The following is a 72089-nucleotide window of genomic DNA, read 5'->3' as shown; positions in this document are numbered from 1 at the left end:
TGTATTATTGTTATGTTTATTAACCTGAAACTTTATAAAAAGATTGAAAAGGAAAAAAGTGATTTAAGTTCTTCATGAATCTGATTAACTTACTAGAACACAAAAGCGCTCTGTGAGGATTTTCTCAGGTGTCTTCATTTCAAGTCTGTACATAGCACTCAGCAGCCTATAGAAGAAAGGTTTTCTCCGCAACCAAGTACTGAACATGACCGAGAAAGCCAATGAGTACTGGAAATGAATAAAAACAGCTAAGATCCAAATCTTACAAAAATGCATTTTCAATCCAAAAGAAGCTTTGCTTTAGTATTTTCCATTGGAACTAACATGGCAGATGTGACATTAAAATGAGTGATCAAAAGGGAGATGGGAAACTGGTGATGAGAGGATAAACTGCACCTGTCCATTCTGAACTGCCTCAATAGTTAGCCAGAGAGTCATCGAGGGATACTGTGTGGAAATAAGACAAGCTCTCCATTCCACCAACTTTTATCCATATGCTTACCATCTACATTCAATTCAAAGTCATCAATATACCCTGTACATTACAAATTACAAAGGTTCCTGAACTGGAGTTGCTTTCATTAGTGAGACAGGTTTGTCTAAGGTTACACCAAGATATAGATCAGATGGAAAGTTAGAGTAATGGCAGATTCTGTTTTTTTTAAAGTTGACAAAGAGGATTGAGGAGTGCTTTTCAATCAGAAAAGCATCCTTCTATCTTCTGCTTTCTAGCACCGTCAAATGTGGATCCAATTAGTCAGCTTACCTTAGATTCCATAAATTCTGGACTATGCTATGAAACAGGACCTTTTCTAAAATTCATGTAAACAACCTGTATAGCCCTCCTCTAATCAATTCTCTATCAACCCTTCAAAAACTTAATCAAATATGTGAGACACAATTTCCTAAACAGAATGCCACATTAACTGTCCCTAATCAATCCTTGCCAGTCCAAACGCTGGAAGGTCCTGTCCTTCAGAGTCCCCTCCAGTAAACTTCCCGCTGAAGGTGTTGGGGTCTCCTGTCTGTAGTTCCCTAGTTTTCTCAACCCTCTCCATGGTAAACACAGATGAGAAATATTCATGACTTCACTAATCCCCTGTGGCTCTACAGATAGATGGCTGCATGGATCCTTATAGGGTCCTACTCTTTCAGTTATATCTACTGGAAGAGTTTAGAAGGATATTGCCAAAATCCAGGTAAATGGGACTCGCCCAGAATGTCAACTTGATCAGCATTGTCAAGTTTGGTTAAAGGGACAATTACATGCTGCATGACTCTATGATTCTCTGATCCTTCCTGGATACTCTTTTGTTATTAATATACCCACATAATCTCTTAACATTCTCCTTAATTTTGTATCAGACTTCAATAGGGATTTTATCTGAAGGCTGAACCTGGCATTTGAAGTCAGGTAACTCAAGCAGTTGGATTTGAAAAGCTCAGATCAGCAGGCAGCTGATTAGGTAATAGAGATCAAGTGATCCAGGTAACTTGTGACACAGGGTGGTATTAATTCACTTCAACTCAGCAGTCTAAGGAGATGGTACGATTAACTGGAGTTCCACACAGTATATGTACCAGTGAGTAGGAAGTTTACAACTAATTTTTTTTTTCTACAACCTTTTCTGCCAGAGTTCTCTTGAATTCTTTTTGATCTCCTGATTTCTCTCAGCTCTGGATTTCTCTCAACCCTTACCTCAAGGAATTTGTTTTATCCCAGCTCCCCATATCTCCTTGACTTGACCAGAATTTCAATTCAATTTCCCTCATCAGCAAACCTTTCAACCTTGCTTTTCACTCTAACAAGAACATGCTGCCCCTTAACTCTCTCTATCTCAGTTTTAAAAGCCTCACGCATACAATTTGTTCCTTTACCAGCAAACAGCCTTTCACTGTAAACCTTTGCAAATTCCTGTCTAATGCCTTCAAATTAAGGATTAGAACAACCTGAGGAAAATGTATCAATTAATAAATGGTAGGAAACATCTTGAAATTCTTAATTAAAATGTTTTTAAAAAAGCATCCAGAAATTTGGGACAGGCTTGAGAGTTCAGGTGGCCTATTTCTGCTCCTATTTTCTTGAGCTCTTGAAAATAAGAGTCAGTTCCTCATTCTAAAAGATAGAGCCTTGAAATGCTAACCTCATTTTGAAGGGGTAACAAAAAAATGGATTTCATTGTAAGTGCTAAGAACAAATATTTAGAGTTGGGGAAAAAATCTGGGAACTCGTTTCTCACTGTTTTAACTATAAAACAGAATAGTTGTCAAAGATCATTACTTAAACTAGCAAATTATAGGATAAGATAATCCTTAGAAATCAGTGCTGGGATTTCTTTTGTTCCTTATGAAAAGAAAATTATTTGATTTCAGGAATTGTTGTTTCACAATTTGACAGGTTTAAGTCTGCAGGTATTAATATGAAGGAGAATTACAATAATGAATACATAAATGAATTTAATCCACATTTCTATCAGTAAGTGGTAAATAATACATTTTGGTTAGAAGAAAAATAAGGCTACATTTGGAAACTGGGTTGAGAAATGGAGGGATCTAGAAATAGATGCATAGATCCATGTTCTGTAAATAAATAGTCCAAAAAGAGTCAAAATAAAGCACAGGGATACTAAAAGCCTAAAAATTTACAATCAAGATGAGGAACTTTGCTAAAATCACACTTACAATACTGTATTTTATTTTGGTCTCCATTTTATTATAATTAAAATTAGATGGGGAGCAAAAAAAAGGCAGCAAACAATACCAGCGCTGAGAGATTGTAGCCTTTAATAAAACTAAAATAAGTAAGGATTTGTCCACAAAAAAAAAGATGGGTTTCATTCTTGGTATCTTCCAGAACATGCAAGTTTTAATTGGGTAGGAAAGCTTTTTCCACTTGTCAGAGACAGCCTTTAATTTAAGAATGAAGAATAAGAGTAAGCTCAATGAACAATTCAGAGAAGTCCAGCACCCTGGAAGGCCATCACATAGAGGAGCAGAAGTAGGCCCATTTGACTCATTGAGCTTGCACCACCATTCCATCATAAGCTGATCCATTCAACCGTCCAGCCCACTCCCCTGCCTTGTTCCCATAACCCATGATATCCTGGCTATTCAGATACCCATCAATCTCTGCCTTAAATATACCCAACAACCTGGCCTCCACAGTGGCCTGTGGCAGCAAATTCCAGAGGTTCGCCACTCTGTGGCTAAAGAAGTTCCTCCACAACTCTGTTTTAAATGGGAGCCCTTCAGTCCTGAAGTTGTGCCCTCTTTTCAATGACTTCCTACCATGGGAAATAGCTTTGCCACATCTATTCTGTCCTGGCCTTTCAACATTCAAAAGGCTTCTCCCTCATTCTTCTGAGTTCAAATAAGTACAGTCCAAGAGCTGTCAAACATTCCTCATATTCTGTTACCTCATTTCAAGAATCGTGAATTTTCTCAGAACCCTCTTCAATGCCACCACATCCTTTCTTAAATAAGGAGCTCAAAACTGAACTCCGTACTCAAAGCGAGGCCTTACCAATGCTTCCTCAACACCACATCCCTGCTCTTACATCCTATTCCTCTATGAATGCCAAAATTGCATTTGCCTTGTTCACCACTGACTCAACCTGGAGGCTAACCTTTAGAGTATCCTGCACGAGGAATCCCAAGCCCCTTAGCATTTCCAAATTTTGAATTTTCTCCCCATCCAAACAATAGTTCACTCTTTTATTCCTTTTACCAAAGTGCATGACTATACAATTTGCAACATTGTATTTCATTTGCCACTTTTTTGTGCATTCTAATCCATCTAAGACTCTGCAACCTTTGTTTCCTCCTCACTACCTGCCCCTCAACCTATCGTTGTATCATCTGCAAACTTAGCTATAAAGCTATTTATTTGGCAATCCAAATCACTAACATACATTGTGAAAAGAAGTGGCCTCAACATCGACCCCTGCAGAACACCACTGGTGTAACTGGTAGCCAACCTGAATAGGATTCCTTTATCCTCACTCTCTGTTTCCAGCTGATCTACCCATGCTAGTATCTTTCCTGTAATATCATGGGCTCTCATCTTGCTAAACAGCCTGCTTGTTAACGAGCCTTTTCACAGGCCTTATGAAAGTCCAAATATACTATAATCCTCTGCATATCATTTGTCTAGCCTGCTTGTGGTTTCCTCAAATATTTCAGTCAAGATTTTCCCTTAAGAAAACTATGCTGACTTTGGCCTATCGTGTCATGTGCATTCAGGTACTCTGTGACCTCATCCTTGACAATCAAATCTAACAACTTCCCAATCACTGATGTTAGGGTAACAGACCTATAATTTCCTTTCTGCTGCCTCCCTCCCTTTTTAAATGCAGAGTGACCTTTGCAATTTTCCATTCATTCAGAACATATCCTAGAATCTATGGATTCTTGGAAGATCATTCCTAATGTCTCCACAATCTCTATAGCTACTTCTTTCAGAACCCAAAGGAGGATTCCATCTGGTCCTGGAGACTTATCTACCTTTAAACCTTTCAGCTTCCCTTTGGTAATCATGGCTGCACTCATCTCTCTTTTCTGACACTGCCATTGTCTTCCACAGTGAAGACTGATGCAAAATACTTATTCAGTTCCTCTGCCATCTCCTTGTCTCCCATTACACTTCCCCCTGTATCATGCTCTATTGGTCCTCTGTCTACTTGGTTTCTCTTTTTAAAACTCTTAATATACTGTAAAAAGCTTTTGGTATCCTCTTTGATACTATTTGTTAGCCTCCTTTCAAAGTTCATTTTTTCCTTTCTGTTGAACTTCTTAGTTGCCTTCTGTACACTTTTAAAAGCTTTCCAGTCCCCTAATTTTTGCTTTCCTGTGAGCCCTTTCTTTTCCTTTCACTTTGACTTCCCTTGTCAGCCATATTTGGTTTATTTTTCCATTAAAATATTTTTTTTTTGGAATATACCTTTCCGGCGCTTTTCTTATTTCTCGCAGAAACTCTAACTATTGCTGCTCTCCTGGCCTCCCTGCCAGTGTTCCTTTCTGATTAACTTTTGCCAGTCCCTCTCTCATACCACTGTCATCCCCTTTATTCCACTGGTATACTAACAACTCGGATTTTAGTTTCCCCCCTCCCAAACTGCAGGGCAAATTCTATCATATTAGGATCACTGCCTCCAAAGGGTTCCCTTTCCTTCAGCTCCCTTATCAACTCTGGTTCATTTTACAAAACACAATCCAGATTTGCCATTTCCCTGGTTCGCCCAGCTGAAAGCTGTTCTAACAAGCCATCCTGGAGTCATTTGATAAATACTTTCTCTTGGGATCTGGTACCAATCTTGTTTTCCCAATCAACTTGCCTTTTGAAATCCCCCATGTCTATTGTAAAATTGTCCTTTTTGCATACATTCTCTACCTTCCTGTGTAGTTTGCACACCACATCATGGCTACTATTTCAAGGTCTGCTCACAACTCATATCAGGGTCTTTTTAACTTTTCAGTTTCTTAATTCTACCCAGAGGGATTCTATATCCTGATCCAATGTCTCCTCTCTCCAAAGATTGAATTCCATTTTTAACCAACAGAATCTCCCCATTCCTTCTGCCTACCTTCCTGACCTTCTAATAATATCCATGGATACTTAGCCCCCAGATGTGGTCATCTTTCAGCCACAATGCCTTCCCTGCCAATTTCCAGTTGCACCACTAGATCGTCAACCTTATTTCTTGTACTGTGGGCATTTAAATACAAGACCTTCAGTTCTGTATTTCTTACCCTTTTCAATTTTGTTTCCAAAGTACCCCATGTTAAAATGTTAATCTTGCTCTTTTTCCCTATTGACCTGCCTCTACTTCCTCACAGTCTCTCTACACAGTGTATCTTCTTGTTTATCTTTTGCCCTATTTCACTGCACTCTCATTGTAGTTCCCATCCACCTCCAAACCAGTTTAAACCTCCCCAACTGCTCTAGCCACCAGGATGTTAGTCCTGCATCCTAGGTGCAGCTCATCCTTTACGTACAGGCCATACCTTCCCCAGAAGAAATCCATGAATCTGAATCCCTGCACCAACTTTTCAGCCACTCATTCATCTGCCATAATTTCTTATTTCTGCACTCACTGGCATGAGGCACAGGCAGTAATCACTAGATTACCACCCTTGAGATCCTACTTTTTAGTTTCCTTCCTAGCTCCCCACATTCCCTCTTCAGGACCACTTCCCTTTTCCTATTTATATCATTAGTACCAACATGGACCATGACATTAGGTTTCTCATCCTCCTGCTTGAGAACACTGTGGACTTGATTTGAGATATCTCTGTCTGGCACCTCAGAGGCAACATGCCACCCAGGAGTCTCAATCTTGTTCACAAAACCCCCTATGTATTCCCCCAACTAGCAAATCTCCACTCACTATAGCTCTCCTCTTCTCCCCCTTCCTCTTGGAGTTGAATGGCCAGACTCTGTGCCAGAGACCTGATCTCAAAGACTTGTCCCTGCTAGATCATCCCCTCCTACAGTATCCAAAATATATACTGACTGCTGTATAGGGGCTACAGGGGCTCTGCACTGACTGCCTATTCCCCTTTCCTCTCCATTTACCTGTCTTTTGGCTCTTGGGTGTGACTGTCTCCTCAGAGCTTCTTTCTATCATCCCCTCTGCCTACCAAATGATCTGGAATTCAATAAGCTCCAACTCCAGATCCCTACATGGTCTGTTAGGAGCTGAAACTGGATGCATCTCTTGCAGGGGAAGTCATCAGCGACACTTGTGCTAAGTGCGAATGTGGCACTGGCTACCAAAAGGAGTAGTGAATCTGTGGAATTCTCTGCCCAGGGAAGCAGATGAGGCTACTTCATTAAAGCAGTTAGATAGATTTTTACATAAAATAGGAATTAAAAGATATGAGGAAAAGGCAGGTAGGTGGAGTTGAGTCAATGATCAGATCAGCCATGATCTTATTGAATAGTGGAGCAGGCTCGACATGCCGGATGGCCAACTCCTGCTTCTTTTTCTTATGTTCTAATAGAGAGTGGTATCAACAGTCCATTAAAGAATAAACATGATAAGCACACAAGCTAAACAGATTATGAAGAATTTGTACAAAACAGAAAATGTTGGAAGTATTTAGCAGGTTAACCATGCTGAATATAAGCTAACATTTCAGAACTGAAACTCTACTTCACTCTCCACAGAATGTGCATGGCTCACTGAGTATGTTCGACAGTTCATGTTTTATTTAAGATTTCTAAAATCTACAGTGATTTATTTTTAAATGTTACAAATGGTCAGACACATGAACTTTTTTCTCCAATTGGGACAGTGGGAACAAGCTGTGAACAAGGTATGGGGCAAGCAAGTTCCAATCAGATAAATGGGCAGCAGAATCGGCAAGTGTTCTTTTGACTCTCTCATTGCCCAGTTAGTTCTAGCCAATAAAAAGAGGGAAGCAAAAGCAGAGTGGCCCATGAGCCAGTGTGGGGGTGGCCCGTGAGCCAATGTGGGAGTGGCCCAGGGTAGGAGTGGGACTTTGAGGTTTTGGTTTGGGAGATTTCTGTGAGCAGAGCTAAAGGAGAAGGTGCTGGACTTCAGGCAAGGTAGGACAGGTTTTTCTAGCCTTTTTTTCCTATTTAATAGATAGTGGGAATGGTAGTTAGGGGAGGGGCATGCTCCTCTTGAGAGATGTGGATTGTTAGAGAAGCAAACAGTATCCTTGATGACCTCATCTGCAAGTGCATCCAACTATAGCTCCTGACAACCAAAGTTATGGAACTGAAATGGGAGTTTGATAAATTCCAGATCATTTGGGAGGCAGAGAGATGATAGACAGGAGTTACAGGGATGCTGTCACACCTAGGAAGCACCAGGAAGTCAGGAGAGGGAAAGGGAACCAACAGCCAGTGCAGGGCACCTGTGTGGCAGTTCCCCAAAATAACACATACCTCATTTTTGATACTGTTTGGGGGAGGGAAACAACCTAGCAGGCACAAGCCACAGCAGTCAGATCTCTGGCATTGAGTTTGGCCTTGTGGCTAAGAAGGGAAGGGAGGAGTACAGGGTAACAGTAATGTTAAGGGATACCATAGTTAAGGAGACAGATAAGAGATTCTGTAGAAGAGATTGAGAATCCCAGATGGTGTGTTGCCTCCCTGGTACTAGGATCCAAGATATCTCAGACTGAGTTCACACCATTCACAGGAGGGAGGGAGAGCAGTCAGATGTTGTGGTCCATTTAGAGACTAATGGCGTGGGTAGGAAGGGTGAGGAGATCAAGCAAGGAGAGTTCAGGGAGTTAGGCACTAGGTAGAAGGAAAGGACCTCCATGATTGTGATCTCAGGATTGCTACTCATGCTATGTGCTAGTGAGGTTAGAAATAGGAGGATAATGCAGCTTAACATGTGGTAAAAGACATGGTGCAGGAGGGAGGGCTTCAGGTTTCTGGATCATTGGGCTCTCTTCCAGGGAAAGTGGGACCTGTTCCGATGGGATAGTTTGCATCTGAACTGGAGGGAATTAATATCCTCATGGGAAGGTTTGCTACTGCTGCTCCGGGGGCATTTAAACAAGATTTGCAGGGGAATGGAAACCATAGTACCAGAGTAGATAGGGGAGTGGAAGGGGGGGGGGGAGGAAATGAAGTGAAGATTGCATATAATATCAGAAGTCAAAGGTTGTACATGGTGGAAATGCTTTCAGGTGCATCTATTCAATGCAAGTATTATAGGAAAGGCAGATGAGCTGAGAGCATAGATTGGTGTGTGGAATTATGACATTGTGGCCATCAGTGAAACCTGGTTGCAGGAGGGGAAGGACTGGCAGCTCACTGTTCCAGGCTTCTGTTGCTTCAGATGAGATAGAACATGGGAGATGAAAAGGTGTGAAGTGGCATTACTCATCAGGGAAACGATCGGAGCTATGCTCAAGCGGGATAGACCAGCAGGTTTGTCTACTGAAGCTAGATGGGTGGAGTTGAGGAATGGGAAAGGGATGACCACATTCATGGAGTTGAATTATAGACCATCCAATAGTCAACAAAAATTGGAGGAGCAAATCTGTAGAGAGAGATAGATAGCTGGAGGAAACATAAAGTTGTGATAGTAGGAGATTTTAACTTTCAGCATATTGACTGGGACTCACATACTGTAAAAGTTCTGGATGGCTTAAAGTTTGTTATATCAATTCTGGAAAGTTTTCTAAATCAATATATTAAAGTACCAATGAGAGAGAGTGCAATACTTGATCTCCTATTAGGGAACAAGACAGGACAGGTGACAGAAGTATGTGGAGGCGAATGTTTTGAGTCCAGTGATCATGATGCCAATAGTTTTGTTAATTATGAAGAATAGGCCTGTTCTTTGGGGTGAGATTTCTTTTTGAGGAAATGAGAAAGGATCTAGAATATGTGGATTAGGTGTAGTTGTTTTCTGAAAAGTATGTGCTAGTAAGTGGAAGGCTTCAAAGGTGTAATTTTGAGAGTACAGAGTTTGTATGTCCCTGCTAGGATCAAAGGCGAAGTAAGCAGACATAGGGAACCTTCTTTTTCGAGGGACTTTGGGGATCTGGCTCAGAAGAAGAAAGAGGTGTATAACATGTATAGGCAACATAGAGCAAATGAGGTAGTTGAGGAGTATGGAAAAAATGCAAGAAAAACCTAAGAAAGAAATCAGGAGGGCTAAAAGAAGATGCATTTACTTTGGCAGACAAAGTGAAGGAAAATCCTAAGGGTTTCTACAGATAAATTAAAACAAAAGGATAGTAAGGGACAAAATTGGTCCCGTTTAAGATCAGAGTGGTCAGCTATGTATGGTGCCAGAAGAAATGGGGGAGATCATAATTTTTTTTATTTTTTGCATCAGCATTTGCTCAGGAAACTGGCACAGATTCCAAGGAAGTCAAGAAAATAAGCAGTGATGTCATAGAACCTAGACAGAATAAAGAGGAGGAAGTGCTTGCTGTCTTAAGGAAATAAGGGTGGATAAATCCACAGGGCCTCACAAGATATTCCCTCAGATCTTGAGGGAGGCTAGTGTAGAAATTACAGAAATATTTAAAATATACTTATCCTCAAGTGTGGTGCCAGAGGATTGGAGGGCAGCTCATGTTGTTCTGTTGTTTAAAGAAGGCTCCAAAGTGACCCTGAAATTATAGACTGGTGAGCCTGTCTTCAGTAGTAGGGAAGTTATTTGAAGATGTTCTAAGGGATCGGGTATACAAGTATTTAGATCGCTAGAGACTGATTACAGATACTCAACATGGCTTTGTGCATGGTAGATCGTATTTAACAAATCTTAAGAGTTTTTTGTGGAGGTTACCAGGAATGTTGATAAAGGAAAGACTGTGGATGTTGTCTACATGAATTTCAGAGAGGCATTTGACAAAGTCCCACACTGGAGTTTAGTCAGAAATTTCTTTTGGACATACAGCATGGTTGCAGGCTATTTTGGCCCACGAGTCCGTACTGTCTAATTAACACCCCATTAACCTACACCCTTGGTACGTTTTGAACAGTGGGAGGAAACTGGAGTCCCCAGAGAAAACCCATGCAGACATGGCGAGAAAGTACAAACTCCTTACACAAGGCATAAGATTTGAACCCCAGTCCAGTCGCAATCTTTGGCACTGTAAAGGCATTGCGCTACCGCTTTGCCAACCTTTCTGCCTCTAAGTTCAGAAAGGTTCAGATGCTAGATATTCATGGGGTGGTAGTCAACTGGATTTACTATTGGCTACACAGGAGAAGCTAGAGAGTAGTAGTGGATGTTTGTTTCTCTGACTGGAGGTCTGTGCCTAGTGGTGTGCCTCAGGGATCAGTGCTTGGGACCATTGTTGTTTGTCATCTATACCAATGATCTAGGTGATAATGTGATAAATTGGATCAGCAAATTTGCAGATGACACAAAGGTTGGAGGTGTTATGGACAGCTGAGAAGGCTTTCAAAGCTTGCAGAGGGATCTGGACCAACTGGGAAAATGGGCTGAAAATGGCAGATGGAATGTAAAGCAGACAAGCGTGAGGTGTTGAATTTTAGAAGGACAAACCAAGAAAGGACATACATAGTGAATGGTAAAGCACTGAGGAGTGTGGTAGAACAGAGGGATGTGGGAATACAGATACATAATTCTGTGGAAGTGGCATCACTGTTAGACAGGGTTGTAAAGAGAGCTTTTGGCATATTGACCAAAATATTGAATATGGGAGTTGGGATGTTATGGTAAATTTATATAAGACATTGGTGAGGCTAAATTTTGTGTATTGTATGCACTTTTGGTCACCTAACTACAGGAAAGATTTCAATATGATTGAAAAAGTGCAGAGAAGATTTTCTACGACGTTGCCAGGATTTTAAGATCTGAGTTACGGGAAAGGCTAAACATGTTAGGACTTTATTCCCTAGATCGTAGAAGAATGAAGGAGGATTTGGTAGAGATATTTAAAATTATGAGGGGTCTAGACAGAGGAAACCTAGGTAGGCTTTTTCCACTGAGGGTAGATGAGATTTTTTTTAAAAAGGACATAGGTTAAGGGTGAAAGGGGAAATTTTCCTCACACAGGGATTGATGGGAGGGTGGAACAAGCTGCCAGCTGAAGTGGTGAAGAAGAGTTTGGACAGGTACATGGATTGGAGTGGTATGGAGGGCTATGGTCAGGGTGCAGGTCAGTGGGACTAGGAAGAATAATTGTTTAGCACAGACTAGAAGGGCTGTATTTTTCTATGGTTTTAGGTCAGATATGGATTACTTCTGCAAAGATAGGCTGGAGAGATTCAATGAGTTAGACAGCATCCATGGAGAGAAGTGGTCAGTTTATGTTTCAGATTGGTTCCCTTTATTTTTAGGTCCATTTCCTCTCCTGCCCCGGACAGAGAACTTAACTCAGTGAGGGCACTTGGCAAAAGCTTGGGTTCACAATGCACTTACCAGTTGAAGCAAATGGTTCAAACATTATTTATCCATCCTGCTTTCTGCCATTCTCCATCCTATCACCCAAAATCAAGGGCATCACCACACATTGCATCTTTTTATTTATAAATTAATCTTAATGTTTAGTATTGTACAAATGCTCCAACTCAGAGTAAACTACAAATGGATGTTAAAATTTCTTACCTGCTCATGAAGATAGCTGTTGAATGCAATAAGATAAAAGTACCTCTGAAGGTACTGAAAGGTTTTACTGGTTGATGTTTCTCCTGAATCCTTTTGCTGAGCAATGTAAGATATTTAAAACCAATATTAACTTTGTCAGTATTAGAGCACATGATAGTCTTTATTATTTTAGAGGAGAATACCTTTCTGATTTGAAAACATTTCCTTAATTCCAGCTTCCCATTCAACAATTCTAATATACTTGAAGCAATAAATTTTAAATTTAGACATATAGCACAGTAACAGGCCATTTCAGCCCATGAGTCCATGCTGTCCAATTTACACCCAATTAACCTACACCCTCGATACATTTTGAATGATAGGAGGAAACCGGAGCCCCCAGGGAAAACCCATGCAGACACAGGGGAACGTACAAATTCCATACAGACATTGTGGGATTCAAACTCCGGTCCTGATTGCTGGCGTTGTAAAGGTGTGCTAACCACAACTCAACCATGCTGCCCCTTTATTACAAATATTATCCAAACATTATTGTGCAAGGAATCAGTAAACATGTTTTGTGATATAAATGTTAATCATGTTTAATGTTTGTTTATGTGCTTTACACATGTAACTGGGAAGCTGCAGTACGACTTGAATTCCATCTGTACATTACACTAATGTATTTGATAATAAACTCTTCTTCATTTAGTTCATTCAAATACAGAATCTAATTGGCATTGAACTCCAGGAGACTTGCTCCAAATTTTTATTGGATACCAAGGATCATATTGATCGACAAAGGGAAAAGTATAATCAAAATACAACAGACGTTACTCTATCTGCCTCTCCCTGTATTTACTGCAGGATCACTGAACAATTTCAGGTTTCCTGATCAAACTTTTGCAGAGTGCAGATCCTTGATTAAGGCAATGTTAAGAGATTGACAACAGAAGATCATTCAACTCTTCACCCAATTTTGCTATTAAGCACAGAATAATCATTAACCACAGACTGGTGTCTCTTTAAGATACTAGGTCGGAATTACATCTGTATGCTTCTGACTCCACAGTGAGAATGCAAATACTTAGGCAAGGCTGACATCTTGTGATAGCTTGCAGCACAAGGTAGAAATTGAGCCAAAATGAAGGAAATTAGTCGTGAGCTACCTCAAATGGGCCTAGAGTTTGAGTTTGGAGAAGAGTAAAAGCCTTGTCTGATTTTAGATTCTCAGTTCTGCATACATTTCCTTTTTTTAATTTTCTCATGATCTCTCATCACCCAAGGTCATCTTATCTTCTCCTTCCTTCTTACAGGAACATGCCTCCCTGGACTCTAATTAGTTGAACCTTAAGCAACTCTCTCATGTCAGTTGTGGAGTTGCACCACAATAGTTGTTCCCAAATAAATCCCACCCCCCTCCATCAACCATCCTCCACCCTGCACTCTCTCCAACACAATCACTTCTTTTTCTGTGGTGTCATAAGCAGAACTGCACAAAATACTCCAGATGATGTTTGAAGAACTAACCAAAAAGCTTGATGAAGGAGGTATAAAAGCAAAATCATAAACAAAAACTAAAAAATAATTTAACATCAGCAGAGACAATAGACAAAATTATGATTCATATGTTAAACACCTCAGGGAAACCATAGCCAAATGTGATGCACTGGGAACATACATCAGATAGGTGCCATCCCTAAATTTGACTCAGTCATGACAAGGACCCCCTGCGCATTTATCTCATCCATTTCACCTTAGGAACTAAAATCACCCCTTTGATCTTTCATTATTTTTCCAATGCTTGAGGTCTCCAAGATATTTGTGATTACCAACCTGAAACATTTTTCACCTACGATTGGTTTCCAATCTCACTTTCAAAAAAAAACTGGTTGATTTGCTTGACGTGCGTCATTTCAAGTGCAAAAAAAATCTACCTGTCTCTGATGCTCTTCTGCAGGCTTTAAGACATCATCTTTGCAAGGAAAGATGGGTTCCTTCAGATTGTGCATTTGTGAACAAATATTCACTATGCTATCCACCTGCAAATTAAAAACAGATTCTGTTTGACAGTTAATTCTTTGAATTTGCACTAGAATTTATGTCGCCAGTAAGATTAAAGGAAAACTCTTAAATAGCAGCCTCTTAATCAAAAGATTGGTGACCCAAAATTTTTGCAATGTTTCACTGGAAAAGTTCAGTATGAACAAATAACAATGCCCATAAATGCTAACATCCAAATGCTCCTCCAATAGAAGACAAATCCAGGCACGAGTCCTAATTCCAGATTTTCAAACATGTAAAATTGACATCAAACCAATAGGTTTGAGCAAGATGAGAACATGGCTGCCTTCCACAGCACAACTTTACCCACCCAGCTCACTTCATTGCAGGTAAAGAACTTGTTTACCTGCTTATGGGAAGCATCCACCTGTCAGGGCAGCAAAATGGCCCAAAGTATCTCACCTGCTTTTACCCTTTACTTGGCTCACCATTCTCGCAGCACTATGCGATGCACTATTGGACTATTCTGATCTTGGCTTTAAATGCATAATGTGGGCATATGCTGAGTAAAAAGTGAACAGAGATAATTGTGGCAGGAGTTCCACATTTGCCAAGTTCTGATTTGTAAATAATCCATTTTAACTTTATTTAGAATAGCTTAATTTCAGACGATTTTGTTTTGGTGTTTCAAATTGTAGTGTATTTTTAAATCTAGTCAGGTACATAGGTAACTTGAAACCACACTTAAATTCAATGAAACACGAAAGTTTGCAGATGCTGTAATTGTAGTTAAAAGCACACCTACTTAAATTCAGAACATTGCACTTTGTTTCACTTTTCACCAATAATTAGGTAAGAGCAGGAATCGGAGTTAAGTTTGCTTCTGTGTCACTGATGCAAGATGTTTTTGGTTCAAGGCACAATCAAGTAACCAATATAATTTTCAGGGATCTCTGAAATGTAATACCTCAGAAAAAAGTACACAGGAAATTTAAAAAGAACACTCACCTCTTCAACAATTCTCCATCCATTGGGAAAGGAACAGGCAAATTTTTCAACAAGATTGAAATGTCTTTCTGGGCCAGAAAAACTTTCCTTCTTAGATCTATGTTTATAACAAAGCATCTGATTATCAATCGTTCATTAACGAGAAAGCACACGGTCAACACCTTGAGTTTCATAGAAGATTAAGAATGTTCAGCCTGCCCTCTTTTCTGCCAACAACCTCTACATGTGCACCATTGAAAGCAACCTTGCTGATCCATTACAGTATGATGTGGGAGCTGCTCTGCTCATGCTAGAGAAGGTAGTGAATGAAGCTCAGAACATAATGCAAACTTTCCTCCCCTCATTTGCCTTTGAAAGGCAGCCAAAACACTGAAGGACCTATTGCATCCCAGAAACACTTTCTCTTCCTCCTACCATCAAGTAGAAGGCTTCAGAATGCGAACGTGTGCACAGATGGGCTTAAAGACATTTCCTTCCATGCCATTATCAGGCTCCTGAATGAACCCCACACAGTGCTATCATGCTCCTCTTGGTTGGTATTAATTAATCTTCATTTTCATTTTAACCCTATACTCTGAGAAGTGTGCAGTATGAATGTTAGAGATAACCAATTAGTCTAGTGATTCCCAATGCGGCCATTGCCATTCACACACACCCCCCCCCCCACCCAACCATGAGTGGTGGAAAGATCCAAGGGGGCATGAGGGAAAAGGGGTCATTCCGAAATTTCAGTCTTGTTATTATTCAGTCTGCTACAAAGTTTAATGAAGAAGCCAGTCAGTAATTTTATGGACAGATTCAAGGTGGCAGTAGTGAGCAAAATAAACAGCAATGAGGCATTCTCACAAGCTGGTCTTGATGGCCGCCATATTTTATTGGCGTCACTACTGGCATCACAGCCCTACCACCAACCACCCTCTCAGCCCCGCCACCACCCCCCTTGGTGCCCCCACTAACACCCCCCCCCACCCCCGCCGTGCCATTGTATGGGAAGGCGCTTGGGTTGAGGCCTGGAGGCGGCACCCTGAAAATGTTTGGGGTCCACTGAATTAGTCTGATTACAGAAGGACCCTTTTCCTGTTATAGGTGTAAGGTGACAAATAAATGAAAACTAATATACATGATGAACGACAGCAGACCCAGCACCATTCCCAGTGGAACACTGCTAGTTTTAATCTTTGAAATAGCCCTCCACCACTACCCTCTGACTCCTTCCATGAAGGAGGGGGGTGTGCATCTAATAAGCTAACTCATCCTGGCTCCCATGTGATCTCTCCTTCCTGGCCAGAATAACACATGAGAAAAGACTAGGTGAACAACATTTACCACCCTGCCTTGTCAATCTCAATTAAATCCATGCTGACTATTGCTAATCAGTCCTTTGGTTTGTAAATACATATTCATGAGGTTGAATCATCACAGACAAGAGCAGAAATTACTAACTAAGCCCCTAAACTGTCTGAACTGACGAGAAAGTTTAAAGTCAACTGCATCTTAGCCACATCCAGGTAAGGATGTGATACATTGGCTGCCATTGATTTCACTGATATCAGTTGTTTTAAATTCTCGAATTATTCAATAATTATTATTAATATTAACCAGCTGTAATTGTGCCATTCAATGAGAACACTATCCCGTAATGTTGCCATAATTAGAGACAACAACCATCAAACTGTAGAGTTAATCCACCTAGAAAAGAGAGGATGGAAGTAGTCTCTATCTAATTAATTCCCTTCATCCAATGCTAAGTTGTCATGTAAAGAGAAAGTAGAGAATCTGGAGGGGTGGATACTGCAACAAATGATGCAAGAAGGCAGTGACAGGATAGAGTTGGGAAAGCTCAGAGATCTGGGATGATCAGATTGAATAGACATACTTCAGTTTCCTCACTGATTACTAGAAGTATTAAATTCCAGCAGTGAAAATTAAAAAATGAACATTATACAAGATAAAACAATTCACCACATTTCTCTACCTAGCCAGTCACATATCTAAATTGCACTGTCCTCTCAGAACAGTTGGGTTGCATGTTCAATAGTGACTGGATTTGTGGAACTATGCTGGTAATTCGAGAGATGCCCGACTTCCATTTCAAATCTCTTCTGTGGGCTGAGGGTATCTTTGGAAGGAAGAATCTCTCCTGCAATTCAAAATATGTGATCAAATCTGTGTACTTACTGCTATTGTCCTGCTATTTTCATGGGAGTCCAAGAGCTTTGTGCTCTTTGATTTGGATGAATTTCAAGGCTTGCTCATCATTTTGAAAAGCAATATTTATTTCAAATCTCTTACCTTTCTATCTTAGGAAATTCTGTTCGGTGAGCTATCGTCAGAGCACCTATGATCATTCCAAGAGTCGAACGTCCAATTCCTGATTGACAGTTGAACAGTAGGGCAGGAGGTGGCTTAGAATTTTCCCTGAAAATGATATTTGGACAATCCTGGAAAATCATAACAGGAAGTTATACTGAATAGCACCAAATCTTGCAAATAACACATTCACCTCCTGTTCCTTCCTATAAAGTGGTGGCCAGAACTGTAGTCAATAATCCAAAAGTAAAGCAGAAAAGTTTGCTGATACTGTGATTGAAGTAAAAACACAAAACTGGAAAAACTCAGCAGGTCAAACCGTGTACTTTATTTAGCAAAGATAAAGATACAGAACTAACATTTCGGGCCTGAGCCCGTCATCAAAATATGAGCGAAATGTAGACAGTGCTTCAATAATCCAAGAGCGACTTAACCTCTTTTGTGAACTTTTGCATTCAATGATTCTCTATACTTTGTTGAAAGTCCTGAAATCTTTCGTTTTCAATAATATATTCAAATCCCTTTTGAAATCTACTATTGAATCTGCTTTCACAAAGAGGGGAGTATTGGTATCAATGAAAATGAAAACCAAAAGATCTGTTCAAATGTCATCCAAAAAAAATATTCTGTTACACTGCATCAGCCCAAGTCAGAGACAATGAAAGTAATCAATCGTTTCAAACAGGCATTTAAGAGGGTGGTTTTAGCAGGAGAAAGCAAGGCTAGCAGTGGCAAAGTCACCATTTTCTAACTGCAGATTTTACTCAAATTTTAGGGCCTCTAAAAGGTATGGGAGAGATTTTCCAGCATGTGTGGTGATACAACCACCAGCCTACTGCAGAGGCGACCTTTGTACCTGTAGGCAGACCACCTGGGAGGCTGATTCCACTTGGCTGGCTGTCAATCAACCAACCGGGATCTAGACCTTGAGCCGGCCCCTCCTGGGCCAATCACACATGGAACCATTGAGACTGAAACTAGGTACAAGACTTTAAGTGGATTAAATCCTGTAGTACAGTGTTTCTGCGTTTTGTGTCTGCTTGCTGCACAACAGCACACCACAATTTAATCCACTTAAAAATTTAAAGACCATGGAGAAGTTCCTCACCATTGGAAGTCTGGAAATTGACCTCCAACACTCGGATGCCCCGGCATGCTTCGAGATCTGGAAGCATGTGATTGAGACAATAATTCAGACGCAGGCTGAGGTTATTAACATGAACCAGAAATGCCTCATGGTACTCCACACTAGATTGGGCTCCCGTGCTTTCCAAACCATCAGACTGCTCAGATCACAAACCTGCGATGGCCATACTAGAAAGGATGTACAGGCCCCCAACGAACATGGTCTACACCTGGTACCTGCTCAGCATCAGGGTGCAGCAGCCAGATGAGACGGCAGGCATCTCTCTGGGAGCTCTGCATGAGCTAGCTCACCCTGTGCCTGACCAAAGCTGGGGTGACTGAAGGGGAGGTGGAGCGACTCATCTGGGATGCCTGCATGCAAGGGCTACGATTGATGGGCACCTGACAGAGACTGCTGGAGGAAAATACAGCCTCCCTTACCAGAGTAATGGAGGTAGTCTGCTCTCTGGAGGCTGCAACCCACCCTGTGGAAATATTCGAAGCCCAACTCCCCCAACCTCCTGCCTGGCTGATACTGATGGCCACCATTGCTGAAGGGCCCGACGGGGAGGAAACGATCGCAGCCTGCCACTGTAAGTATTGCGGGTCCCAGTGTGGGTCAGACACGTGCTCCTGAAAGGGCTGTCCAGCAAGGAACTCACATTGATCCTGATGAGGTAAGAAAGGCCACTTTGCCTTTCCAGACACACCAGGAGCACTGCTGCCCTCCACGACCAGCCAGGAGCCCTCCTGGATGCCGCCATGTGCAAGGACCAGGCAACGTCATTACTCGGCCTGCCACTTCCACCTCCAATGCCAATGTCACCCGTCCGCACCACCACAGTGTGCTCTCCACGGGCACTGGCATCTTCCTCCGTTCGACTTCTGCCCGTACGGAAGACATCATGTCCACCAGCAATGATGATGTCACCTCCAGCTTCATTTCCAGTTGGCTCGCCTGACTGCACCAAGACCACGTGCATCTGCTGGGTGCTGCCATCATGGGCAAGCCAGCCCCCGAAACTTGCTCACCTCACCAGCAGGATGGCGTGATCAACATGTGCGCGCATACGATCACTCACCCAACACACCCCACACCCCAGAAGGAAGCTGCTGGCCACTGTTTCATCTTGTATTTGTATGTGTGAATTCTTAAGGCAACACAGGGATGAAGGAAAAAGTTCTTTACTTGAAAATTGATATGAACAGCACAATGAGGCAGGCCATAAAGCTGCAAGTCTCCATTACAGATACTACACACTGTGTTTCTCCTGCTCTGTGCAGCCCCTGTTGACAGTCAAGAATAATCAAGCGTTAAGGCATTGCTAGTTGCCTTGCAATCATGATCACCATCATGACATCTCCCTTTCTTAAAACAAAAGTAGTTTACTTTTAACTAACATGTTTTCTTTGTATAACTCTGCAATTTTAATTTTAACACCAAGAACTTACATTTTCATTATTATCAACATTCGTTAACATTTTTTAAACTTGTTTTGTGTGTTCACATTTACATTCACTAAAACTTGAAGAGCGAATAAGATACCACTACTTCATTCTATAACAGGAGTCTTTAAATTTGCTCAATGAATCTCTTAGGAAGATTCACATGTCTTGACAATCTTCTAATTGATTTTCCTTGAAGCTGAGTTGTTGCCTCAAGATGATATCATCTCAGTTGTGTATTCAGGTTGTTCAACAGTATCCATCTTTCCATCTACTGTGGCTGGTTCCATTTGAAGATCTCAACAATTTCTTCACAGAACGCCACCTTCATCTGTCTGAATGGTGTATGATCTTGGTTGGACTTCAAGGACAGTTCCCTTCTGAGTCATAAGTTTGTTTTGTCTTTTAACCTTACTTTGTCACCAGTGTAGAGTTCCGGTAGGTTTTTGTTCCCCTGTAAAAGTAATACTTTTGCTTTTCTTTCTGTTGTTCTTGAACTTCCTCACTGACTCCCCCTCTTTTGTTTTTAGTTGAATGGGTAGGTTTGATCTTAGCCAATATCTCATAAGGAGTTGTGACATACCACATTCGTGAGGCATTGTGTGGTATACTAGAATGCTCTAGTAGACATCTATTTCACGGTCTTTTAATTTGTTCATCAGTCTTTTCACTGTCTGTACTGATTTTTCCACTAGACTGTGGAAAATGAGAACTTGACATGGTATGTACAAGTCCCACTTTTGGAAAACTGTTGGAACTTTAAATTGCAAAACTGGGGTCCATTGTCTGTGAAGACCTCACTTGCTAAGCCATGTCTGGAGAATATGGCTTTCGTACTGGTATTGCACCACCTGTAGTGGTGGTATTCAGTTTACAAAACTTCTGGATACAGGGAGTAATAATCTGTGACTACCAGATAGTCCTTCCCTTGACATTTGAATAGGTCAGTGTCTACCTTCTGATAAGAAACGTATGGTGCTGGGTGTGGCTTTAGTGGTTCTGGAGGATAGCTTGCTTGATATTTCCAGTATATTGTACAGTTTGACACTTCATTTGTTATATTATTTTTGATTCTTGGCCAGTACATCACCCCTCATGCTCTTTTATTACACTTTTCGATACCGAGATGTCCTCCATGGATCCTTTTTAGCATCCCTTTTTTCAGACTCTTTGGGATAAGGATTTTACTTCCTTTGTAGATGATGACTTCAATCACTGATAGTTCCGCCCTGCAGTTCCAGTACTCTGAAACGTCAAGTGAGCAGTCCTGCTTCATGTTGGGCCATCTATCCAAGATGTCTTTTCTCATTGTCTCAGTGTTTCATTTTTGTTTGTCTCTGAGTTCCATTTTTGCATCTGATATAGGCAGTGCACTTGTGATCATTCACGTCTTCATCCATTTTGGTGTTTGTGGGCTCTCTTGTGTCAGACACCACACTGCCACCCGCCCCGGCCACGCCAGGCCCAGCCATCCCATAGGCAACCACCCCCCTGCCGACCTTTGACCAGGAGCCGACCCTGTGACGGTCTCAGAGGCACAGTCAGCCAGCAGACCACCTGAACTCGTAAGATACAACTCAGCATCGTTCTGCACCCTCTCCCTCAGGACTTATTTTAAGAAAGGGATTTAGGAGTCATGATACATAATTCCCTGAAAGTTGAATCACATATTGGCTTTCATAAATCAGAGTATAGAACACAGGAGTTGTGATGTTATGTTGAAATTGCAAAAGGCATTGGTGAGGCCAAATTTGGAATATTGTGTGCAGTTTTGGTTGCCAAATTACAGAAGGAATATAAACAGTATAGAGAGCATGCAGAGGAGGTTTATGAGAATATTGCTAAGGTTTCAGGGTTTGAGTTACAGGGAAAGGTTGAGAAAGCTGGGACTTTATTCCCTGGAGTGTAGAAGGTTGAGGGGTGATTTGATAGAGGTATTCAAGATTATAAGGGGACAGATAGAGTCAATGAGGATAAGCTTTTTCCACTGAGAGTGGGGGAGATTCAAACAAGAGAGCATGGATTGAGAGTAAAAGGGGAAGTTAAAAGGAAACTTAAAGGGGAATTTATTCATGCAGAGGGTGGTAGGGGTATGGAATGAACATCCAGGAGTGGTAGTAGAAGCAAGATCGATGTTAATATTCAAAGAAAGGTTGGATAGGTATATGAATGGGAGAGGTGTGGAGGGTTATGGGCCAAATGCAGATCAATGGGACTAGGTGGGAGAAGATATAAGGCCAAACTGGCCTGTTTCTGTGCTGTAAATGGTTGTATGGTTATTTAAAGGGTTGAATGTGGCGATACAACCACCAGCCTACTGCAGGGGGCAACCTTTGTGCCTGCAGGAAGACCATCTGGGAGGCTGGCAATCAACTGACCTGGATGTAGACCTTGAGCCGGCCCCTCCCAGGCCAATCACACATGGAATCATCGAGACTGAAACTGGGTACAAGACTAAGTGGATTAAAGCCTGTAGTAGTCTTTGTGTTTTGTGTCTGCTTGCTGCACCACAGCATGCTGCCTGGATTAGAGGGTGTGGGATACAAGGAGAGGTTGGAAAAACTGTTTTCTCTGACGTGTTGTAGGCTGAAGTGATTCTTTAAGACAGACACTTGAATATGCAGGAAATGGAGGATCTGAATCATGTACAGGCAGAAGAGATTTAGTTTAATTTGGGCATCATGTTCAACACAGACACATTGGACAGAGGGCCTGTTATTGTGCTGTACTATTCTATGCTATGCTCATTCTTCAGTGCAGATGTTACACTTCTTTCCACATACACGCTGAGGCTCAAATGCAACTACAGTAAAATTTCCGGTGTCCGGAATTCAAGCAACCAGCCACTGGCAAAAAAAAAGAGGAAATAATTAAATAATTTTAAAATAAATAAGAATGAATAAAAGTTTAAAATTGTTAAAGTAAATGTTCTCCGAAGCAACACACAACCTGAAGATGGGAGCAAACATTCAGACCCCAGTCATGCCCCACCTGCAGCAGCTGTTTGAATAGCATTTGAATGAAGTTGTGTTCGAATAAAATGTCATCACCGAGGATGTAAAGCCAACCAATGCCACTCATCTCCGGGGCGACTCTCACACAAAGTCTTGTCTGGGAAAGGTTTTTTATCATTATAAGTATATTATCAAGTGTATTAGTGAAGCTTTATCTGTAAACTTGGGGAGGAGGGGGTTAATTATGATGGCAACATTGTTAGTGCAGCAGTTAGCACAACGCTGTTACAGTGTCAACGACCAGTGTTCGAATTTAAATTTTCTAAGTTACAGGAATTACCTGATTAAAGTGAATTTAACATAATTAAGCAGTACAATACTGATTTTTTTTCTAAAATTATTTTACATTTTGCACTGTCTTTAGTCTTTTAAACTGTTCATTCTTAATGCAGGTGTATTAGCATTGTAAGAGTGTGTGTCAGACACCGGAAAATATGCTTATCCAGCATTTGCAATCCCCATAGGTGCTGGATACTGGGGATTTTACTGTATATTGTCATTGGGATAGTGTGACCCTGATTTGGATTTAATTACAAGTTAGTGCTACAGGCAAAGACTCAGAAACCTGGCCAGGAATCCTGGGCAAGCATGGTGTCGGCAAGTGCAATGACAATGGGCGCCTCCTGTTGGAGCTCTGCGCAGAACAGCGGCTTGTCATTACAAACACCCTTTTTCAGCAGAGGGACAGCCTGAAGACCACCTGGATGCATCCCCGATCCAAACACTGGCACCTCCTGGACTATGTCCTGGTGCAAGAAAGAGACAAATGAGATGTGCTCCACACCAGGGTCATGCCCAGCGCGGAACGCCACACTGACCACCGGCTGGTTCGCTGCAAGCTCAACCTTCACTTCAAGCCAAAGCCCAGGAACAGTAAAGCCCCCAGAAAGAGGTTCAATGTTGGAAACCTGCAATCAGACGAAGTGAGATGAAACTTTCAGGCAAACCTCAAAGCAAAGCTCGAGGATGCAATCCGCCTCACGGACTCGTCCCCTGAAACCCTCTGGGATCAGCTGAAGACTACCATACTGCAATCTACTGAAGAGGTACTGGGCTTCTCCTCCAGGAAAAACAATGACTGATTCGACGATAACAGCCAGGAAATCCAGGAACTGCTGGCAAAGAAGCGAGCTGCCCACCAGGCTCACCTTACAAAGCCGTCCTGTCCAGAGAAGAAACAAGCCTTCCGTTGCGCATGCAGCCAACTTCAGCGCAAACTCCAGGAGGTCCAAAATGAGCGGTGGACTAGCCTCGCCAAGCGAACCCAGCTCAGCGTGGACATTGGTGACTTCAGGGGTTTTTACGAGGCTCAAAAGGCTGTGTACGGCCCCTCACCCCAAGTCCAAAGCCCGCTGCGCAGCTCAGACGGCAAAGTCCTCCTCAGCGACAAGATCTCCATCCTCAACCGATGGTCAGAACACTTCCAATCTCTTTTCAGTGCCAACCGCTCAGTCCAAGATTCCGCCCTGCTCCAGCTCCCTCAACAGCCCCTAAGGCTAGAGCTGGATGAGGTCCTCACCCGGGATGAGACATATAAGGCAATTGAACAACTGAAAAGTGGCAAAGCAGCAGGTATGGATGGAATCCCCCCCAGAGGTCTGGAAGACCTAGGCGGCAAAACTCTGCATGTGAAAATGCATGAGTTATTCAAGCTTTGTTGGGACCAAGGAAAACTGCCTCAGGACCTTTGTGATGCCATCATCATCACCCTGTACAAAAACAAAGGAGAGAAATCAGACTGCTCAAACTACAGGGGAATCACGCTGCTCTCAATTGCAGGCAAAATCTTCGCTAGGATTCTCCTAAATAGAATAATACCTAGTGTCGCCGAGAATATTCTCCCAGAATCACAGTGCGACTTTTGCGCAAACAGAGGAACTACTGACATGGTCTTTGCCCTCAGACAGCTCCAAGAAAAGTGCAGAGAACAAAACAAAGGACTCTACATCACCTTTGTTGACCTCACCAAAGCCTTCGACACCATGAGCAGGAAAGGGCTTTGGCAAATACTAGAGCGCATCGGATGCCCCCCAGAGTTCCTCAACATGGTTATCCAACTGCACGAAAACCAACAAGGTTGGGTCAGATACAGCAATGAGCTCTCTGAACCCTTCTCCATTAACAATGGTGTGAAACAAGGCTGCTTTCTCGCACCAACCCTCTTTTCAATCTTCTTCAGCATGATGCTGAACCAAGCCATGAAAGACCTCAACAATGAAGACGCTGTTTACATCCGATACTGCACGGATGGCAGTCTCTTCAATCTGAGGCGCCTGCAACCTCACACCAAGACACAAGAGAAACTTGTCCGTGAACTACTCTTTGCAGACGATGCCACTTTAGTTGCCCATTCAGAGCCAGCTCTTCAGCGCTTGACGTCCTGTTTTGCGGAAACTGCCAAAATGTTTGGCCTGGAAGTCAGCCTGAAGAAAACTGAGGTCCTCCATCAGCCAGGTCCCCACCATGACTACCAGCACCCCCACATCTCCATCGGGCACACAAAACTCAAAACGGTCAACCAGTTTACCTATCTCGGCTGCACCATTTCATCAGATGCAAGGATCGATAACAAGATAGACAACAGACTCGCCAAGGCAAATAGCGCCTTTGGAAGACTACACAAAAGAGTCTGGAATAACAACCAACTGAAAAACCTCACAAAGATAAGCGTATACAGAGCCGTTGTCATACCCACACTCCTGTTCAGCTCCGAATCATGGGTCCTCTACTGGCATCACCTACGGCTCCTAGAACGCTTCCACCAGCGTTGTCTCCGCTCCATCCTCAACATTCATTGGAGCGACTTCATCCCTAACATCAAAGTACTCGAGATGGCAGAGGCTGACAGCATCGAGTCCACGCTGCTGAAGATCCAGCTGCGCTGGGTGGGTCACGTCTCCAGAATGGAGTACCATTGCCTTCCCAAGATCGTGTTATATGGCGAGCTCTCCACTGGCCACCGTGACAGAGGTGCACCAAAGAAGAGGTACAAGCACTGCCTAAAGAAATCTCTTGGTGCCTGCCACATTGACCACCGCCAGTGGGCTGATATCACCTCAAACCGTACATCTTGGCGCCTCACAGTTCGGCGGGCAGCAACCTCCTTTGAAGAAGACCGCAAAGCCCACCTCACTGACAAAAGACAAAGGAGGAAAAACCCAACACCCAACCCCAACCAACCAATTTTCCCCTGCAACCGCTGCAACCGTGTCTGCCTGTCCCGCATCGGACTTGTCAGCCACAAACGACCCTGCAGCTGACGTGGACATTTACCTCCTCCATAAATCTTCGTCCGCGAAGCCAAGTCAAAGAAAGAAAAGAAAGTGCTACAGGCACCATCTGGCTGTGAGAATTGCATTAAACAGTGGGCTTGGCAAGCTAATTCGAGATGCTGTGTTTAACTATACCCCATACAATACCATTCTTGAATTTTCTCCTCCAGCATTTGTTGAAATTTATCAATATTTATATAATTTTTCTTGCTGAAAAAGGATGATAGTTTTGGATCGGTTATAAATCTTAGTAGCTCTCTGAAGATCATTTTCCTGCCTATTCTCATTCCTTGAACACCAGTTGGAGCTGATGATAACATTAAGTCTTTTTTCAGCCTGCAACATCCGGCAGGTTTTGACTTCCTGTAACGTACAGTACTGTTTCAAACTTTTTCACCCTGGATCATCTGATAAGCTTTGATATTTCAGTCTGCAGTATATTGTTTGGTTTCACTCTCATTCTGTAAGGCATATCTGGTGGATTTCAATTCTTTTATCGGCAACAACTTGTAATCTCTTTCTCCCTAAAACAATTTCAATCTTCTGTGGACAAAAACATGATGAGATTTAATCTTTCAACACCTGGTGAAGTGTTTACTGTTTTCACCTGAGATACAAGGCACTTTGTAATCTCCACAACTGGCATTTTCCCTCATAAAAATTAGTGAAAGCATAATTTATTTGATACATCTCTCATACTCCTCTGACTTACCCTGACTGTACTAATGAAAGCATCGAAGTCTGTTTCTTCCAGAGGGTCAGCAACAGGCAAAGGTAATCGTTTATATCTGGGAAACAACAGACAATCCAAATTAATTATCCAAACTATCTCCATTGCAACCTTGACATCATTGGATTAGATTTCACTTTGTCCCATCCATTCTCGCTCTACTACCCCAGCAATTTTAAATTCATTTGTTTTCTCTCTTACTCAGTCTGACAAAGAATTTTCATCCTGAAACACGAAGATTGTTTTTCTCTCTCTACTGATGGTGTCTGGTTGTGGTGTCTGACCAGTATCTTCTGTTGTTCTTTACTATTAACGCAATAAGCTGCTCTGACACATGCTGGTTTCCACATGCTATAAAGAGTGACATTCATCATCTCTTGAAGCTTTATTTTTATTTAAGATGAATGGCTGTGGTTTTATTTTATACTCAGTAAATTTCCAAGTATAGCACAGCATTGCTCTAATTGTTAGTGTAAAAAATATTGGCTGGATTCCCAGGGATAATCCAGACTCGTATTGTCCTGGATCATTCTTATTCACCTGAAATGCCTAAATAAGCAATAGGGGCCTAGGTTTAATCCTTCAATGGTCCTGGTCTCCAAACCTGACCATCGGTATAGATGAAGGGCTCAAGCCCAAAACGTTAGTGATGTATCTTTATCTTTGCTACATAAAGGCACTCTTTGACCTGCCGAGTTTCTCTAGCATTTGTGTATTTTTTCACTTAACCACAGTGTCAACAGAATCCTGTGTTTTACCCCATCAGTATAGATTAGGTACACAACTCCTTGAGGATAGTTTGGCTGGGAACTCAAGGAAGTGTGTCACCCTCCGACACAAGTAGAGTTTCATTATACATCATTGACATTATTATCAGCATATCCACTTGTCAAAATCTTTTTAAAAAAGAACCAAAATATTTTAAAAGGGTGATTATCAAATGCATGGATAAACAATCATGCATTTCTACATTTACAATACAGGTTCACATCTAATAAATCACTATGTCAAGAGCACAAACTCCAGTTGTTCTGTTGTTTTAAGAATCTGACCATTGCTGAACAGTAGGACAATCATTAACAAGAGGAGGCTCTCATGTTTGTTCTGCCATGAAGTCGATCATGAATGGCCTGGACCCTTTTACTCACTATGCCTTGACACCATTGAGAGATGTCTATTGATCTTAAATTTGAAAGCGTCAGGATTTTGATGATTGAAGAGTGTTGCAGATTTCAACTCCTATCCAAAAGAGAAACATAACCTACCTTATGGGAACTTAATTGCATAAATGCCAATGGTCAGATGAGGTTGTGACCTATCACCTTTACTGTGCCATGTAGTTGGATGCACAAATCTCCATTAATGATTAGGCAAAATGACTTCTCAACCAAATGGGTCTCCATGACTCTCACACTTAAAATTGTTGACTTGAAATTTCACAGTCAGTAAATTCAAAGCAACACATGCTGAGGGGCCAGCAACAACTACTTACTGTAGAGCGCGTCGAAAGAACCAAAGGTTTGTTGATCCAAACCAAGGCTTTTATTAACTAAAAGACTGGAGCATATCACACTTAGGTCGACCGGTCCAGAATGACCTGGTCTGGCTTGGAGTAATCCTTTAGAACCTGCCAGTAGGCGTGGTTCTGCTCTCAGCCAATCACAGTCATCCTGCACTACAATCTGTACATATACACATTGGTGATAGAATCTGTACTATCACATTCACCCCTGCTTTGAGAACTGACCCTGGGGTGGATGGATGGCTGTATAAAAAAAAAGGAAAGAAAAGAAAGAGAAAAAAAAGGGTGCAGTGGAGGTTAAGGGCTGTACCGGTCAGGATTAGGGTCGCTGCAGTCGTGTCGCTGGCAGGCACGTAGGGTGCGGCCACTGCTTCACTCAATTCCCCAACGGCATTGTCGACAGTCTGGCCTGAGCTGGTGGGGTGGTGCTAGTCCCTCTGTTCAAGCACATGACCTGGGGAAGAAGGAATTGGGGGAGGTTGGGTTAAAGGCACTGCTGCGCCTGACAGCTTCGGCTAGGTCCCTGACTGAGACTGTGTCCTCCTGCCTGTCCGGGTACTCAATGTAGGCATAATGCAGGTTCGCATGGAGCAGAGTCACTCGGTCAACCAAGGGGTTGAGTACCAGACGTGGCGTCGTAGGAGGACCAGCCAGGGAACTGTGAGCCACGCCAGTTCCCGATTCGGATTTCCTCGGGAAAGAGAATATCCTTTCATGGGGGGTGGCATTGGTCGTGGTGCATAGGAGGGAGCGGATGGAGTGTAGGGCATTAGTGAGCATGACCTGTAAGCGAGAGGTGGGGAGACCTTTGGACCGGAGGGCAAGCGTAACCGCTTTTCAGGCAGTGGCATTGTCTCTTTCAACTTGCCCATTACCACATGGGTTATAGCTGGTGGTCCTGCTTGAAGCAATACCACACTCCAGAAGGTACTGCCGCAGCTTTGCGCTCATAAACGAGGACCTCCTGTCACTGTGGATGTAGCTGGGGTACCCGAATATGGCGAAGATGCTGTGCAGGGCACAGCAATTCTAGGTTGAGTTGTGGAGAACGGGGTGGTCATGCCGGACCCTAATCGCATGCGTCCTCTCATAGACTTGCCCACCACACCCCCCACACCCAGAAGGCACTCAGACGCTGCCTGGGCTTTGTCTCTTCCTATGAGATTGAGGAGGCGGTCATGTCCAAGCAGGGCACAGTGAATGAGAAGCGGGAGTACTCGTCAATGCCCATAAGGATGTAGGTATTATGGTTGGTCGATGGTAGGGGCCCCTTGAAGTCCACGCGGAGATGCTCAAATGGGTGGGTGGCTTTGATGACGTGGGTGTTCTCTAGATGGAAGAAGTGGGGCTTGCACTCAGCACACACCAGGCAGGCTTGGGTCAAGGAGCGAATCTCCTCGACCATGTAGGGCAGGTTGCGAACCTTGACAAAGTGCCCGAACCTAGTGACCCCTGGATGACAGAGCTCCTCGTGGAGTCTCTGCAGCCTGTCCAGTTGTATGTTGGCGCAAGTACAGTATGTCATAATTAAAGGTGGAGAGCTCAATTCTCCACCTGGCAATTTTGTCATTCTTGATCTTACCTCGCTGGGTATTGCTAAACATGAAGGAGACCATGCGTTGGTCGGTCAGCAGTGTAAAGCGCCTGCCAGTGAGGTAGTGTCTCCAACAACGTACTGCTTCGACTATGGCCTGGGCCTCCATCTCGACAGAAGAGTGTTGGCTCTCAGGATCCTGGAGGGTTCTGGAGAAGAAGGCTACCGGCCAGCCGGCCTGGTTCAAAGTGGCTGCCAGTGCAAAGTCAGATGAATCGCTCTCAACTTGGAACAGGATGGACTTGTCGATGCAGCAGCGATGTCTGATTTGATGCGGTCAAAGGTCGCTCTGGCTTCAATTGACAGGGGGAAGGAGATGGTCTTGATGAGTGGCCGTGCCTTGTCAGCATAGTATGGAACCCATAGGGCATAGGAAGAGACAAAGCCCAGGCAGTGTCTGAGTGCCTTCTGAGTGTGGGGGGTGTGGGGGGGAAAGTCCATGAGAGGACGCATGCGATCAGGGTCCGGCATGACCGCCCCGTTTTCCACAACTCAACCTAGAATTGCGAGTCGAGTGGTCCGGAATACACACTTATCGAAATTGTAGGTCAAGTGCAGCCGAGTTGCTGTCTTAAAAAATTTCTCAAGATTGGCATCATGATCCTCCGTGTCATGGCTGCAGATGGTGACATTGTCCAGATATGGGAAAGTAGCAGTCAGCCCGTTCTGGTCCACCATCCGGTCCATTTTCCGCTGGAAGACCACGACGCCATTCGTGACCCTAAAGGGAGCCCTGAGGAATTGATATAGCCGCCCATTCGCTTCGAAGGCCGTGAAAGGTCGGTCTTCTCAGCGGATCGGGGGCTGATGATAGGCCGAACGCAAGTAAATGGTGGAAAATACAGTATTGAGTGATCTGATTCACCAGATTCATGATCCATGGAAGCAGGTACACATCCAGAAGCGTGAAGCGGTTGATTGTCTGACTGTAGTCAACCACCATCTGCGGCTTCTCCCCACTTTTAACAACCACCACCTGGACCCTCCAGGGACTCGAGCTAAGTTTGATAATGCCCTCGTCCAGCAGTCTGCACACCTTGCTTATGATAAATTTCCTGTGTCCAAAACTATATTGCCAGCTTTTGGTGGCCACAGGCTTCCAGCCAGGGGTGAGGTTTGTGAAGAGCACTGGCAGAGCAACTCAGAGGGTGGAGAGGCTACAGGTGCCCCGGGCTGCCGCTGGCAGGAAGCTTCTGGGGTGGAGTGGTTACAGACAGAGAGTGGAGTGTGAGGCCCCCCAAAGTGCAGGGAAATGGTTTGAAACTGACACTGAAATTCCAGTCCCAGCAGTGCAGGGATGCACATTTAGGGAAAGACTAATAGTTTGAAGTCTGTGAACGTGATGCCCTGGACTTTAAGGGTTACCACGCAATAGCCCTTTACCCCAGTCGAGTGTGATCTGATCGCCAATGTGTGCCGGGGGTAGTAGGGTAGAGGGAGGGCATCCTACTCACATCAGAGTGTGGGGTCCAGCCCCAAGAGTACACGTCCATATTTAAGACCTCAGCCTCCATTGTCTCTGCAATCTGGATCACATCCTCTAGGTTTTCTTCCCCGTGCTCTAGCAGGGGCTGCCTCACCTCATTCGATCGAACCCCGGCCACATAGGCATCCCGAATCAGATCGTCTGTGGTCTTCACAGCAGTTCTGTCTGTGCAGGCACAGTCCCTGCCCTTTGCCCTTAGAGCCTGAATATAAGCTCTACAGGACTCACCAGGCTGTTGCCACCTTGTTGCAAGTTTGGACCGAGCATAGACCCTGTTCACCGGTCACTCATAGAGCCCTTTCACCACCTTCATGGCTGTGGCGTAAGTGGTCGCATCCTGGATACTCTGGTAGACTCTCGGTGACACCATAGTCATCAATATTAGTAGTCGACGGCTGTCCTCTATCTCGGCTGGGTCAAAGAGCTGCAAGTATGTTTTGAAGCATCTCACCCAGTGCTTAAAGTCAGTTGCTGACTGTGGATCAATGTCGAGGCGTTCCAGCCATAGCATAAGCTCCATCCCTTCAAAACATTTTTAATTAATAAAATTGTAGAGCGCGTCGAAAGAACCAAAAACTTGTGGATCCAAACCAAGGCTTTTATCAACTAAAAGACTGGAGCATATCACATGTAGGTCAACTAGTCCAGAATGACCTGGTCTGGCGAGGATTAATCCTTTAAGACCTGCCAGTAGGTGTGGCTACACTCTCAGCCAATCACAGTCATCCTACACTACCATCTGTACATATACACATTGGTGATAGAATCTGTACTATCACACTTACATTTATATTGTACCTTTAACCCACACACTTTTTTTGACTGCATGCTAAGGAAAGATATTATAGCAGGTGACCGACATTTTAAAATGTAAATTTTCAGAAGTACCTTAAAGCTAAAGCAAAAGTTGGAGAATAAAAAGCAGACTTCTGCATCCAGGCACAAAACTGATGGGGCCAAGTTTAAAATCAGCTATGCACAAGAGGAACTGTAGGAGGAATACAAGAGGTACAATAACACTGGACATTGAAGATTTTGCTTGCTAAACACTTTTGGATGTACTTTATGGATTTTCAACTACTGCTCATGAAAATCACCTTAAAGTTTTCTTGTAACTGTTTTTTTTAAAAGATATAATCTATTTCTGTGATTTCTACTAGTGGTAAGTCAATGAATACATTGCCCACAATAAGGCAAATTGCTTTGGTCAGTCCAAGCATGCCGGGGCACTATGCAAATGTTGTCTTAGGTTTGGACTTGCTTAATCAGGATAGATGCAGACAGGCTATAAAAGCAACTCAATATGCAGATGCTGTGCCTTACATTGATATAGATTGAATGAACATTGATGCACATATACTTCAGGCAAAAGTATAGTGAGTGTACTTGACAATGGCATTTATCGTCTTCAGGAAGATGTAATACAGCAGAAATGTCACAACAGCTGTGATATATTCTGTTACATTTGTGGCAAGTATACACTTAAGGCTCCAAGACGCAGCACGACTACGCTTATTAAGAAAGTCTATGAGCTCCGCTTCGGTTGTAAAATCGGTGACCAAGGCAAATCCTGGTCTCCTTATATTTGTTGTGCAACATGTACAGTCAACCTGAGAGCTTGGCTCAGTATCTTTCTTTTTTCTTTCTTTGGCTTGGCTTTGCGGACAAAGATTTATGGAGGGGTAATGTCCACGTCAGCTGCAGGCTCGTTTGTGTCTGACAAGTCCAATGCGGGACAGGCAGGACACGTTTGCAGCGGTTGCAAGGGAAAATTGGTTGGTTGGGGTTGGGTGTATCATTATACAATTAAACATGCTAAATTCAATAAAAGTTCATTTAATGTTTCTCCAAGTTCCTACATGATACAGCAAATCTGAAATCATCTTTTGTCTTCAGCTTGAAGCTGTGTATCATAATACCCAATTTTTTTCAGGAAGCAAATGTTTTGAAAAAAAAATTCCAGTACATAACCTTAAAGGATGTGTGAAGCTGGTGGTGAATATGGAAACAAAGAGATGATACAGATAATAGAAAAAGGATTCAAATTTTTTAAATCCAGAACAAAATAGAACTGCTGTAACCCCTATTAAGGGAGTCAATGGTGTTTTATTTGAAATCCTGCAACTGTGAAGTTTGGGGCCAAGATGGCAACCCTTGTGGACATCAGTTGCTTCGAAGATTTGCAGATTCTGGGTGAGCAGCAGACTGATGCAAGGCACCAGTAACAGCGAGAATACCCCTCCCCCCACCACCCCCGGTGGGGAGACACAGTGGCAGACCATCAAGGGGCTCTGCCACTGATGCACACAGACAAGCAATGAGCTGTTGGCAACTTGTGGGCGAGGAACACACAGGCTGCAGGCTGCTTGAGACTTGAGGTCAAAGGACTCACATCAGGCTGTGGATTGTTGGAGACGGCCTCACGATAACCAAGTATCAGAATCGGGATTCGAGAGGATGCTCAGGTCAAGGAGGGTTCCCGAAGGGCTCTGGATGCTGAAGGCTTCCTCATTGTGCCAGAGGTTTTAACCTGGGCTCGGATTGCTGAAGTTTGAACTGAACAGGAGTTTTGTGTTGCTTTTGAGGTTGCTGGACACAATCCATGGATGCTTGATGTCTCTGGGAGACTCCTTTTGCTTCACTTTCCCTGACTGTAAGGGATGCCAAGGAATTCTAATGGCAAATCTTTAAGCCACTTTCACACTACCATCCCTCCACGGAAGTGGGAAAACTTACTGGGCATACTGCACACGGGAGCCTTTCCTACTGCACCACAATTTACCTGGTTAATCAGCAACCTGACATTTTAAAGGGAGGGGGTCCTTCCTCCTGCCATAACAATACAAGAGCAAGTTGTGCTTTCACACCACCAGAAGGTGATTAGTGAGTTAACTTGGCCGGGCTCTGACACTCCCCCCCCCACCCCCCCCCCCCCCCCCCACCCCCACCACGTGTCAGAGCCCGGTTGAATTCAACTCGGCCTGCCAGGTTGGGATGTTTCACACGGCGCGACTACCTGATAAATTATCCAGTTCAACACACATGTAATCGGCAGTGTGAAGATTGTCTCTCTTATGCCAGACTAAAGGCAATTTCATGTAATATTACATTTCTGTTCATTACATGACAATAAATCATATCTGATCTGAAAGGATGTGGAAAGAGAAGTCATTGCAAGCAATTGCTGGTGAAACCTGGATTAATAAAAATGGAGCCAGGTCAGTGTAAGCTCAGCCAGTGAGCAGATAAAGAAGGAGGTTATGGTTATTAGTTTCAAGGAAGCATGCAAGTGTTAATGAACTACACCAATAAACGACATCTGACTGAAGTGGATTTCTGACTGGCTGATTGAAACAGAGCTGAGGAATAGAGGGACATAAACTTAAGGACTTTGGACATGAAAGTGAATGGAGAAGGGACAGTAATTTGACAGGTCAGAGTTGATGAGTGAATGTTTTGATTAGACTCAAGACTGTACTAAATCTTGAAGGAGATCGTTAATGATAATCAAGAAGCAAAATTGTGTTCAATGTTTGGTCAGAATCCATGTCACTGCCTCAAAATGCAAATAAATAAAAGTACCTGAAGTATGGCATGGTGAAGACATGGCCTCTATAGACTTCTTCTGAGATACGAACATCTTCCACATTCTCAATCGTCTTTGGGAGAGGCTCAGCCACAAATTGTTCCGTACCACGGTAAACAAAGTATGTTTTGTTGCTTAAAACAGCAAAATCCAACAGCTAAATATAACAGAAAAGAAACAATTATTGGGACTTCAAATTCCTTTTGGAACAAAATAGTGGAGACTAACATATTCCCTTTTTCTGTAATCAAACCCCAAGTTCCACCCCATTTATTTGCATAGCTCAAGACTGAGAAGGTTATGCTGTGACTTAACACAGAAATTCTAAATCTTGAGGGGTTTAATTGAGATCTGACTACTTTTGAGAGGTGTGATAGTCAGACAATTTTCATTTTCCTGGTAGCTTTGCTGAGGGTTTCCCAACAGCATACAGGTGAGGCCACATCTGGAGTACATGTGCAGCTCTGCCCTCCTTACTCGAGAATGGATACATTGGAGGTGGTGGGAGGGATTCCAGATATGAGGGGGTTAGCCGATGAGCATTATCCTTACAGCCCTTTTTAAATAATGGCACTGTCTTTGCTATTCTTCAGTTCTCCAGAACCTAGGTCCTCAATGATGAGCTAAAAAAATACCTGTCCAGGCCCCAACAATTTCCTTCCTGCCTTCCCACAATGTTCTGGAATGCACTGGTTTGGACTAGAGATTAAACCACTATAATACAATCAAAGAATGCTAATGCATCTTCACTACTGATACATGCATGTTCTAGTATATCTTCAGTTACCTTCCTCACCTCCCACTCCTGCTTGTCCTACTCTACATTAAAAACATTCACAAACTATTTATTTCCTATCATCCCCATCTCTTTTGGTTCTACACATAGTCATCCATCCTAATCCTTAAAGCATACATTTCAAACCTCAAATTTCAGATGTATTGTCAGAGAAAATATATGACATCATATATAAACCTGAGGAGGAGTCACGCGATGGAGTAGTGGCCGGACGGTGAACTCCAGCCCTCTCCAGAAAAGTCGGGAAAAACAAGAGAAAACACAAAGGCACAGAAATAAAAGTTACAGAAAAGTGAGTATAAAGGTGGAAAGAAGATGGCGACAAAAAAAGAAAAGTCGAAAGCAACGGTAAGAAGAGAGGAAGAGAAGACAAAGGAGGAAAAAGGTGAAGGCCTTACCTGTCCGAAGAGGCCCGCTGCGGAGAGAGAAACCCGCTCCCTCAGGTCGGTAAATAATGGACTACAAAAATGGCTCGCAGAGCCGAGCAAAAGTGCGCAACCGCGCATGCGCGAAACTTCGCGCATGCGCGATGCGAATGAAAAAAAACACACCGACGGGAGGGGGGACCAGCTGGGGAGTCGATCTCCACAGCCGGCAACGACAGCTGCAGAACACCTGCAGCAAGAAGAGACCACAGAAGACAATAGAAACAAGAAAGAAGAGGAGGAAAGGGCAACAAAGAAACAACAGATGGTCAACCCAGAGGAAGAAGAAGAGGAAGAGTATGGTGAAATAGAAGAAGAAAAGATAGGCAAGGTAAAGGATATACTTGCTCTTATTAAAGGATACATGGAGTCATTTAAAGAATGGCAAACACAGGAATTTAAGGATTTAAGAAAAAGAATAAACAACACAGAAGAGAAAATAATTAAAATGGAGATGACCTTAACAGAAATGGGAAAAAAAATGGACAAGATAGAAGAGCGGGCAGTAGCAGCAGAAATGGAGGTAGAAGACTTAAAAAAGAAATTGGAGAAATCTAATAAAAAAACTAAAGAGACACAAGAACTACTAGCTCAAAAAATAGATACAATGGAAAACCATAACAGAAGAAATAACATAAAGATAGTGGGCCTTAAGGAAGATGAAGAAGGCAAGAATATGAGGGAGTTTATAAAAGAGTGGATCCCTAAGACCCTAGGATGTCCAGAACTACAGCATGAAATGGAAATAGAAAGGGCACATAGAGTATTGGCCTCTAAACCACAACCACAACAAAAACCAAGATCTATTGTAGTAAAATTCCTAAGATATACTACAAGAGAAAATGTACTGGAGAAGACAATGGAAAAAGTAAGAGAAGGCAACAAACCACTGGAGTATAAAGGGCAAAAAATCTTCATTTATCCAGATATAAGTTTTGAACTCCTAAAGAAGAGAAAAGAGTTCAATACAGCAAAGGCGATTTTATGGAAGAAAGGGTATAAATTTATACTAAAGCATCCAGTGGTATTGAAAATATTTATTCCAGGACAACAAAACAGACTATTCTCGGATCCAGAAGAAGCACGAAAATTTGCAGAACAATTACAAAAATAGACTGAGGGAGGAAGACGGGTAATGAGAGTTAAAATGATCACGACTGATATGTATGTGGGTAAAGACAAAAATAGACTGAGGGATGAAGACGGGTAATGAGAGTAAAAATGATCACGATTGATATGTATGCAGGTAAAGAGGTATAAGAGTGAATAGAGACAATGAGCATACATGAATGTATCTGTACTTAGAGGAAAATATAGATAGTATAGACAAGAATTAATAAGGGAAGGTAATGGAATAGAGAGAATAAGGAGGGAATTAAAAGAGGGACCTTTGTGACATATGAAAAGTGAAATCTTTTCTGGGGGAGGCGGGGTGGGGGGAAATAGCGGTCACTGCAAAATCAGTTGACGCTTGCGAGTGGATTCGCAAATCCAAATGGAGAGGGGAGATGTGGTTGTCCGACAAGGGATAAAGGACAACTCAGGAGGTGAAGGGGAGATTGGGGATAAATAAGATAGAAATAGGAGAATAAGGAAAATGTTAGATGTTGCAGGAATGTTGTCTTATAAAGAGTTGAAAATAAGAAAACAGAAATGGAAAAGGAGGAAAGGTAATGATGGAAAAACGGAAAGAGAAGATAAACAAAATATAAAAGGGCTACGCTGAACTATATGTCTTTAAATATTAATGGAATACATAACCAAATTAAAAGGAAGAAACTACCAAATTTAAATGAATAAATGTATTCCATTAGAAAAAATAACATATTGGTTAAGAAATAATATTGAAATATTCGAACAAGTATAGGAGCCTTACATTAAATACAATAGCGAAAACCTACCGGGGACAAACATTACCTAAGTTGATGGAAGGAGAAGGAAAGAAAAGAATGGACTAAGTAGAATTTCTGGTGTAATTTTGTTGAATGACAACATTGTCTGACTGGCTTAATGCAACCTAGATTGTATACCTAAAATGGATGAGAGGGGGGGTGGGGGTGTGGTTTGGGAGGAAAGGGGGGGGGGAGAAAAAGTCACTGTATATGTGTGAAAAAGAAATAGTGTATATCATGGCTAATGTGATTTATGGTGTGAAAAATAAAAAAAATTAAAAAAAAATATATAAACCTGAGATTCTTCTTCCTGTGGGCCAGGCAGAATTTCTACTTGTCAGTAGTGCAAAAAACTCTATTCGGGAAAAGATACAGAAACAAAAGAGAGAAATGTAGACAAAGAAAGAAGAACAGACCAACTTATTGCACAATACTTGGACAGAAAATAAATATTCCATAAAAAAATAATGTGCAAAATGATTCACTGATTGAGTTTGTCATTGAGGAATCTGATGGTGGAGGGATAGCCACTGTTCCTGAAGCTGGTGGTACGAGTCTTGCAGCACCTATACCTCTTTCCTGATGGCAGCATAAGGACAAAGGATGTCCTGGATGGTGCAGATCTTTGATGATAGCTGCTGTTCTCCAGGTAGATTTTTTTGATAGTGGAGAGAGTTTTTCCTGTGATGCACTGGCTTGTTTCCATCATCTTTTGCAGGGCTTTCCGCTCAGAGGTATTGCTGCTGCTGCCCCTATACCAGGCCATGATCCAGCCTGTCAGCACACTTTCCACTGCACATCTGTAGAAGTTTGCCACGGTTTTCACTGTCATGCCAAACTGTAAACTCCTGAGAAAATAGAGGGGCTGATGTGATTTCTTCATGATGAAATACATGTGCTGGGTACAGCAAAGATCCTCCAAGGAATTTAAATTTCCTCACCCTCACCAGCTCTGATCCCCCAATGGTCATTGCATCATACACCTCTGGTTTTCCCTTCCTAAAGTCCACAATCAGCTCCTTGGTTTTGGTGACATTGAGTACAAAGTTGTTGTTAGTGCAAAGTTCAGCCAAGTTTTCAATCTCCTTCTGCTGAGTCATTGCCTCCTTTTTATACAACTCATGACCATGGTATTGTTACCAAATTTGTAGAGGCTGTCATTGTCATACCAAGCCAGACAATAATAGGGGAGAAGCAAGCAGTGGGGGAGCTAAGAAAGCAGCCCTGTGCTGTTCCAATACTGATGGAGATTGTGGAGGAGATATTCTTATCCATCCTCACTGATTGTGGTCTGGAGGTGAGGAAATCCAGGATCCAACTAGACAGTCAGGTATTAACTCCCAGGTCTTGGAGTTTGCTGATCAGTTTTGATGGGATAATAGTGTTGAATGCCAAACTGCGGTGGATAAAGAGCCTCCTGATGTACAAGTCTTTGCTGTCCTAGAGTTCCAGGGTTTGTGTTGAGCCAGTGAGGTGGTATCTGCCATAGACCTGTTGCTGGTAGGCTAATTGGAACAGATCCATGTCGTCACTCTTACAGGAACTGATATACTTCAACATCAGCCTCTCAAAACACTTCACTGTGGACATGATTGGCACTGGTTGATAGTGACTTAGGCAAGTTACCACACTATTCTTGGGTACATGTATGTTTGAAACCTATTTGATACCGGTGTGTACCATATCCTGCAGGAGTGAGCTGTTGAAGATATCCATGCATGCATACATTGGGAAGTTGGTCAGCGCAGGTTTGCAGAACTCAGCTGTGTACTCCATCAGGACTAGATGCTTTCCTTGGACTCACTCTCCTGAAGTCAGCCAGCCTGCACGTCATCCTCAGGGGATGTGGTAGTGGGCAGTGACTCTTCCGTGTTCTTGTGGTCAAATCAGGCATATAAGGCTTTGAGTTCAAGGAGTAAAGCTTTGCTGGCTCCTATTGCATCAAATTTGGTTTAGTGCAAAGCCAGTGATGTCATTTAGGTCCCGCTACAGCTGTCAGATAACTTTTCTTGTTTCCATTCTCATCTGGAGTCTTTTAAAATATTAAAATCTTTTTAAAGGTTTTAAAAGCTCCTAACCTTTCTCCAGCTTGGAGTTTTTTCTTCAAGCATTGTATCTGCAAATTTTCATGTTTTACAACAGTTCATAGTTATTCTATTTACTGTACTTCAAATGTTATGGAGCTGTCTTTTTAAAAAAATCCTACATAAAGAATTTTAATATTAGGGATTGGAGCTTCCAGGAAAACAATTTTCCATTCAAATTCATATTAAAATTTACAATTTGTCCAATAAAATGGTTATAACCGATGATGGAGAATCATTGAGTAATGGAACATGGAAACATTGATGAAATCATGGACTGAAATGCTTTATTTATTTGTATCTTAGACAAAGGAGATCAGACAATCTTAATCAGAAATAAATGAATTGGTCAGTCTATCCAATAAATGACTTTGTTGCGGTAAACTCTCCCATCAACACGCACTGGTAAAACTCTGAAAATTCACATACCTCCTCTTTAATGATTAATTCCAGATTTTCCACTTGATCTCTTGAAGTTAGATTGTAGAGATTTTTCTGAAGGTCATTGCGGTCACGTGGGGTGTAAGGAATAAAATCAGCACCCTGACGAAGAAAAATAATAGGCTCCTCTCACACATTGAAGTGAATGATTTCCTGTTGAATTGAGGTTGTGAAAAGTACATTTTAGAGAAATGGTCAGAATTCAAAAATAAAATGATATATCAAAATTGCAGAAGCTAGAAATCAGAAAATAAAAGAGAAAATGCTGGAATCTCAGCAAGTCAGGTAGCACCCGTGGAAATTAAACAGTTAACGATGAAGGGCACAAGCCTGAAATGTCAGTTATGTATTTTTACCTTTGCTATGTAAAGGACACTGCCTGACCTGCTGGGTTTTTCTAGCTTGGAGTCTTTCCTTCAAGCATTGTATCTGCAAATTTTCATGTTTTACAACAGTTCATAGTTATTCTATTTACTGTACTTCAAATGTTATGGAGCGGTCTTTTTAAAAAATCCTATATAAAGAATTTTAATATTATGGATTGGAGCTTTCGGCAAAACAATTTTCCATTCAAATTCATATTAAAAATTACAATTTGTCCAATAAAATGGTTATAACCAATGATGGAGAATCATTGAGTAATGGAACATGGAAACAGGCCTGCACCACCTCCCCTCCCCTCCAGGTCCATGACAACCATCAAACAGCCATCTTCATACTAATTCTACACAAACCCTATTTTATTTGCCTCACATTTCATTTGGCTCCCCTGGTTTCTACCACTCACTGACAAGTGAGTGACAATTACAACGACCAATTAATCTACCACCCTGCAGCTGCTTGGGAGGTGAGAGAAAGCTGAAGCACCTGAGGAAACCTTTGTGGTCGTACAATCTCCACACAATTCCTGGAGGTCAGGATCAAACCTGGGCAACTGCAGGTGTGGATCAGTAGCTCTTCCAGTTGTGCCACAACGCTACCTATATTTATTTGCAGAAGAATACAGCGAACAAAGAAGCTATTCAGCCCATCTTGCCAGTGCCCATTGTTTGGAAGAGATGTTCAATTAGTCTCACACTCCTCAGCTTTGTCCATGGTCTTGCATTTCTCTTTTGTCCATGTCAAGAACCATCCTACAAGCTGCTATTGGATCTTCTCCCACCACTCTTTCAAGTAGTATATTCCAGACCATTTCAATTTACAAATATAAGAAGTAGATGCATCAGTCTTTCTTAAAAGATTAAGAGTAAACTTAATACATAAAATAAACTTTTATGTCTCTCCTTGGGTCTTTGATCAATTACCTTTTAGCTTTATTTCCTGGTTTCCTGCCAGCACATAGCCAATAATGACATCACACTTTCTGACTAAGTGTAACTTCTCAATAGAAGTCAGAGAGTTTGAATTTAAGACACACTAAAACATTCTAGCTCAATATAACCAGGACAGAAACTTTTAACAGGTTGAGTTTATCTGCACAAGTACACTTGCCATTTTTGTTTTTTTTGAGCTGCTCCAATGAATTTTCACCAGCCACCTGGTCAAAGCTGTCCAAACATTTTTCAGCATATTTTCATTTCATTCCAGGTTTGATCTCTTGTTTTGAACTGGAGAAACTGGAAAAGTTGACTTGACTTTGGCTAGTAAAAGTCTGCCATTTAAATTTCAAAGAATGCCACATAAAAATGAGTGGCTGAAAATGAAGGAAATACTGTTAATGAAATTGCAAACGCTTTTGAGAATATTTTCAGTTTTTAATCAGGACTCGACATAATGACCGATATACCAGATTAAAAATAAAGATGAAAGGTCTGTGGGTCCAGATTGTAAACTCCTTGAAAGTGGCCATGAGGGTAGATCAGGTGGTAAAGAAAGCAATGAACTTCATTGGGAGAGGCATTCTTGGAATACTGCATGCATTTCATTACAGCACAGTGACACCACAGTTGTCAGCAGAATCACAAATTGCAATGAGGGAGCGTAAAAGAGGAAGATGGATCAGCTCGTTAAATGGTGTCATGCCAACAACCTTGCACTCAAGGAAATGATTGTGGATTTCAGGAGGAAGTCAGGGAAACACCACCCAGTCCTCATTGAGGGCTCAATAGTGGAGGGGCTCAAGAACTTCAAATTCCTGCATGTCAACAACTCAGAGGATCTGTCCTGGAGTCTCCACGTTGATGCAATCACGAAGAAGTCTTGTCAGGGGTATACTTTGTGAGGTGCTTGAAGACTCTCAAAAACCTCTACAGGTTACCGTGGAGAGCATTCTGGCTGGTTGCATCGCTCTCTAGTACAGACGCGCCAACTCTAAGGACAAGAAAAAACTCCAGAGGGTTGTTAACTCGGCCTGCGACATTACAGGTACCAGACTTCACTCCATCTACAAGAGGCGATGTCTTAAAAAAGCAGTCGCTATCCTCCAAGACCCCCACCATCCAGGCCATGCCCTCTTCATTCTGCTACCATTGAGAAAAAGGCACAGGTGCCTAAAGACAAGCACTCAGCTTCTTCCCACTGCCATCAGATTCCCGAACCAAAGACACCCCCTTACTTTTTCGAGCACTTTTTAAAATGTATTTATTGTTGTAAGGGGATGAAGATGAATGTTTGCACTATGATGTTGCTTCAGAACAGAAGCATTTCATCAGGATGTTGCCTGGTTTAGAAGGAATGAGGTATGAGTAAAAACTGAACAAATATATTGTTTTCCTTGGAGAATAGGAGGCTGAGGAGATGTGTAAAATCACAAGCAGCATTAATAGGGTGGACAGTCAAATTCTTTTCTCCAGACACTGGAGGACATATGCCTAAGGAGAAGGGGAGGAAGTTTAAGGGAGACGTGCAAGGCATTTTTTTTTAAGACAGAGAACAGTGGGTGCTTAGAACTGGCTACTAAGAGTAGTGGTGGAAGGAAATAAAATAGTAGTGTCTAAGAAGCTTCTAGATAGACACATGAAGGGGATGGGGAAATATCATTCATTTGCAAGCAGCGATGTTTTAGCATCGTGCTCGGTACCATGGGCCAACTGACCCTCTGCTGTACTGCTTTGGGTTATATTATTAGACAAGTAATGGAATCTCTGGACAAGAAACAAAAAGTATCTGGCCTTTATTTTGATGGCTGAGTAGCTGCTACACGAACAGATGTGTTATATAATCAGGATAATTTGAACTATTTTGTAACTTCTCATTGTAGTTACGGTAGTGCACCACTGTGGGGCGTATGTATATGAGTGTGTGTGAACAGTTTCCCAAGATGGTGGAAGGCATCAGTAAGTAAATTCTCTGTTGTTATTTGAATCTTGCATCTCTAAGTTACTTAAGAAGCCTCCCAAGTAACACAGAGACATAACAAGGTGTGAGGAAGTACTGTAGTCAACACTGTTCACCATCTGCTAAACCATTAATAGTCATGCATCTCCACAGGCTGCCAATATACCAATCTCCTCAACATTGTGACTCTATCCTTTCTGTTTACCATGAGAATCAAAACTAAATGTATTTCTCACCTGATTTCCTTCCTCTTTCAGTTTTTGTAACACCCTTCGGAAGCCATTCATTGTTACTTGCCCCATGCCATATATTGGATAGTCAAATTGAATCTTGTGAAAATTTGGTGCTCCATAATTATTCAGAGTAAGAAGGACATCCACTTTGTTATTGAGGTCATCAACCATAAAGTATTTCCCCTGAAAGATTATAAAATGAAAGATTTTAGAATATTAGTGAATATTACTCATGGGAACCACTTGCAGTTGATCTAATAACTCTAAGATGAAAAGGTTACTTTTTTCTCTTTTATAATTATCAGAACAATGATGCATTGGGTCTAATTCATGAATTTCCACTTTTAGGAACATAGGAAGTAGGAACAGGAGTAGGCCAAAAATGGCCCATCGAGCCTGCTCCGCCATTCAATAAGATCATAGCTGATCTAATTTATCACCTAACTCCACCTACCTGCCATCTCCCCATATCCCCTAATTCCTCTATCATGTAAAAATTTATCTAACCGCATTTTAAATATGTTTAATGAAGCAGCCTCAACCACTTCCCTGGATAGAGAATTCCAAACATCTCTGGGAAAAACTATTTTTCCTCATCTCTGTCCTAAATCTACTCCCCCAAATCTTGAGACTGTGTCCTCTCATTTTTGTTTCCCCGGCCAGCTCAAAAAACCTTCCTACATCTATCCTATCCGTACCCTTCAGAATCCTATATGTTTCTATAAGATCTCCTCTCATTCTTCCAAACTTGAGCAAATACAATCCTAGACGATTTACTCTCTCATCATAAGTCAACCCCTTCATCCCAGGGATCAACCTAGTAAACCTCCTCTGGACCGTCTCCAAAGCCAGTATATCCTTCCTCAAATATGGAGACCAGAACTGGACACAGTACTCCAGGTGCAGTCTCACCAGTACCTTATACAGTTGCAACATTACCTCCCTACTCCTGAATTCAATTCCTCTAGCGATGAAGGCCAACATTCCATTTGCCTTCCTAATAACCTGCTGCACCTGCAACCTAACTTTTTGCGATTCATGCACAAGCACTCCCAAGTCCCTCTGCACAACAGCATGCTGTAGTTTTTCACCCTTTAAATTATATTCAGCTCTTTTATTTTTCTTGCCAAAGTGGATAACCTCACACTTACTAACATTGTACTCCATCTGCCAGACCTTTGCCCACTCATCCAGCTTAACTATATCCCTCTACAGACTCTCCACACCCTCATACAATTTGCTCTTCCACTCAATTTGGTGTCATCCGCAAACTTGGCCACACCACATTTTGTCCCCTCCTCCAAGTCATCAATGAAAACGATGAACAGTTGTGGGCCTAGCACCGACCCCTGCGGCACCCCACTTACCACTCTCTGCCAACCTGAAAAACTCCCACTTATCCCAACTCTCTGCCTCCTGTCAGACAACCAATTTTTGATCCATGCCAATAGACTTCCCCGGACTCCACTTTCCTGTAACTTACTAATAAGTCTCTTGTGCGGCACTTTATCAAACGCTTTCTGGAAATCCAAATATACAACATCAACCTGTTCCCCTCTATCCACCGCACCCATTATATCCTCAAAGAATCCTAACAAGTTTGTCAAACAAGGTCTTCCCTTTCTAAAATCATGCTGCGTCTGCCTGATTGAACCCTTACGTTCCAAAAGTTTCACTATTTCATCTTTAATGACGGCTTCAAGCATTTTTCCAACTACAGACGTCAAGCTAATTGGCCGATAATTTCCAGTCTTCTGCCTACATCCCTTCTTAAAAAATGGCTCATGGGAACCACTTGCTGTTGATCTGTTCCTCTTTTCTCTTTTATAATTATTGGAACAATGATGCATTGGGTCTAATTCATGAATTTCCACTTTTACATTCAATAAGCTACATGAGTAATAAAATGTGGGATTTATTTGTGGACTTTTGCAAATATGATTCAAATTCTCCACTACAAATTCCTTGCAGTGAGTAAAATAACTAAAGAAAAAACTGGCACCAGAATTCTGCCAAAGGAAACAAAAGTTGGATTTGTTGACTCAATTCAGTAGTTAAAACAAATGTGTTGACTTGTCATCATTCAAACTGAATCAGCATTGAAATGAATAGTTAGCCGAATACCTGAACTCAAAGGCTGGCTGTGAAAAAAAAATCAAGCACAAGGTCATATCCAATGGATCATGAATTTTAAAAAAGCAACCTTTTTGTAAAAGTTAGAGCCTTTGTTAGAAAAATAAAGGGTTTTATTAGATTGTTGTGGAGTCAGGTTACAGGTCGACAAAACATAGTGAGCTGAAGGCACTGTATTGTACTATAATGTTCTATGTTCTTTTAACCTAAATTAAGAACAGGAAATGTGTCACGAGTCAGTTAATTGCAACCATGGAGAAAACTGTCCAGATGTTCTGACCCTGGACACTGGACACTCTTTGTGAAGAGTTTTTTTTTTAATATATACATGATGCATTTGTGATTTGGGGGAAGGCTGTTTCTGCAGCCTGAATGGATATAATCCCTAGTCATTCAAGCTAGTTGCCCACACTCTTGTAAATTGTTAGGATTGGCTTTATGCACAGAATCAGTTTATACCTATACTTCACACACTGCACCTTTCTTGGAAATTATCATGCTTTTATTGGGAGAATTTGCTATCGTTTGTTTTATTTGTTCCTTTAAAATCAATGGTATATTGAGAAAATGGGCTGTTCACTAGGAACCAATACCCAGGCTGGCTGAGGATAAACAATAACTACTTGAGGCAGAAATTGTTTTAAGGGCCACAGGGAAATCTTGCTACAATGAATGATACTGCCATCATGATTAGGGGTAGTATTGCATGGAGCAATATCACATGAGTGCAATCCATGAATGCCTGCACTCTGGACAAGATGGGTCATGAAGAGAAGGGAGGTGAACTCCTTCACTGGATGATCGGCCAAAAGCAGTCATAAGCACCAAGCTTAGAGATGTGACAGAAGTCTGTAGCAGCAACTTGGAATGATCCTGCGATTGGGAAGTTGGCAGTGACCATGACCTGAGGCTTCAGGACCAAAGCAGTCAAGTTACACGGAGGTCTTGGGTTTTGGTGAGGTAAAAAGATGCAGCTTAAATGCTGGGTCTTTAAATAGCATGATTTTGCAAAAAAAGTGGTTTGTAAAACTTGTTTCTTATTCTGACTATAACTAGGAATCATTAATTTTTCAAGCAGCGAGGTTGGAAAAAAAAATCACACTGTAGACACTTTTTCTAACTTACAATACCATTTATGCCAGAGTCGGGGATGCAGCATGGAAACAGGCTATTCACCCACTCTATCTGAGTCAACTAGCAACCACTCATTTTCACTAATCCTACATTAATTCCTTTTTATCTCCTCACATTCTTCTTGACTCTCCATAGATTCTAAACCCACCTACATACCAGGAGCCATTTGAAGTGGGCTTTTTGTGATGTGGGAGGAAACCCATGCAGTTAAATCGAGAATGTGCCTACCCCACAAAAGAGTAGCTGATGTCAGGATTGAACCTGGGTCTCAGGTGTTCTGAGGCAGCAGCTCTTCTAACTGTGCCCCCAATAACTCAATATGTCTCTCATTCACTCATTTGTTTGGTTGTCGATGGAGATCCTTGACCTCTGTTTATGGAAGTTAATTCCGTTAATTGTTTTTTTTTTAATTACTGGATCTAGTTTTGGGGTACTCTGACAATAAATCTGAAATCTTATCATAAGGCAATAAACTGCTGTGAATTTAGTGGCTGGGCCTAATAGAGATGACTTGTTACTGCATCCAACCCAACAGGATGATTTTTCCTAAATGCACTTTTCAGATTATCCATATTCAATACATGAATGTTATGTCCAATAAAGGCTTCAGAAAAGGAAATGACTTACCCGCACAAGATAATGTTCAGGTAAACTGTCATTCATGCTGCCAGTAACGTAGTGGGCCTTCTGAAAGTTATCATGAACTTGAAATTCCTCTTTCAGATTGTGCCTTAGGATCAAGCAGAAGACGTAAGGAATCGACAGCAGGAATTATGCTCAGCAAGAAAGATGTTATACCAGGTCAGAACTGCAGTCATATCTTTGCATTCTGCTTTGTTTTCCAAAACCAGCCTTTTTCCAGGGTGATGACTCACATATTACTAGGGGCCTGGTGCATAAAAATAATTAATTATACAGGGACAGATAGTGACAATTTTCTCTCTGAATCAGTTGTTCTGGATGCAAGTGGCATTTCATGGATTTGGGCAGAAAAATTGAATCTGATGCTCCACTGCAGATGTGAAGGCATACCTCAGGTTGCCATACCCATAACCAAGGTTCTGTCTGATCTTTGGTTTGATTTTAAAACCAACATATAGTCATGTCCATGAACTTCTCCAAATATACACAACCAATAAAACGCAGCTAGTGTCAGATGCAGATTGCAGCAAGGTATACCTGCTAACGCGGGCTACAAACCAAAGGAGAAGGTAACAGTGCATTCCTCCTGATGCAATCAATGCATTCTACACTTAATTTAGAGAGAAGCTCAGTAAATGAACATCACCTGGCCCGGTAGCCCCATGTACATCTGTATCCAAGGTCTTGGCACAGATACCAGATAGCCCTTACTGAGTTTGAAACCGCAAAAAGCAACTGGCTGCTTCCTAAAGAACTGCTCAGACTAACTGGTGGGTAAATTCATTGACATCTTTAACCTTTCCCTGCTATAAACTAAAGTTCCCAGCAGCCTTAAGAAGCTATTATCCCAATACCAAAGAAAAGCAACTCAATATGCCTGAATGACTTCACCTGGTGGCTTGAACATTCATCATTATGAAGTACGTTGAAAGGCTGGCCATTGCCCACATTAACTTCAGCCTCCCATTACACCTTTCCTACACCTTATAATTGCAAGAGGGACATGACAAATGTCATCTCCCTGACCCTGCAACACCTGGTAACAAGTACACCCATGTCAGACTCCAGTTTATTGAGTACAGCACTACTTTTAACACTGTAATCTCAAACAAACTCTCCTCTAAACTCCAAAACCTAGCTATCAGCACCAGCCTCTGATCTACAAACCGCAAAGAGTGAGGATTGGTGACAACACCTCCTCCCTCTATGATTATCCATAACATTCATTCATTTTTCAGCCACTTACTATACGCTAACAAATACAGATGTAACTCCATTTACATGTAGCATTTGCCACCACTACTATAGGCCAGATCTCAAATCTCAAACAACAATAAGACAGAGTACAAGAAGGAGATAGAGAGTGGGTTCAGCTGGGATTCGAGAGGGTGCTGAGGGCAAGAAGGGCTCCCAAGAGCCTCAGGCACTGAAGGCTTCCTGATTGCGTTGGAGGTTTGGATCTGGAACTCGGGTTGATGATGAATTAGACAGGAGTCGGTGCAGCTGTGGAGGCTGTGAGAGTTCTGGAGCTAAATCTATGGACATTCTGAAGGGACTCTCTGGCTTCTCTTTCTCCTATTGGTAAGGGTGCCAGGCTCATGGCAACGCTTAGTTTACCTTATGTAAGGTAAAACATCATGAGATGGGAATGTGTAGGGAGTTACCCTGTACAGGGCAGTAACAAGAAGGGAAGGTGTCCTTGTACTCCTGTTAGGTAAAACATCATGAGATGGGACCGGAGAAGGAGTCACCCAGTACTAAGGAGTAACAGAATGCATCCTTGTACTTACAAGATAAAAGAGACATTGATGGATTGAGAGGCAGGAAGCTAGCAGGGAAAGGATAGCAACAGTTTAAGAGAGACATTGATGGATTGAGAGGCAGGAAGCTAGCAGGGAAAGGATAGCAACAGTTTTAGTCATTGGACAAGTAATGATATGATGATGTTCTAAGCATGTATCCAAGGGTATAAAAAATCACCATTTTGCTGATAACGGCAGAATGCATTCTCCGGCTAACTTTGTTAGTCGCAAGTGTTACAATCCGGTAATAAAGAACAAAGAACCCTGATTTCGACTCAGCCTGGTGTTTGTCTCACTCATTCATGAACAAAGCAGACCTAACAATTTGGTGACCCCGACGTGATGGGTGAGTGAACACTGGACGACGGTTTCTGTTTTTTCTGACAATCATCTCAGCCGGCTGATAAAAAGGTCCAGAGAAGCCTGTTTTAACAAAATTCTCTTTTTTTTTAAAATCTTTATGATTGTCAGTAAGAACTGGAGATCGGACAAATTAGACGACCACAATTGAAGGTCGCATGCCAGGATTGTAACACGTAAGTGATTACAGACAAGATAAAAGTCCTTAAGGTGTTTGAATGACATTTATTAAGTGCTTCGCAAGAAACTACTAGAGTTTAAAAGTCTTTATTGTGTCGTTGCAAAGTCCAATAGAGTGAGAAGGTGGTCTATAAACAATTGAGGACCTGAGTTTTCTGCCCTAAACTGGTTATTAAGAGGAGAAATCTCCCACGTGAAGGTTGGGCTTTGAAAGAAAACAAAGGTTCAGGCTTATTGGCCTCAATTGTATCTGAGAGACTGACTTATAAATGTCCGGTAGGTATGATAATGTCTGTACACTTGAGAAGTTAAGAATTTATTTCCCCAATTCGCCGTGGTGGAATACCACAGCAGACACTAGAGACCTTGAGACAACAAAAAAAGTACTCAGGGACGCCTGCCTGGTGAACAAGAACGACGACAGAAGGCTGCGACAGCTGTGTCCGGATCAGGTAGGAGATATTAATGAAAAAGTTGACAAACTCCTAAGAGACACCCAGTTTATTCGAAATACTTTTGATAAGTTAAATGAGGGTATTCCCAACATCACCAAGGAGATAAAGTTACCTAAATTCATAGATTGGTACAGGGAAACAGGACAAAAGTATAGCCCAAATATTTGGTTTTCTAGTTGTAATTTAACTTTCAGACCCCTTTGGGAAAACAGAGAGTGGAAAACGAGCAATCAGAGTATACAGGACAGTCTGAAGTCAATTGGAGGACAAGACTTCGAGACTGTTCTTTTAAAAGATATTAGTCATCCAGCTTGCAAGGGGACATTTTTAAAAGCAATTTTCGTTGACATAGATCCCCTAAACGGACAAAAACCTAAATTAAAACAGGCATTAGAAAGCGGTCCCGCAGCTATGGCTGTACAGTTGCCTGCTAAGACTTTTGACCAAGTTATTAAGGAAATTAATCAGGAATTAGAGGAGCGAAATACCAGTAATGCGGCATTGGAAAAACAAAAAATGCTCCGAAAATGTGTAGACCGCTGGAGGAAGAGGGGTTGGTTACCCGGGGGCACTGAGATGTTCCTGACAGGTGAGGGAAAAAAAAATTTTAAAACGTAGTGTCTTAGATAAGCTGGAAGAAACAAAACACAGAAGGGAAAGGAAAAGTGCCTGTTTCCAGTTTCCAGCCACGAAGTGTCCGGGTTTGCTCTCTCCCTCCCTCCTTTCACCCTCCCCCCTCTCTCTTCTCTCCCCCTCTCTCTCTTCTCCCCCCCCTCCTCTCTCACCCACTCCCCCTCCCAATCCCAATCTGTGGCGGTGCTGCCCTGAAATCCCCAGGTTGGGCAGGGCGGAGAAATACAATTTGGTTTTAATTTTGTGCCCACAATTCCAGCTCCGCATCAAATGGGATCCTGTTTTATCCTCTCTCCCTCCCTTTTTCCCGCACCCCCACCATTGCGGGATCAGGGCAGACATTGTGGGCTGACGTGTAGCTCACTCGAGGTGGGAGGGAAGGAAGGAGTGATAGTTCCCAGTGGTGGGAGACCCAATCTGATCCAGACCAGTGATCACAGGATGAGAACCTTTTAAAACCTTTGAAACGAAAGTGTTAATCTGAAGACTTTTCTCCCAGTGGGGCCAGTGCAAGGCATTTTCTCTCTCTATCTCTTGTGCTCTGTGTATCTGCCTCTCTATCTCTTTCTCTCGCTATGCTCTCTCTCTCTCTCTCTCTCTCTCTCTCTCTCTCTGGCACCCCAGATGGGACACTGGAGTCACGTCCCTTATATTCAGATATTGAGACACTGGGGTGTGACAAGAACCTCGGGAATAGGGACACATCAGACGAGGTACAGGCCCCTTTAATAAAAATAGAAGGGGGAGTAATAGATGTAGAGACCCCTCTGGAGTCCAAGAAAATAGAAAAGGAGTTAGAGATACAGAAATGGAACATGAAAAAGGTTCAGGATAACATTAAAAACTTAAACAGAGATATTAATGTGCTGGGGCAGATCAGTGAGGATCAAAAAGAATTAATGGTAGGTGTATTGAAGGAAGTGGAAAATATAACTACAACACTGTCAGGAGAAATTAAAGCTGAAGGAATGGTAATAGGAGTAAAGGACGAAAAGTGTAGTACAGATGAGGAAACGAGATACGATCCACCATGGGAGGAAAGTAAAAGGAAAAGACTCAGGAGGGAGAAAAATAGACATGCCTACCTGGACATAGTTAGAACAAAAGAGAAAGATGTGAAACAACTAAACTATGGCCGAAAAGATTATCTTAGAGATGAACGTGACCAATATACCTTTGACCCTGAGACATTGGAAGCTGATAGGGACAGTGACAGTGACGAAGAAGAGTCAGAACAAGGTGGGATAAATAAATGCATGCCAAGAGTAAAGAAGGAGCAGAAATCCCCAAAATTGAGATATCAATGCCCATTACTGATCATGGGACGGGGAACTCAAAAATATGTACCCTGGTCACGAATGGACTTAGAGAGTTTAATGAAAAAACTACCTCCGTTGAGTAATGGGGCTAGTCCATGGATTTCTTGTTTTGAGCGAGAAACCTGCCAAGAACAATTAGCACTCGCAGATGTCAGAACTATCATGATAAAATTAAAGGCAGAAGGGGCCCTGAAGCAAATAGAGAGAATTGTAAGAAGCAGTAAATTGGGGGATGAAATAGAATTTAACCCACTTTGGAATAAATTTTGGGAAGCACTTAGAGAAACATTTCCTACACCCTATAGTTTGGATGCCTTGGTAACCCTTCAACTAAAGGAAGGAGAGACTGCACACGAGTATTTCACTTGAGCATGGGACTTATGGGAAACAGGGACTGGAGAAAGACCCGACCACAGCCCCTTAGGAAGGGCTCACTTTCGTAATGGGATAATAAACGGACTACCTGCTACGGTTCAAGCAAAATTAAGGGACATTGTGGGATTAGAGACAATGTCAGAGGATTTGTGGAAAAGACACCTGACACATGCAATCAAACGACATCGTCAATCAGAGCATGCTAAGTCAGAAAGTGCGTCCCAGAAGGAGGTGGACAAAACAACCGATAAATTGGTGAGAGCTATAGAACATATAGGGGTTAAATTAGCGGCCCAACAGATAGTCCCACAGGTCATGGGGCCAGTGATAAATCCGGGACCCCAAGTAAGAAATGGTTGGGAAAGACAGCTAGGTACAATGTATAGAGGGGAACATGCAGTATGCTGGTACTGCCAAAATCCTGGACACTACCAGCGGAACTGTCCGGAGGCTGGGAGAGCAAGGGGAAAAAGATTACCCTCTATTAGAGGCTATCGGGGAAGAGGAGGAAACTTAAGAGGACAAGCAAGGGGTAGGGATGGACACATTGATGGGCCCCAGAGAATCGGGGGGTGGCAGAGTGATCAACAAGTCCAGGCACCTCAGTGTAATGACTATATTGAGGAAGGTGCTGAAGTTGATTATTGAAGGTGCCCTGGAGAATCAAAAATCACGCCTCCCTGGGAGCCACCAAAAATTTGGGGAACGGTAAATGGAGAAAAAATTGAATTTATGGTTGACACAGGGGCAGCAGTTACGACAGTGATTAAAAAACCCCCAGGGAGCACATTTTCGGGCAAAACATTATCTACAATAGGATTCTCCGGGATAAGGGAAACACAGCCCTATACAGATAACATCGACATGACATTTGGACGCCTGTCCTGGTTGTGCCAAGTTGCCCCATTAATTTATTAGCAAGGGACATTCTTACCAAACTAGGAATAACCATACAATGTTCTGAGAAGGGCCTTCGGTTAACATACCCAGGGGATACAATAAGAAGGGGAGGACAGTTTATAGTAATGACCCCATCTAACGCTTCAGAAGACTCTGTGGAGGTTAGTATTTTCTGGAGTCGGCTACTGTATGATGAACCAGGCCCAGGGCTGATTAAACAGTTTTTTGAGTGGAGGGCCAGTATTCCTCGGTATGGGGATTACCTTTATCCACTAGATCCTATGCATGTTACATTAAACTACACCATCCACCCGGACCAGGAATATGAGGAGAGGTGGGACTCTCTAAAAGAAGGGAAGACAGAAACGATACATTGTCCATTTATCTTTGTAGGTAAGGAGGGAATAGCTGCTATGGTTGTCATGACAGAAGAACAAATGGAGTGGTTCTGCTTAGGAGTAGAAAGTGTGCCTCATGTGACCTTGGGTATTGCCAAAGATCATCACGCTCGACAGCTGGGTCCGATGGTAAAGGAAGCGATAGGGTGTGAATACAGGCAGACAGAAATCCCGGGATATTCCACCTCGGAGGGAGGAAAATTTGTCAGACTGAATATTGAAGCATGGGACCAGGTTGTGAATGAGAAAGTAGAAAGAGACCGAGCCATAGAAGGAGAAAATATTGATCACAGAGACTCAGACAAATATCTTTCTAATCTGAGTCCACATATATGGACAACGGGGCCCTATGATGTGGGAGTAATAAAAGGAGAGGTATTTCTAGAATTGGCCAACCCCGGGCAGAAACCAATATGGAGAAAACAATACCGCTTGTCGCCCAGTCAGGAGGAGGGTATTAAAGGAACGATAGAAGGGTTAATGGAGTCAGGGGTTTTAAGGGCGGCACCTGACAGTATGTGGAACACGCCCATCATGCCTGTTCCCAAACAGGGTAGAAAAGACTGGAGGATGGTACACGACCTCCGGGAAATTAACTTGGCTACCAAGACCATCGGGAGACCAGTCCCAGACCCATATGTAGCACTTAGGGCTCTGAGTCCGGAGCACGAATACTATACTGTCATTGATCTGGCAAACGCATTCTTCTGCTTGAATTTAGCTGAGGAATGGCAAGACTGGTTAACTTTCACTTACCAAGCACATCGGTACACATACACTAGATTACCTCAGGGTTATAAGGACAGTCCAGGACTGTTCAATCAGGCCCTTAGCGAAATCCTAATGAAATTAAAGCTCCCGGAAGATGTTACACTGATTCAGTATGTAGACGACCTACTATTAGCAGGGAAAACGCCACATGGGTGCCTGACAGGGCAGCCAAACAGGTTACTGGTTATCATGAACATATACAGGGGATGATTTTGAGGTCCCATAACAAAAAAAATGAATCTGAAACTAAGGAGACTTGTAGCAGATTGAATGACTACACAGATGAGTTTTGTGGAGGAAGAGTGCTGTACAACTGGCTCCCCGCTAACTGGGATGGTCGGTGTGCTCTAGTAACCCTTAATGCGCCAGTGCTGATTGTCAAAATGCAGGAGGGAGACGAGGATTCCCTAGAATTGCGCCACACAGAGGGTTGGCTGTGGAGAAAAAGGAGGAGTGTTGGACTCTTGGGGCCGGGAGGAAGGAACCCTGATGGGGTATGGATTGATGCCATTGGCCAAGCCCGGAATATTCCGGACGAATTTAAATTAGCCGATGAGATTGCAGCTGGGTTTGAAAGCTTTCCTGTTTTTAGTGCAATATTTCCCATCACTGTAAATAAGAATGTTAATAGGATCAACCTTATTCACTATAATGTCCAGCGCCTTGCAAATTTGACCAGGGACGTTGTTGAGGCAATACATCAACAACTGTCAGAAACTTCCCTTATGACACTTCAGAATAGGATAGCGATTGATATGGTCCTGGCAGAGAAAGGTGGAGTGTGTGCTATGTTTGGAGATCTATGCTGCACTTCTATCTCTAATAACACAGGGCCAGATGGATCACTCACTAAGGGGTTAACGAAACTTAGGGCATTGGCGAAAGAATTAAAAGCCCAGTCTGGAGTCTCCAATCCTGTTTTATCCTGGTTACAGGGAGTGTTTGGGAGATGGAGCACATTGTTAGGACAACTTTTGCTGGGTTTGTTCATTTCTGTATCAATTTTTATCACTTGTGGCTGTTGTTGTATTCCATGCATTCGAACGCTGGTCACGAGGACCATAGAGAGAGCCTTTGCTGACCGTGATGAACTGCCTCCGAAATATCAAGCTGTGCAGGCTGTGGAGCAAGACTATCTCACATTACAGGAGACGGAGAAAGTTGCTGAGATCGATCTGGAGTCTGAAGGGGAATGTGATGGAAAGGAGGGATTGTGAATTAGATTGTTACACATATAATTTTAACCTTGCTTGTAACCCAAATATTATAACATTGATTGTAACACAAACATTATTAATCAGATTGTAGAACAAGTATTATGAATTAGATTGTAGACCATATGTTAACTTGGGAATTTACTAATGTACGGGGGGTTAGCTAGTTTTTTGCTTGGGGGCAAATGGGATGAAACTTGTAAACGGGCAATGGGATCGGGGTGACGGATGGGGGTGTACGCAAAGGAGGGTTGGGGGAACCCTCGCCCACCAGCCGAACTACCCTGTGAACAGAACCCGTATAGAGCTTGGCAATAATAGGCGAAATAATGTAACGCGGTGGTAGCATAGTCAGGGCGAGATTGTCCTCTAAAGAGGACAAAGGAGGGATTGTAAGGTAAAACATCATGAGATGGGAATGTGTAGGGAGTTACCCTGTACAGGGCAGTAACAAGAAGGGGAGGTGTCCTTGTACTCCTGTTAGGTAAAACATCATGAGATGGGACCGGAGAAGGAGTCACCCAGTACTAAGGAGTAACAGAATGCATCCTTGTACTTACAAGATAAGAGAGACATTGATGGATTGAGAGGCAGGAAGCTAGCAGGGAAAGGATAGCAACAGTTTAAGAGAGACATTGATGGATTGAGAGGCAGGAAGCTAGCAGGGAAAGGATAGCAACAGTTTTAGTCATTGGACAAGTAATGATATGATGATGTTCTAAGCATGTATCCAAGGGTATAAAAAATCACCATTTTGCTGATAACGGCAGAATGCATTCTCCGGCTAACTTTGTTAGTCGCAAGTGTTACAATCCGGTAATAAAGAACAAAGAACCCTGATTTCGACTCAGCCTGGTGTTTGTCTCACTCATTCATGAACAAAGCAGACCTAACACTTACAGCAGACAAAAGTTAAAGTATATCACACATGTTCCATTTTTAATGGATTATTACGTGACAAGAAAAGGAACTTTGAAACTTGATGGCAGGATAACAAACTTTCTTTCAATGTCAACAAAACAATATAATATAATATATATGTCCTTTAATACATCCCTGGAGATTAAGGTTCTTAGGAGCAAATAACACCACCAATGACTCCTGGTTTTGAAACTAGATGGTCGAAGAACACAGAGGCTACAGAAAGTGACAGACACAACTGGACCCATCACAGGCACTGACCTCCCATCTATCGAAGATGGGAGGCAACCAACATCAAAGGCAACCAACATTATAAAAGACCCCAATCATTTCATCATCCCGCCTTCTCATTGCTACCCTCTGGCAGACGGTACAGAAGTTTAAAGACCAGCACCCCTCAGTCAAGAACAGTTTCTTTTGTTACAAGAGCCATCAGGCTTTTGAATTCCCCTCCTACTAACCTCACCATAACACTATTCCAGGACAAAAGATCGGTCTCCACTGTTGAAGTAGCATGACTGTTGATGCACTATCAATAACTCCAAAGCCCAGAACTTGCCTAACTGATAAGCTTTTATTACCATAAACAGAAGGCCGACCTTCTTTTGCTGACCTAAGACCAGAACTTGGGAAGGGAGGTGAATAATGGGGGAGGAGCCACAGGTAAAATCAGCAAGGGGCAGGCCAGCCATACAGTGTTAACAGTGGTTCCAGCACAACTGCAACTATGAATATTTATCTATCATTTTATAATTATCTTTTCTTTGTCATGGTGAATTGTGTAAATTTAATTTCAATGTGTTTTTTTAAATTGGTGTTTTGTATTCCTGTGTCACTGCAGCAAGTTAGAATATCACTGGATCTGTACGTTATACAGATGATAATTAACTCATTAATTAACTCAATGGGCAGCTGTCGAAATTAATTCAACATGCAGAAAATATTAGAAATCAAAGGGATTTATCGTGGAGTTTACACATTTTAAAAAAACTCATCCAATATTTGTAAATCTAATTTCATATATCAATTTAACTATTAAACTTGGTGTGTATGTTAAGCGAAACAAGGAAATCTACAGATTCTGTGGTCAAGTGCTGTACACAAATGTGCTGGAGAAACTCAACGGGTCACGCAGAATCCATAGGAAGTAGAGGGTAACCAATGTTTTAGGGCCGACCCCATCATCAAATTAAAGGAAGATTTGTTCATTCAGTCGAGCATTGCAGATCTCACTGTGAAGGCATCAAAGCTGTACTTCAGTAATATGAAAGCATCTGCATATATGTGCATGGGGTGCTTGTCCCCATTTGGTATGTAGTAGGGGTGGACATTAGGAATTCATCTGTGCCCAGCAAACTAGTTTGTAAGCAGCGTTCCATCGTGACCTGAGGGAATAAATGTAGAGTTCAACATTCATTTAAACTTATTAATATTGCTTTGATGGTGAAAGGGACCCTCCAAATCAATTTGGGGGACATATTATAGTGGACAAGAAACGCAACAGGGCCAGTGAGATCAGGCTCCCAGTTTTCCATGATACGTCCATTGCTCGTGGACACTAATATTGAATGTGCATTTTCAGGAATAGCATTTTAATCTTCTTTCTGTTCTGCTATTGGTCTCATACCATGGTGACACAAAGATGAATCTACTGTGCAATCCAACTATCTTCTGGCAAGGCTCAAAGTTAATTTATTGTAAATTTTAAATTATTGATAGTGCATCAACAGTCATGCTACTTCAACAGTGGAGACCGATCTTTTGTCCTTGAATAGTGTTATGGTGAGGTTAGTAGGAGGGGAATTCAAAAGCCTGATGGCTCTCGTAACAAAAGAAACTGTTCTTGACTGAGGGGTGCTTTAAACTTCTGTACCGTCTGCCAGAGGGTAGCAATGGGAAGGCGGGATGATGAAATGATTGGGGTCTTTTATAATGTTTTCAATCTTCTTCAGCATGATGCTGAACCAAGCCATGAAAGACTTCAACAATGAAGACGCTGTTTACATCCGGTACCGCACGGACGACAGTCTCTTCAATCTGAGGCGCCTGCAAGCTCACACCAAGACATAAGGGCAACTTGTCCGTGAACTACTCTTTGCAGATGATGCCGCTTTAGTTGCCCATTCGGAGCCAGCTCTTCAGCGCATGACGTGCTGTTTTGCGGAAACTGCCAAAATGTTTGGCCTGGAAGTCAGCCTGAAGAAAACGGAGGTCCTCCGTCAGCCAGCTCCCCACCATGACTACCATCCCCCCCACATCTCCATCGGCTGCACAAAACTCAAAACGGTCAACCAGTTTACCTATCTCGGCTGCACCATTTCATCAGAGGCAAGGATCGACAACGAGATAGGCAACAGACTCGCCAAGGCAAATAGCGCCTTTGGAAGACTACACAAAAGAGTCTGGAAAAACAACCAACTGAAAAGCCTCACAAAGATTAGCGTATACAGAGCCGTTGTCATACCCACACTCCTGTTCGGCTCCGAATCATGGGTCCTCTACTGGCATCACCTATGGCTCCTAGAACGCTTCCACCAGCGTTGTCTCCGCTCCATCCTCAAAATTCATTGGAGCGACTTCATCCCTAACGTCGAAGTACTCGAGATGGCAGAGGTCGACAGCATCGAGTCCACGCTGCTGAAGATCCAGCTGCGCTGGATGGGTCACGTCTCCAGAATGGAGGACCATCATCTTCCCAAGATCGTGTTATATGGCGAGCTCTCCACTGGCTACCGTGACAGAGGTGCACCAAAGAAGAGGTACAAGGACTGCCTAAAGAAATCTCTTGGTGCCTGCCACATTGACAGTGGGCTGATATCGCCTCAAACCGTGCATCTTGGCGCCTCACAGTTCAGCGGGCAGCAACCTCCTTTGAAGAAGACCGCAGAGCCCACCTCACTGACAATAGACAAAGGAGGAAAAACCCAACACCCAACCCCAACCAACCAATTTTCCCCTGCAACCGCTGCAACCGTGTCTGCCTGTCCCGCATCGGACTTGTCAGCCACAATCGTGCCTGCAGCTGACGTGGACTTTTACCCCCTCCATAAATCTTCGTCCACGAAGCCAAGCCAAAGAAGAAGATCCTATCATATGTTAATCTGGTTCTTGAAATGAAAATGTCCCTTGGTATAAACAGCTAACAGACCTCCAGGATCGTAGAATCATGCAACATGAAAACAGGAAGTGTTAAAATGAACCCCGGAACTGCTTGTAGAGAGGGGTATGGAAGAAATGCTGTGCGATGGGGTTATATGGATGGGTGCCCATCTGTATAACCTAACTGCCTAGCACTTGTTCCATAGCCCTCTGTGCCAAGCAATTCAAGTGTTTATTTTCACACTTCTTAAATTCTGTCAATAACCCAGCTTCAACCATTCTCTCAGGCAGCGTGTTCCGAATGTTCACTGGTCTCTAGGTGAGATTTCCTCTCATATCCCTCTGAATCTCCTCCCCCTTCTCTAACCTATGTCCACTAGTTTATCTACCTCTATTACAAGTTTTTAAAAAATTGTAGTCTACCCTGTCTATACCCCTCATAATTTTATGCACCTTAATCATGTTCCCTTTTAATCATTTGACTTCAAAGAGAAAAGATCTAGATTCTCCATTCTCACTTCATTCCAGGCAAAACCCTGATTGATCTCCTCCACACCTTCTCCAGCACAACCAAGTGCCTTTGGAATGCATGTCACAACAGTTGCAAAGTTCATCACAGAGCAACTTGTGGAGCTATAAGCCCTTCTAACACAGATGATGTAGCCTTTGTCTGGCATGCTATGCAGGTACTCCAATGGCACCCTTTAAGAAGAATCTTATTCATGTGTTCATGCATAGTGTACAAGACAGAGTACTGGAGGCACTGACTTGAGACCCAACAATCCCTGTTCTACTCTTGATTGATCCAAACTGTGGCCTCTTGCACAATTGCAATCAAGATCCAACAAAAACAGAAGGAATAACATTTGATCTTGTATCTAACCACATTGTAAATTTTTAGATCCAAATCAAATGTAAATAATTTGTTGTTTTTTTTTGATGTATCAAGAATAACCAGTTCTCTTGTTGGTTATCCATCCAATAATATTCCCTGTCCACTAATAATCCTGATCTGTTCAGCATTTCCCAGAGCTCCAACCTGCATCGCCTAGCTTTTACACATTTCTTTGTTTGTTTTCTCTCTAAATTAATTATTTTATTGATCAAGCAGATGTCTTTGACATCAAATCAAGACCATAGCAATTCTGGACCTGTTCCATTCTCCACCACCAACCCCCCATCTCACCCCCCCCCCCACATTCCCCCAACCCCACTCCTCACCCCCACATTCACTCAACTATTTAAATCTCAGTTTCTCTTTATCCCAATTTTGATTAGGGGTTTTTGTCTCTCTTCTGGCAAAGAGGATGGGGGAGTAGAGAGTGTAACTGGGGTGGGATGGGTCCTATAATGTATTGGTAGTCTACCAGAGACAACAGAAAGTAGAGATGGAATCAATGGATGAGAGGTTGGTTTGTGGCCTGACCTTCATTCTCTCTGCAATCTCTTGCCTCCTTGGGTAGAATGGTTCCCATACCAAGCTCTGATATATTAGGGCAGGATGCCTTGCGTGGCATATCTATAAAAGTTGATAAGGCATCTCGGAGACATGCTAAGCTTATTTTGGCTCCTAAGGAAGTAGAGGCCTTGGCATCAACATGGTTGGACCAGTATATATTATTAATGTACTTCACCCAAGTAAGCCTTTCTACTGTTATGAGCCCAGAGGACCCCAAAACCGAGCAGCAATAGAAATTCACCAATCAAATGGTTACTCAAACAAAAGTTGCTTTTAATTATCTTTAAACATGAAAACAGGTTCAAACTTTAACTTATTACTATTAACTTAACTCCCTTCTAATTCAAAGTGCCCATATATGTAATATGTGTGTACACTCAGAAAAGTTCTTTGATTCACAGTCTAATCTCACTTCTCATTCTTCCAAGTTCACTGGTTGCAGGCAATTCTTATACTGTGCACAGAATTTAACATTACCAGGCTTTGGTGCTTGAAAGGTAAATGGTTACAGCTCAGGAAGGTTCTTGTCAGTTTTAAGAGAGAGATTTGTTGCTGATTGGACACCCACAGCTGATTCCTTCTGAACAGCCTCTTCAGTGTCTTCCCGAAGAAACTTGCCCCATCAGGGTTTTCCAGAAGATAACCTCTTTTTTTCAGGTCACCACAGAGTTCCTTTTTGTTTCTCTTATTTCAAGTGAAACATTAGGCAGCCAGCCATTTCTTCTTGTATAGACCACAAGGGCTTTGACCAGGCTGAACTAAAAACTCACAACCCCGTATTCAAGATGGGGTTTTTCCACAAGCTTTCCAGCTTGTCCTGTTCCAGTCCCAGCTGCTGCTGAACTGTGGAACTGAATTCACTCATTCACTCATTCACTCAGAGTCCACATGCCCCTCTTAGAACAGCCAACTGCACTCAGACTGTGGCACCGGACCCAATCTTCTGACTTTGTTCATCTGTTGCTTTCCAAAACAATAATCCATTACTCCACATCATGTCCAATTAACACCTACTTGTGAAGTCCTTATAGGCATTCTTCAAAGTTTTTGCAAAGGCACCCGGAGCCTGGACTGTCTGACTTGAGCAGAGCTCTGGCATTTGAAAATGAGATCTGTTTTGAACTGTTTGTATGTGACCTACACTAAAAAAAAGCCACAATTTTTCTCCTTTAAAACATATCTATATACAATATAAAATATCATATAATCTGTCACAATACCATCTCCACCTTTGATACAGATACTTCCTGACCAGATCCTTCACTTTTCTGGCATTGAGGGAGAGCTTATTATCCAGACACTGTGCCACCAGACTCTATCTCCTCCTTTACTCCGCCTTGACATTGACTGAGGTCTGGCCTACAATGGAGGTGTCAATTGCAGACTTGTAGATGAAGTAGATCAGTATTTGGCCAAGCAGTCATGAGTATATAAAGAATATAAGGAGGGGCTGAGTACACAGTTCTGTGGGACACTGGTGTTAGGAATCATCATGAAAGAAGTGTTACTGTCAGTTCTCTCAGCTTCAGGTCTGCAGGACAGGAAGTCAAGGATCCAATTGAGATGAGTCCAGGAGTTTAGGGATAAATTTGTTTGCTCACCAGTGTTGAAGGTGGAGCAGTTGTCAATAATTAAGAATCTAGTGTTCCTCTTAGTAAAAAAGATTAATGTAATCTACGTGGGTTTCTGAAGGTGACTTAACCGACTAAAGAGAACAATTAAAATTAAATTATTCCACTTGAAGCACAAGTGGGAAAAACATTCAGGCATATCTGCTTGGTACTAATGTCTGGAATCACATCCAAGCACACACAGCATTAGAAACCTGGATATCTTTCTTAATAAATCTATGGTCGATTGGAAATTTCCAAATGAGCAATAAATCTTGACAGGGTCTGATGTCATGAAGTCATCAACTCAGAAGCAGATGCAACATGAAAACAAACCCTTCAGCCCAGCAAATCTGTGGTGGCCAACAGCAATCTATTTACAATGGTCCTATATTAATTCCATTCTTTTATTGTCCCACATTCTCAATAACTCCCTACTGGGTTTTACCACTCATCCAAACACTGGTGTCAATTGAGAGTTTTTGGTTCACCTCCCAACCATTGGTGGGAGGAAACTGGAGTGCACATGGTTAGAGGAAGAATATACAACCTCCACCTCAGTAATGAAGGATTGATCTAATGCCCTGGTCATCTTTGAAATTAAAACTGACTGTCTTCGCCTTCACATTTCATTGTGTGGCACGTATTCTGTATACTGAGACAGGTTTCTTGTTTAAAGCATAATGTTGGAGCAATAAGCGATTACTTTAGCAGGGTCATTTCCCTGAAGCAGTTACTCACGTTATCACAACACGTGCCACTTTGTTAGTGACAAAGGACTTAGCCAAGCCTGCTGGGGTGTTGATAACCTTGAACTGGTTGTCAGCTCCAGGTGGTTTAACGTGCCCATCAGATCGTGCTTGGACTGTTGACGCAGTTGGCTGATTGGTGCTGGGAGTTGTGCCCATCATCTATCTGTACCTGAGCAAAGAGATGTTTAACAAAGCATTCGAATTTCTGCAAAGAAACATCACCATTCAAGCTCATGGTTAATGTGGTAAAATATCTCCAAATACTATCCAAACTATGAGTTCCATATGGCATCCATATGGAAATAGTCCACCAGCATCAAACCCTATTTCTACTCTATATTCAATTGTAACCTGGGATTCATTTGTAGTAGCTGCCTTTCCAGCTTCCACATCAAGTATTTGTCCCCATTTACAGTCTGCCCATCAGAATGTTACTTGAAGTAAAATTGGTGTTCACAATGTTTGCTGCTTATCCCCACCTTGATTTTAAATTTTCAGTGCATGTCCAACAGGCAGGATCAAATGAACTGACATCTTCTTGTCACTATCTTCATCCTCTCTCATACACTCTGCTCTATTGCCTCCCAGATTTGGTGGCCAGATAATAGGAAAGATGCAGAGATTTACCGGGGGTGGAACGTTTCTACTGCGATGAGAGACTGAAAGGGTTTCGTTTGTTTCCTTTGGATTGGAGAAGGAGGATATTGTGAAACTTCTGGAAAACAATGGTGTCTAAAACCAAAGGGTTAATGGGGATCAGATGATATTTTTTGCACCCAGAGAGTGGGGACAATCTGGAAAGCACTGCCTGGAAAAGGTGGACATTTGCATAACATTTAAAAAAAATCTGCACTAGCTCTTCTGTTACAAGGCATCAAAAGCTGCAGAGCAAGGAGTGGTAAAGTGATGAGTGTAGATGGTGGGAACGGGAGGAGGAGATGGCCTCTGTGACTATAAAAATAATTCTATAATTCTCTCAGTAAGTCATGGTGTCACCCCCCACCCCTCTCCTCCCCCCACCCCCCCACCATCACCATCTACACTCATCACTTTATCAATCCTTGGACCTCCTCCCACACCAGACCATACAGAAAACCTTTCGTAATTTTTTTATACTAATGGTTTTTCTGAATTGTAATTCCCATATATCATGGAATGTAATGGCAATAGTAGTGAGATAAACAACTAGCAAAATTAAAATTACACCTTTAAATTACAATATCATACACAGAGCCTAAATGTATTTACATAGTTTCATGAGGTTAAAGTGAAAATTCGGTAAGAAAACAATAGAATTCAAAATAAAGGTGTTTAAGAACTACATCAAAATTATGTTGATTTAATGTTAAATGTTGCTGTTACATGAGATACATTAATAGATTGGGTTTGCATAATCAATAATGGGCCAAATAATGTAGAACTTGTAGATAAATGCAAATGGAAATATACTCATAAATGAAATAATACCACAAAAATAAACAGGAACAAATGCACAAGCATTTCAGCACTTAGTGAATATCTCGACTAATTCAGAACTTTCTTTTTCTTGCCTTCAAAGCTGCAAACTTGTGAATCCCTTTATCAAAATCAATGTCGTTCGCAAATTCACTTTCAATTGATAATATTGTAAGATCAGAAAGCCTTGACTGTCCCTTGGTAAATAGTAAATAGTTCTTTACAAGTTTCAGCTTTGAAAAGTTCCTCTCACATAAAGCAACAGACACACAGATTGTCAGAAGTAATTTTAGGCTTAGTGAAAGGGTTGGGAGAGATTCTACAAAGTCCCATTCAACAATGAACGTCAAAATGTCTAATGTTCCCCAATATTTGGCTGCTTCCAGATCAATCTCTGCTGCTTTCAGGTGTCTTCTCAGCTTTGCTATTTCTATTAAAAATTCATTCTCAGACACCTCATCGTAGAAAGTGGTCAATTTTGGAATGGACACCTTTAACTCTTCTTCAGTGGCAGATATGAGACCCTTTGCTTGAACATCTTCAAACATGGGTGCTACTTCCTTGATGGCTCTTGATCTGATCTGGAATTCAGAATGAAAGCGATCAATGCACTAAAGCATCGCCCTTTTATTTTCTTTTTGTAGATTGAGTCCAGCATCATTTTGCCTGCTCCCTTGCCATCCTCTTCTGGTACCTTGCTCTTCTCTCTACTGCAATTCCATACTTTTCTGATTTTATCTTCACTAGGTAACTGTGCTCCTTGTACAGAAAATATGTTAGTGCCTCTAGCTTTGTCACCACTTTATTCCTGAGAGTTAAACCAGTAGTCTGCAGGTACTGACTGCTGTGTAAGATTAACTTCCTGAAGTACATCACACCAGAAGTACAGGAAGCAAAGAAAAGTGAAAACACAGACAGCAGGCAAAAGATTTCATCCAGCTCTTCTTGTAGATCACAAAGAGCTTCAATTGCCACCACAAACTTACCAAACTTTAACTGATTTAAGGGCATCATGCCATTGATAGCCTTTTCACTGACACTGCAGAATGGTCCATTAATACATCCCATTGATTGGTGGAAACAGTAAAGAAAGAAAACATTGTCTCAACAGTTCCAAAAAATGTCACACACAATGCATTTCTGCACAAGATAGCAATATTTTAATTTTTTAAAAAGAAATATATATATATATATATATATATATAGAGTTGTAAAAATATAGAATAATGTGATAAATATAGTTGTAAATTGCTTAAATATAATATTTCTTAGATTATATGAATATGAACAACAAAATTGTTTTTTAACATTGAATTACAAAATTGAATTAGAAAATGATTAGGTACCGCAAGGATGGTAGTCTCTTCAATCTGAGGCGCCTGCAAGCTCACACCAAGACACAAGAGCAACTTGTCCGTGAACTACTCTTTGCAGACGATGCCACTTTAGTTGCCCATTCAGAGCCAGCTCTTCAGCGCATGGCGTCCTGTTTTGCAGAAACTGCCAAAATGTTTGGCCTGGAAGTCAGCCTGAAGAAAACTGAGGTCCTCCATCAGCCAGCACCCCACCATGACTACCAGCACCCCCACATCTCCATCGGGCACATAAAACTCAAAACGGTCAACCAGTTTACCTATCTCGGCTGCACCATTTCATCGGATGCAAGGATCGACAACGAGATAGACTACAGAATCGCCAAGGCAAATAGCGCCTTTGGAAGACTACACAAAAGAGTCTGGAAAAACAACCAACTGAAAAACCTCACAAAGATATACAGAGCCGTTGTCATACCACACTCCTGTTCGGCTCCGAATCATGGGTCCTTTACCGGCATCACCTATGGCTCCTAGAATGCTTCCACCAGCATTGTCTCCGCTCCATCCTCAACATTCATTGGAGCGACTTCATCTCCAACATCGAAGTACTCGAGATGGCAGAGGCCGACAGCATCGAATCCACGCTTCTGAAGATCCAACTGCGCTGGGTAGGTCACGTCTCCAGAATGGAGGACCATCACCTTCCCAAGATCGTGTTATATGGCGAGCTCTCCACTGGCCACCGTGATAGAAGTGCACCAAAGAAGAGGTACAAGGACTGCCTAAAGAAATCTCTTGGTGCCTGCCACATTGACCACCGCCAGTGGGCTGATATAGCCTCAAACCGTGCATCTTGGCGCCTCACAGTTCAGCGGGCAGCAACCTCCTTTGAAGAAGACCGCAGAGCCCACCTCACTGTCAAAAGACAAAGGAGGAAGAACCCATCACCCAACCCCAACCAACCAATTTTCCCTTCCAACCGCTGCAACCATGTCTGCCTGTCCCGCATCGGACTTGTCAGCCACAAACGAGCCTGTAGCTGACATGGACTTTACCCCTCCATAAACCTTCGTCTGTGAACCCAAGCCAAGGAAAGAAAGAAAGAAAAAGTAGTAACTGAGCAGAAGCCTTTATTGATTTTTCTCTTTCTTTTCCTTCTCAAAAAAGTTATTGATAATAGGTTCACAAATACTAATGACCACAATATTGGAGCTAAAACACCAGAAAATTTGACAAAAGCAGCGACTATAAAAACATCAGCAACAACGAAAACAACAGCGCGTGCTTGTAACGCAAGCAGATAAAACCACTTGTTTAGAAGCGTCATTGTAATAATGCCAGCTCTGAACGGAGCACATTAGAAGATTCAAAAAGTAAATTAGCATAGAGTTTTAGCCTTGTAAGTATATTGATACATGTATCAATACAAATGGGCTTACAAAAAATGTTTTTGTTGCTATAACTAACTACAGGGATATTTTTATTAAAAAAATAATAAATTTCTGCTGAAACACTTCACAAAAGTTTTATAGACAGTCATTTTGGTGTCACCCAGTGCATTCTGCACCCCCCTAGTGACGCCAGTGGGTAGGCAATCTGTAGCCCGCAGGCCAGATCCGACCAGTGATCGAAATTTATCTGGTCCGCAACTTTCGCCGATCACCCTCAACCACTAACATACACTGTTCTTTCTCATCAGTGGCCCTGGGGACTGTGCATGTAGATGGAAAATCCCTCGGCAAAGGAAATACTTCATGATCCTTCAGGATCATGAACCAGGCAGCGAAATGTCTGCATTCACCCAGAATGTTCACTGAAGACTCTCTACATCGTTATAATCAGGAATCGATCATCAACCACATCACTTTCTGCCCCTGGAAAAATAACTCACCCTAGTGCTCCCGGTTCTCCTGAACTGCCGCCACCCACTCCCCCCCCCACCCCCACCCTCTGAGCCACTCTCTCTCCCTGTTCCCTGAGCTGCTCTCTCTCCCTGCTCCTCTCAGCCACCCCCTCTCCCCGCACTGCCCCTCTCTCCCAGCACTCTCCACTCTCCTGAGCTGCTCAAAAAGACACAAACCCAGATGTCCGTGTGTGGGGTACTATGATGTTCCTTCATCCGAATCCGCCTGCAAGCAAAACTTATTTAGCACAAAGTAAATTTTGTTCACTCAGAAATGGGATTTACCTCACATACTAGTAGAGTAAAACACTCCTTAGAGTGCAGAGAAATTAAATAAAAGTGGGAGATCTGGATCAAAGGCAGAGGAATACATAATAGCTCTGCTGAGAAAGATTCAAGATTTATTTATGTCTGTAGTTTTGCAACAAAAATAATTGTTACCGGTTATTTTTTAAAACTCCTGAACTATTTGAAGTATTTAAAAGGAACCAAGTTTAAATGACAGTATCCAGCCTCCAAAATCCTGTCGGAAATATTTATATCCAGCAAGGGATGATTTTATTACTCCTGCTAAGTAGTTCATTCTGCCGGTGGTAAGATCGATAGCACAACTCCTTCAGATGATGTCTTGCTATTGGCATCAACAACGACGTCACCCAATATTGAAAGGCTTTCAAACAACAAATGAAATCAAGTTTCTCACTGATTGAGCTGTGGTCTGTTTTGGGATTAGTTATTTTGTTTACATTGTGACTAATTTTTCTCCTCTTTGATATTTTTTTTGTTTTTTTATTGTGTCATTTTAATGACTAACTCATGACTTTTGGTGCATTTCCAAATTTGAAGATGCCTTCCCTGACCTGAAGTGTATCATCATAGTTTTTTGGAAAGAATACAGTTGATCTTGTGTCTTGAACTTTTTCTGAGGATTGTTTTTTTGATAAATTTTCATCAGTTATGTTCATACGTTGTATATGACGTACTTCAAGCGGAGGCAATCGACAACTTAAATTACATAATGTCTGCCGTTCAACCACTGACTCACCATATGACCCACGCATGGTAAGCGGTTCCCCACCTTTGCTTTAAATCATAAACAACCCGGAGAGAAATTTTGGAACAAAGACATGCATTGCTTATGCTGTCCTTCCTGCAGTCCACCTGCTGCTAAAGAACTCATCCATATTTTTAATAACCTTGATCTAAGGAGAGAATAATTTTCAGAAAGAACTTGGATCTCTGATAATGTTTATGTTTAATCCAGGATATGACCATATCCAGTTTTGGTGACGGTAAATTTTAAACAGGCCACTCTTACACTATTTGAGACCACACCACAAAGAATGGTAGCAAAAGCAAGAATTGTTCAATGGACCAAGCACCATCTACAAAGAAGGAAACTGACATAACATTGAAAGTAACACAGGTTCTATAAAAAAACAGCAGAAAAATATACAGCAAAGGATATCGGGCAAGTGCTAGAGATATAAAGGACCTGGGAGCCCAGCACAAGCGATAGAATTGGAGGTACAGTGGACAAATCTAGAGGTTACAAGAGCTTGAGGAATGTAGGTGTAAAGCTGATGGCAAAGAATTATTGGGATACACAGTTCATGCAAAAGATTTTAAAGAATTGCTTGTCCAAAATCCATGTAATTTTCAAACAGTATATGTTTATGAGAATAAATCTTCAGTCCAGTTGATTTCTATCAAGTGCACTTATCTCATGTGTGGCCAATTAATTGTACTCTTCAGGGGGACGGAGAAACTATACACATAAATGCAGTCATTAGGTGCATTGAATCCTGGCAATAGGAAAATGACTGAAGATTTGTCGTCATCTTCACACTCAGATCTATAGAAAGTACTAAGATGTGATATTAACTCACAAGAGCTGTTATTTCCAAGCACCAGGAAAGTCAATTTTATTTATGTTGATTCATTTCTTTGCTCTTTCTGCTACGTGACACATGGGGTTATGATCATTTATCCCTTGCTTGTGATAGATTGTAAGTTATGGTCTGGTGATTAACTTAAAATGAAGATATATTATTGTTAAATTATTAAAAATTAAATTGTATGTTGAGACCCTTAATCTATGGACCAAAATCCTTGAAAGCTGCATTGTTTTCCTGCAAGGAGAGATAAGAGAGTGAACATTCTATTCATCATCATTCTGTACATTGAATTCTGTGATTAATGACTAATAATCACTATGTTTAAAAAGCATTCGGACAGGTACTAATATAAGAAAGTCATAGAAAGTTATGGACCCAATGTTGGGGGACACGGTTAGTGTTGTGATTAGCACAGCTCTGTTATAGCACCAGCAACCTGAGTTCGAATCTGACACTGTCTGCAAGGAGTTTTTATGTTTTCCCCATGTGTGGATTTCCTCTGGGTGCTCTAGTTTCCTTCCACCATTCAAAACCTGCGGGGGCTTTAAGTTAATTGGAGTATTTGGATGGCTGGAAGAACCTGTTACTGTGCTGTATGTCTAAATGTAAATGTTTTTTTTTAAATGGGATGAGTGTATTGAACAAAAGGTTGGGGCGTAGTGTGGTGAGGTAATGGGCTCATTTCCTTAACTCTATTATCATTATTGAGAGTTAACAAATGACCTCTTCATGAGGCACCACAAATAAAAATCACATTTATGAATTTTTTTAAATCAAAGCAGCGTAAAATTTAGTTCTAGAAGGTGATGTTGGCCCACCAGGTTTCACGCCATCCACTCAAATAAGCTGATGAGAACTGCAACTTCTAAGCATGCAGTACAGGTTGGCAATCTTTGAAAGGATGAACCAACTACCATTATTGTCCATTCAGTTGCCTTAATTCTAGCAAAGTTGGGTGCCTGCCTGTTGCTTGAGTGAATTGGTCACAGCAGAGTTAGGATTACGATACAGCTGGCATCTCAATATAGACACTCTCCTGTTTTACTTTGTTTCCTGACTG

The 72089-nt window shown here is 42.2% G+C and overlaps 1 protein-coding gene and 1 long non-coding RNA gene across 2 annotated transcripts; both read right to left on the bottom strand.

The window, feature by feature from the left end:
* Nucleotides 1-14012: 14012 nt before the first annotated feature.
* LOC138757499 (uncharacterized) lies at nt 14013-17496 on the bottom strand. The gene is made up of 3 exons (XR_011353631.1): nt 17361-17496; nt 15069-15165; nt 14013-14098 (listed from the first exon to the last, which is right to left on the bottom strand). It is a non-coding gene; the product is annotated as an uncharacterized lncRNA (long non-coding RNA).
* A 24800-nt stretch (nt 17497-42296) lies between these two features.
* LOC138757493 (paladin-like) lies at nt 42297-64616 on the bottom strand. Its single transcript, XM_069924940.1, has 4 exons — nt 64447-64616; nt 48195-48297; nt 44304-44483; nt 42297-42484 (listed from the first exon to the last, which is right to left on the bottom strand). Exons 1-4 carry the CDS (start codon nt 64614-64616, stop codon nt 42365-42367), a joined length of 573 nt encoding a protein of 190 aa, XP_069781041.1. The 3' UTR covers nt 42297-42364.
* Between the last annotated feature and the right edge of the window lie 7473 nt (nt 64617-72089).

Source organism: Narcine bancroftii, chromosome 1, assembly GCF_036971445.1.
Source record: "Narcine bancroftii isolate sNarBan1 chromosome 1, sNarBan1.hap1, whole genome shotgun sequence".
NCBI lineage: Eukaryota > Metazoa > Chordata > Chondrichthyes > Torpediniformes > Narcinidae > Narcine > Narcine bancroftii.
This window is presented reverse-complemented; position numbering and strand designations above follow the sequence as displayed.

What these genes read in the sequence shown, in the direction of transcription:
- LOC138757493 (XM_069924940.1), bottom strand. Translation starts at nt 64,616, where the DNA reads ATGATGGGCACAACTCCCAGCACCAATCAGCCAACTGCGTCAACAGTC. An exon ending in GTGGCACGTGTTGTGATAAC is followed by an intron (nt 48,298 to 64,446) that starts GTGAGTAACTGC and finishes CTTGATCCTAAG; the next exon opens with GCACAATCTGAAAGAGGAAT. An exon ending in CTGAACATTATCTTGTGCGG is followed by an intron (nt 44,484 to 48,194) that starts GTAAGTCATTTC and finishes ATAATCTTTCAG; the next exon opens with GGGAAATACTTTATGGTTGA.